Genomic DNA, 72,089 nt, shown 5'->3' on the forward strand with positions numbered 1-72,089 from the left:
CTCCGAATTTCAAAACTGATGTCATTTGTTTTATTTATGGCGGTACCAAGGTATATAAAGTCTTTAACTACCTCGAAGCTGTAGTTCTCAAGTTCCACAGTTGGTCCGAGTCTACTGGACGTCTTGCGCGTTGATACCATCAGCTTGGTCTTCTCGCCGTTTACTGCCAGACCCACTTTGGCAGACTCCTTTTCAATTTGTTCAAAGGTGGCTGTTACCGCTCGCAATGTTCGACCCATTATATCGATGTCATCGGCGTAGGAGAGTAACTGATGTTGTTTGGTGTACAGAGTGCCATTTCTGTTCACCTTTGCGTCTCGTATGACCTTTTCCAGTAGGATGTTAAAAAGATCACACGACAAACTGTCACCTTGTCTGAATCCTCGTTCGGTATTGAAGGGCTGCGATAGGTCCTTTCCTACTTTAACTGCTGACCTTGTGCCACTTAAAGTTATCCTGCATAGCCGTATTAATTTTGCAGGAATGCCGAACGCAGACATGGCTTTAAACACCTCTGAACGGATAGGGCTGTCGAATGCGGCTTTATAGTCGACAAATAGGTGGTATGTGTCGATGTGTTTTTCGTGGGTCTTTTCCAGAGTGAAAATCTGATCAATGGTGGATTTGCCAGGTCTGAAGCCGCATTGGTATTGTCCGATGATGTCATTGACCACTGGCTTCAGTTGTTCACACAGCACGCTGGATAGGTCTTTATATGCGATGGGAAGGAGACTTATTCCCCTATAGTTGGCACATATCGTCTTGTCTCCTTTTTTGTGCACGGGACACAGGATGCTGAGGTTCCAATCACTGGGCCAGCATCACCTGACCAGCATCTGGCCACCAGACTTGAATAGTTCGACTGGTAACCCATCGGCTCCTGCTGCTTTGTTGTTCTTCTCTTATTGGTTCTGGGGTATCTTCTTCATCGCCACTATTTGATAATAGAAGCTTTTCGAAATGCTCCTTCCAGATCCTCAACACGCTGTCTGTAGCTGTCACCAGGTTCCCTTCTTCATCTCTACAGGAGGTTGTGCCTGCACCAAAGCCTTCTGTTTGGTGTTTTACTCGTTGGTAAAATTTCCGAAATTTCATTCTGACTCCTGTACATCTCGATTTGCTCACGCTCACGTTTTTCTTGTTCTTTCTTCTTTTTTTCTGAAAACACGTTTCTCCTCTCTCCTTTTCTCCCGATAATTCTCCATCACGTTACGTGTTGCTACTGTCTGCAGGGTTGCCCTATACGCTGCGTTTTTCTCATCAGTAGCATTACGACACTCCTGATCGTACCATGGGTTTCTTGGTGGTGGGTTTTGGTACCCTTGTTCTTTTTGCTGCAGTTTGTAGGGAGTGGGCAATTCTTTGCCATTGTGCTTCTATACTATTATCGGGACAAGAGGTGCTTTCTTCAAGCAGATGGGTAAGTTGAGCGGAGTAGGCCTCGGCTACCTGTTGTGTTTGCAGCTTTTCGACGTCGAGTTTCCGTGTTGTATTAGTTCGCACCTTTGCTGCAACATTAAGACGGGTGCGTACCTTGGCTGCCACAAGGTAATGGTCCGAATCGATATTCGCTCCTCGGATCGATCGGTCGTCTAAAACACTGGATGAATGCCTTCCGTCTATCACAACATGATCAATTTGATTTCTCGTTACTTGATCAGGAGATATCCAGGTGGCCTTGTGTATATCGAGATGCTTGAATCTGGTGCTGCTAACTACCAAGTTATTTGCTGCCGCGAAGTCAATCAGCCTCATGCCGTTGTCTGACAACGGCATGAGTTTCTTCATGGAGGCTGAATTTTCCGACGGTGGGGCCAAAGATATTTTCCCTTCCGATTTTTGCATTAAAATCTCCTAGCAGAATTTTAATGTCGTAAAATATGTCTTTGGTCTGTTCATATTTATCTTCGGTCGGAGCATGGGCGCAAATTCGACTGATGTAAAAGAACTTCGCTTTTATACGGTTTTTAGCAATTCGCTCATCTACTGGAGTGAATCTGGAGACAAGGTCTTGTATAGCCCCTATATATAACAAAAACCCAAAATCGTTCAAATTGGCTGTAATTTGGTATTTTGGGTTCTCATTGGATGTCAAATCTTCCTACCAAAATTGATCAATATTGGTCAATTTTTTAGGGTAGTCTCCACATTTCGGTACTTCGTATTTTGAGGAGCTTGAGCTCATTTTTCAATCGAATTGTCTGTAATTTGGTATTTTGAGTTCTCATAGGGTAGCAAATTTGCCTACCAAAAATTATAAAAATCGGTCCACTCTTCAGGGTAGGTTCCATATAACGACACCCTAAAAAATTTCGATATTTTGATTAATTTAGTCACGTTTTTCAATAGAATTGGCTGTAAATTGGTATTTTGGGATCTCATTGTGTAGAAATTCTTTCTACTAAAAATTATTAAGATAAGTCCACTTTTTCTTCCTTCCTGCATTTCGATATTTTTGGGGAGCTTGAGCGCATTTATTACAAGAATTGACTGTAATTTGGTATTTCGAATTCTCATGGGGTATCAAATCTTCCTACCAAAAATTATCCACATTGATTCACTTTTTAGGGCACGCCCCACTTACCGGTACCACCCAAAAGTTCGATATTTCGGGTGCGTTTTTCAACCAAATTGCCTATAATTTAGTATTTTGGGTTCTCATAGAGTAACAAATGTGCATACCAAAAATTATGAATTTTGGTCCACTTTTTAGGGTAATCCCCATATAACGATACCCTCAAAATTTCGGTATTTTTGGGAGCTTGAGCCCATTTTTCAACCGAATTGGCTATAATTTGGTATTTTGGGTTCTCATAGAGTAGCCAATTTTTTTACCAAAAATTATTAATATTGGTCCATTATTTAAAGTAGACCTCATATAGCAGTACCCCCAAAAGTTCGGTATTTATGGGAACTTGGGCACGTTTTTCAACCAAATTAGCTGTAATTTAGTATTTTGAAGTCTCAGTAGGTGCTAAATCTACGTATCCAAAATTATTAATATTGGTCCACATTTTAGGCTAGCCTCCATATAGGGGTACCTCCCGACTTTCGGAATTTTGACGAATTAGGGAACGTTTTTCACACGAATTGGCTGTAATTAGGTATTTAGGTTTCTCAGGGTGTAGAAAATGTCCCTAGGAAAAATTATGAAAATTGGTCCACTTTTTATGTTAGCCCCTATATAACGGAATCGCCTAAATTTCGATATTTTTGGTTAGTTTGGGAACTTTTTTAGAACCTAATTAGCTGTCATTTAGTATTTTGTAATATTAGAGGGTGCTAAATCGTCCTACCAAAAATTATGAATTTTGGTCCACTTTTTAGGTCAGTCCCCATATAAGGGTACCTTCCACATTTCGTTATTTTAGTGAGCTTGAGCACAAATTTCAACCAAATTAGGTGTAATTTAGTATTTTGTAGTCTCAGTAGGTGCTAAATCTACGTATCCAAAATTATTAATATTGGACCACATTTTAGGCTAGCCTCCATATAGGGGTACCTCCCGACTTTCGGAATTTTGACGAATTAGGGCACGTTTTTCACACGAATTGGCTGTAATTAGGTATTTAGGTTTCTCAGGGTGTAGAAAATGTCCCTAGGAAAAATTATGAAAATTGGTCCACTTTTTAGGTCAGTCCCCATATAAGGGTACCTTCCACATTTCGTTATTTTAGGGAGCTTGAGCACACTTTTCGACTAAATTGGTTGAAATTTGGTATTTTAGGTTCTCAGTAGTTGCTAAATCTTCCTACCAAAAATTATTAACATTGGTCAACTTTTTAGGGTAGTCCCCATATAAAGGTACCTCCCGAATTTCGGAATTTTGACGAATTAAGGCACGTTTTTCACACGAATTGGCTGTAATTAAGTATTTAGGTTTTTCAGGGGGTAGAAAATGTCCTTATGAAAAATTATGAAGATTGGTTCAAATTTTATGGTAGTCCCCATGTAACGGAACCTCCTAAATTTCTATATTTTGGGGAGCTTGAACCCATTTTTCATCCGAATTGGCTGTAATTTTGTATTTTGGGTTCTCCTAAGGTAACCTGTACACTTTTTAGGGTAGTCCGCATATAACGACACCCTCAAAATTTGTTATTTTGGGCAGCTTGAGCGGGTTTTTCAACTGAATTGGCTGTTTTCATAAGGTAGCAAATCTTTCCACCAAAAATTATCAACATTGGTCCAATTTTTAATGCAGGAGAAACCCATAAGAGGATACCTCCCAACTTTCGGATTTTTGGGAAGCTTGGGCATGTTTTTTTTATCCGAATTTCCTGTAATTTGGTATTTAGAGTTATCAGTGGATAGAAAGTCTCCTTACCAAAAATTATCAATGTTGACATAAGTTCCGGAGTAGGTCCCATACCATCCTATACCATACCGCCCATTATTCGGTAATTTCGGGGATTTTGATATTTCAGAAGGTAATTTGGTGTCACATCTTCCTACCGAAAACTTTACAATGGTGTAGCTCCCATATACATGTCCTATCGATTGTTGGTATTTTGAATATCCACCTTATGGAGGGTATAAAAAGTTCGTTCCGCCCAATTTCTTTTTTTTTTTTTTTTTTTTTTTGAATTATTTACTTGTTTTTTACACATCTTCAAAAAAATGGAAACTGACATTCCATCAGAATTCCGCTTAAAGTAGTTTTATTGTAACCAAACTTAAAGTTTTTTTCTCCACAATAGAGTTTTCTTTTACAAGGATTTCTTTTTAATGCTCTCTTCCGAACTTCCTTTCTCCATCCCTCCCTCCTTTCTCATCTTTTACAATTGTCTTTTTTATTGGCCAAACTTTAATTTGTACAAACATTCCAAGGAACAGAAAGTATGTCGGACTTTTTTTTCTTAAATTACTCAAATTTTGGGGTACCCCACACGAAGGGTCTTTTCCGCAAGGATTACAATGGCAATATAAATGAGGTGGCGGGGAGAAAAAGGTGGTATTGGTGGGGGGGAAAACTGGCGTTGGTTGGAGAAAAACAGGTTTCATTTTGCGGTAGACAAATCTTGTGACCATTTAATATGTGTGGTCTCTGTGAGTGTGTGTGTGCAGTGGCACATTCAAACTTACTGTTGAAGTGTTAAAGTGCTTTCCAACATTTGAATAAATAAAGACCAGATAATTTGTCCTTTTTTTTGGTTATTTTTTTGCCAGTTTTGTTGACCATTTTTTATGGTTGCAGTGGGGAGGAGGGTCTCCAAAAATATTTTGCCTGGACATAAAAGTTTTCAACACAGTTAGCCTTTTTGCTTTACAACATAACTTGACTTTTGGCTGGGGGTAGATTATTAAAAAGGTTGCCACGGCTATAATAAGTACTGAAGATTTAAATTGCGGTAGGGTTTTTATTATTTAATAAGTTGGAGTTTTTCCTAAAAAAGATTCTCATTTTTAGGTTGACCTTCATGACTTAATAAGGCTGATTTTTTCAGCGTTGAACCTACAAAAAACTCTTTTTCAAAATATCTAAAGGGACATTGGTATGCTTGAACCGGGACCAAGGATATTGTGCTAGGCATTCAACAATAGATAAAGTTATAACTACCTACCTACGTCGGACGGGACCGTTCTATACCGTCCTTGGTATATAATACTACTTGTCTGGATATAAAATTCGGCTGGGACCCACCAAGAGCAAAGAATGCTACATTGCTGCCACTTCGATTGGAAATTCCGCCACATTTCTAACATGAAATTTAGTATCCTCCACAAAATGCAGATTACCAAATGACAAGGTTTTACGAAAAAGTGATTCCATATTTATGAAAATTTTCTCCGAATAAATTGTTTACCTACCAACAACCCGGCATGGTAAATTATAGACACTTCGGTTTGAAAATAAGGCTTTAACCTTCAAAATATCAAAATCTGTATATGGGGGGCTATGTGGAGACATGGTCCCAATTACATCCACTTCCATTGGAATGTGTATCTAGGAATAATTAAAAAAAAAACTTAAAATTAACCAGGAACTTTATAGAAAATATTCCGCAAAAATGAGAGTAGCCTAAGGCTTTATTTGACTATGGGGGCTATGGAAAATCATAGATCCAATGTGTAATAATTTTCAATAATTTAAGAAAAGGCACCTAGGACCTATAAGAAAAATAAGATGGAACAGGGACTGTTTCGCGGAGAGAGAGCTGTTATACTACGGTTGTTTGTGCTACACTGATTTTCTTTATTTTTATATTTTCCTTAAGAACTACGAACAAAAATAAATCTTAACCTATATATTCTAGTGCGTAAGAGAGATAGAATATGAGCTACGTCAAAACTTGGACATAATTCAGAATACCAATTACTTCGCTTGGAAAACCTTAAAACTCCCAAAAATGGGGAGTGTTCCGCTATATAAGGGCTATGCCAAAACATACAAATATTTTTAACATTTTCTACATGTACGTGTTCGACTATCCAATGACAGCCTCGGAATGACAGCTACAACGGTTAGAAAATGCGCCTTCGATCATCACAATACATTATATTGGGCGCCACTTGCATATGGAAACATGAACCTACATTGAAGATTTTCTGCAAAAAAAATTCGAAATATTAAACGGCATTTACATTTAAAATATAATCAAGTTCCACTGTATCTTCTTTATAGCGTCTCCCACGAATATTTTCTCTATATGGTTGAGGGTATAAAAATAAAAAAAAAAACCTTTTAGCATGTTTTCACTAAAGGTGATTGTCTTCACTAAGAACGTTTCTCACCCTTTTAGGAAATACACACACACACAAATCACCCTGTTTCTATTAATCGCCCTGTAATTGTTGTTGATAACAACTTCGGAAAAAAAATTGAAGAAATATTCGAAATTTGTAAGAAAAGAATTTGTGAATCCGAAAATCGGGCACAACTTCTAATGTTTAATCCAATATTTTGAAACCAGTAAGGAAAGTAGTAAAGTCGGACGGGGCCGACTATATGACCCTTCACCACTATGGGTATATTAAACAGGACCATTAGCATGAAATTGGATGAAATAAAATATGTGATGTTTATTTAAAAGTGAATCTACCTAGATCTATCCATAAAGTATGTAAATCGACTTCAAGCAAATATAAATAGGTCATCCGTTGGGCTATGTCTGTACTTCTAGAAAACGCAACTATATGAAACTTGGCAGACATCATTCTAGGCTCAATTAAGTACGTTATCCCAAATTTCGTGCAAATCGAAGGATATATAGGGACTTTGGTGCACCATTTACATGAAATCGGACGAAACTATATATGGGAGCTATATCTAAATCTGGACCGATTTTCTCGAAAGTTGGCAGACATCATTCTAGGCTCAAGTCAGTACGTTATGCCAAATTACCATGGTCGACCTCAAATCTTTACCAAACTCCAATGGAAACTTTAGAAAAAAACAATCTCGACATATGTAAACTTGAGCCGGGAGATACATTTTGATGATTTGATGATTCACTCTTGACGGACGAGGATGACGCTATGGACACCACTCTGGTAAACACAACGGTGACTTTTCCAAATCAAAGTTAATCATGAAAGGTGAAAAGAGACGACGTCAATCTTGGCGGAGATGGAAGTCCCAATTCCATGGCAGTCAGTGGCAAATGAAATCTTCCAAGGCAAAAGGTCAGTGAATTTTGTGATGCTGTTGGGCAACGAACGACCCATCAACGCAAGCAACCATCAAATCAAATTAATATCATTCAAACCGCCTCAATTCGTATTGGGTCCGAAACGGGTCATCGAGAACATGAGCACGATTACCGACAACTTATTTGTTGTTATATGTACGGATTTTCGCAATAAATGGTAGGAATTTGAGCAAATATTCTAAAACGAAATTGTAATGAATGTCTGTTCAGTATTTGAGAAAGTAAACGGTTAATTTTATAATCTAATATCTGAAAAATCTACCAGACAGCAGTTAACTTTTGCAACCGGTTTATCGAGGGCATGAGCACGATTACCGACAATTTTTTGTGTGGTAATTCTCAAAAAACTATCAAATAATGTTGGCAGGAGAAAACTCTCGAACCTTCAAGGGGGTCCATGGATATTTGCAAAGAAAGATAGAAATTTTAGTAGATATTCTAAAAAGAAATTGTGACGAATGTTCAGTAATTCAAGGAGTAATCGGTTTATTTATTAATATAATATCAGAAAAATATAATAAAAAAATACCAGAGAGCAGTTAACTCGTGCAACGGTTCTTCGAGAGTATGAGCACGATTACCGACAAATTTTTTGTGTGGTTGTTCTCAAAAAACTGTAGAATGATATTGCAAGGCTCAAGGTAACCTTCGAACGGAGGAGAAGAGTCGAGGACCTTCAATTGGTTCATTTTCTAATCTAATATGAGAAAAATCTAAACATTTTCTGACATCAGAGACCTCGGCGTAAATTGTTAGCTAATCAACCCTTAAAGAATAATAACAATTTTCTTCTGCAAACAAAACTTAACAAGTTTTCTATCTGTTTTATTCTAGTAGCAAACATGGTATAATTATTACTAGGTAGGGTATAGCTACTTGTTCTATCCCTACACGACTTTGAGAAGAATTTATAACTTTAAGTTTTCACATTTTTACTTATATGTTGAAAAATGTGAAATAAATACAACAACCTGTTGCGTATTCTTATTTTATATTTGACAGAAAAAGCCACTACCTACTTTTTTGTTATTCACCTCAACTGGTCTATTCCCGTTATATACTATTTAATTTCCCATGAGTCATAATTTATAAAAACACATTCCATTTGAATGCAATCTTATAACAAATTCGGTTTCCTTTCATATCCCAATCCTATTCCACAGCATTGTGTCAATACATCTGCCTCACGTCATCATTTAAGTCTTACTTCTTTCATTCACAACAGCTGATAACACAGCCACTAGACGTTGATGACAACACACATAGCAAAGCGATGGTGTTTGATATTTATATCAATCGATCAAAATCGATTTTGCAATTTAATTAGCAATCAATTACATTCCAAACCCCAATTTTTAAATTGTCACACCTTAAACAGTTGATCGTTTTACGTCAGCAAACTTCTGCGTTGTCAACGCCGTCACACATTATGGCTCGGTTCTCTGACTGCAGCTGTTGTGAGTGTATGTGTTGTAAACAATACCGTTCTCATTTAGTCTCCATCCCACGTCATTCGTAAATTTTTGGTTATTCCACTTTGACTTCTTCTTTATCGGCCATTTTGTTTCTCTTCCCATTCGTTAGCAGTTGGAACGTTTTTCAATTATTCTACCATTCGCTGAAAAAGGCCCGAGAATATCATTCACTGCCGCAGAAATAAAATTTTTGCAAACTTTTTTTCTGTGGTACAAACCGATTGCTTGTTATTACCCAAAATTCATCATTATTTTGTTAAGGACATCAATAAACGTTGCCCACCATAATGGCCGATCCAAAATTCGAAAATTTGCCAGGAATTGTAAGTTTTTATGTTGTGCCACTCCACCCTCTTTCTACGTTTGGCAAAAATTAGTCATACTCAATGACTTCAGCTTAGTTAACTTGGCTGGCTGCTTGGTTGGTTGGCCAGCTGAGCAGTGTGGTATGTTGTTGTTTTGTTAATTGTTAGTAACAGTTGTTGTTTTTTGTGTTTTTGTAGGCTTATGACCAACCTGATGTCTATGAAACACCCGATGTTCCTGAACAAGAGACTTCAGACTATTACGAGGAAGAGGCGGAAAATAAGTCCATTGAACGTTTGCACATCTCCCCGCAAGAGGCTTACAAACGTTTCCGTGGCTCTACGCTGACGGGTAATGTCGATTTCTCTGACAGTATTGGACGTCGTGTATGTCGTGGCTATGATATGACCACGGGTGAATTTGAATTAACTGGCATGGGTGAAAAGGAGACTCCCGTGCAAAAATGTCGTCGATTGCAGTGTGAAATGAATGAACTTTTGGAAGAGGTATCAGCATTGCAAAACGATCGTAAATTGGTCCAAGAAGAAAAGGAATCATATGATGCTGTGGCCACCATTATTACCACAGCCAAGAAGGTGTTAGATTCGCTGCGTTTGGAACAGGTATTGGGTAAAGAACAGGCACCTAACAAGGCCGACAAAGAGGTTAAGGCTCTGATCAATCAAGTAGATGAATATAAAAATTCGGGTGTCCTCACGGCTATACCGACACCTGGAACTGATTTGGCAGCGTCGGCACGTGTGGCCAAATTGGAACATCGTCTGCATCAACTGGAACAGGCTGTTGGTGCTCAACCGGAAAAATTGAGTCGCCTTACAACGCTCACACAAAGCACAAATGTTATGGACGCCGTGCGTCAGCTTAACACAAAGGCAGCCTTATTGCAGTCAGAGAAAATCGATGTTATTGAAGAACGTTTGGGCAGCTTGGGTGCCAAAATGGATGCCATTGCTGCAAAATCGAGTGGTTCACCCGAGGATGCTAAACGTGATCAAAAGGTTGTCGAAATGTATGAAATTGCTAAACGTACCGAACCTGTGGCCGAAATTCTACCCGATATTATTGAAAGAATGCAGGCATTGGAGTTGCTGCATAAATATGGTGAGTGGGAGGAATTTCTTTAGAAGAAAATTATTTAAAAAAAATGTATTTAAATATTATTCTTAAGATTTCGGTTGAATTCGTTGCAAAGTAATCGAGAAATTCTGCAGATTAACTGCAGACTGCAGACAAATTATATTCAACCCTTAAGCGTTGAAGTTAATATTCTTGATCGTAGGCTGCTACATGTGTTCATACATCTACTTACAGAATGTATTGTGCTTGGAGCAAAATATGAAAAGAAACAGACATATGTTTCTCGATAAATCCTACCAATGAACTCCAGACTTTGGAGACAATTGTAAATGCAAATTATATATCAACCCTTCAGATTACCAACAGCATGGATTAAAGTTAAAATCCTCGGGCGTAGATGGTCTCATGTCTTCATATATTTATCTAAAGAATGTATTTTGATTACAGCAGTATATGGAAAGAAACAACCCTATATTGATTCATATCCTGCATATCCTTCGAGGAAATGCTCCAAACAAGATTGTTTCCTCCTCATATACATCTGTCTTCTTTTCTTATTTATTTTAATATGTATATTTAATTTTTTAGCTATCGAATTCATGTTTTCTTTTTCTTTCCAGCTATGAACTTTGCTAAAATCATTGCTGAAATCGAAGAGAAACAAACCTCAATTACCACCTCCCTGGTTTATAATAAGGAACTGTTGCATTCGGTACAAGAAACCTTCGCCCAGAATCTAGAAACAATAAACAAAGAGGTAGCCAAGGTGGAAGAACGTGTTAAGTCGGTGGCTAATATTAAGTAAAAGCAGAAAAACGAAAAAAAACCGTATTCATTAGCTTACTCTTAAAGACCAGCATCATGCATAACTGTGTAACTAATTTATTAAATTGAACTTAAAAGTAAAAAAACTCACAAGTATTCTAATTAAATGTGTTTGGCAAGGAATGATATATAAAATTGGCTATTGGCGGGTGTTTTAAAAACTCAAACCATCTCAATAAAAGATTTTAGTGTCCAGCGATCAGAAACTAGTGATCATCATCACTGATACTTTCCATAGACTGCATTTGAAATTTATTTTTATCAGAAAACCTTTAAATTTCATATAAAATCTATGTAATAGATGGAAATATGGCGTTGTACTTTAATCAGTATCTACACGACTACGGCAACCTACATTAGGGGGAAATTGTCTGGAATTCTCCCTACCTATTCAACCTCTAACTTCCACATATTCTACAAACACCGGTTGTAATGTATGCGGATGATTGTACGATCGTGGAGGTAGGTCACACAATTTCTTCAATCTGAGAAATATGTCGTTTCATACGATGAATACTCAGTCTCAAAAACTAATATTTTTGTGATTTTTTAAGCAGCTATGGTGTAAACGACGTCTAGTGGTTTGCAGTGATAGACTATTTAGATTTCCCACCCCTTTCACAGCCTTATGGATAGACTTCCCCAACTCAGATACGTGAGGCAAGACCTTCATGATCTAGAGAGGGGTTCTAGAATATAAGAATAGTTTAAACACAGCTAAAATCAAGATGGTGCAATCGCCCAAATTCCTGTTGGACGCGATAACTAACACATATATAGCATGTGCACTAGGTCCACGATTCGTTGCATCTTTTTTATCTACACATTTATATATCTCAATACGCTAGGGACTCAAACCATACTGTTGACAACCATGGACTGAAACTGTCTAGAAGTTTGATACTGCAACAAAAACAACCTGTTGAATATTTTTATGAGCATTATTCTTTCCCTGTTTCCACCATAAGGATCAGTGTTTATTAAAAATATCATTCTGTTGACCTAGAAATATTCATTGGAGACCCCATATATTCATGATCAGAATTAAATTTTATGTCCGTCCCTCTATTGAAATCAGTATAAAGCTCGCAATATATAAAATAGAACTATACATTGGTATTGAAAATGGGATATATAAGTCCACGTTTTGGTATAGGCCCATATTACGGTACCCATGCCGGTATTGTGGGCACGTTTTTAAGCGAATTGGATGTAATGTGGTATTTTTGGTTCTTATTGGGTACGTAACCTACCTGCAATAATTTAATAATATTATTAATTTAAGGTTACTAGTTTATGGCAGATTTCATATAACGGTTTCTCCTAAACTTTCGATATTTCCTAAATGTTGGGTATATTTTCAAACAAATTGGATATTTCCGATTCATAGCATAGAAAATTTCCCTAGTGGCTTCTTCTGTCAAATATAAAGAAAACATACGCCACAAGTGGTTGTATTTCTCATTAGATATCAAATATTTCTATTTAAAATTAGGAATATTGGGCCTTTTTTAGGGTAACATCCATGTTACAATAATACAAGGTAGGACAACAGGATGTGAATAACAAAAATGCAACTATGTTGGTAGTGGCTTCTTCTGTCAAATATAAAAAACACGCTGTGTTTATTTGAAAAAAAATTCTCCGCATAACTAAAAACGCAAAAAATGAATGATAGGTTATGATTTCTTTCCAAAATCCAGTAGGGAATACCATGAAATGTTTGTTTCATCCATAATTAATTATGGATGTTATTAATTAATGTTTGTTTCATCCAGTCGAACGTGCTAAAAAAATCATTTTCTTTACACTTAAATTCGATATATTTAAATTTATTTGACAAGGTATGACAGCTTTTGTAAACAATGGAAAAATGCAACTCTACATTGAGGCTTGGACATATTTTTCTTAATTTTCAGAAAAAAACGCGAGAAATAAATGGAACTTCAGGGTTTGTTCACAAAATCGAATAGGAAAAAAAATTTTATACAGATTTATGCAAAATGCATATTTCGAACGACTTAAACGGCATTTACATTAGAACTTTTTACCGGGTTAACCTACTTTATGAGGATTTATTTGGCATATATACAAGGTAACTGACACTTAAAACCCACTGGGTTAACGAAATCCGGTACAATGAAAAAGTACTGTTATATTTTTGAAAACATAACAAGCCGCAACAAGAAATCCTGAAAATATGTGTTTTAAAATTTATTTTGACCTTTGGTCCAGGATTTAAGACAAAAAAGGTCCTGTGGTCAGGTTATCTTCACAAAATCGAATAAGAAATTAACAGTACGTTTACATTTAACCGGATTTCGTTAACCCAGTGGATTTCAATTGTCAATTCCTTTGCATATATTTCAAATAAATCCTCATGAAGTAGATTAACCCGTTAAAAAGTTCTAATGTATATGCCGTTTTGTTTTGAAATTAATTGTTTTGAAATTAATTCTGACAAAATGGGTATTAATTTGAAGCGGGTTGGGTCGTGATTATGAAGAAATTCCCTTCTTCATTATAACTTGCAATTTAAAATTTTTTAAAATGGAAATTCTGTTACGTTGCCGGAATTGAGCCCATAGGAAAAAGTTATAATTCCCCTGACAAAGGCCTCCCACTCACAAAACCCTTTTAGAAGATATTCTCGTTAGTAAATCTTTTGGCAACTGTCCATAGGAGAAATTTTATAGCCTTGTTCCAAAACTTGACTTGTTCCTTGCTGAAATCCACTCTTTTTGAGATATGGACCTCCAAAGTTCCGCTATAACTTATATTTATCATTCAGTTTATTTAACTATTACAATATGAGTATACTTTTGAGGCGGTTGAGGTCTGGATTACGAATAAGTCTTTGAATATCGGGTAGTGGACTTTCTAATTTCGGAATATATTTTCATTTGGAAGAAGAAAGTCTTAAATCAATTTTTTCCAGAATTAAGAAAAAATATTTCGATCTAGACAAGATATTTAAATTATTTGTCAAGTAGTCAAGAAAATTGACAATATAAATTACGTGTTTTATTCAAATGGATAAGCTGTGTATACACTAACCGACTTATTTTCACTAAACCAACATTTTTTCCAATGGAAGTTGAAAAATCTCAGTAATATTATATTTTTACCAAATGAAATATTTTTACCAAAATTAACAAAATCTAAAAAAAATCCATATTAAATTGCTTAGATGTAAACGCATGTCTAGTGATCATGATTTATCATTCCGCCATCTATATCTGAATGCAATACTGACTTTATTCCGTCATTTTCCAACACTCAAATTGTGATTTCAATACTCACAACCAGATGCCGCTGTCGCAGCTGTCACTGTCAAAGTTTGACGTTTGGTCGACATCCGTTTTTCCGTCTTTTTCGGCTTAAAATCGGTCGCTATCAAAAGGGCAAAATGGTACGTGTGTGAAAAAAATCGAAAAATATGCAAAACATCCCACAACAAATGCAAAAATCCAAATGAAAAATGCCCCCAAATGAAGCAAAGTAATGAATTGTGAAAGAATTTCAAAAGAAAATTAAAAATTTCAAATACGATATGAGTAATGGAATTATAGTGGCAAAAACAATGATTTGAGGAGGATATGTTAAATTTGTTGTTGGTGTTTTTATGTATAATGATGCTTACATTATTTGGAATCCAATTTGAATAAATGAATTAATAATGTGTTTTTTCTTTTGTGTATCCCCCATAGTCGCTCGTCGTACCAGAAAAGTTCCAACACATCTTGCGTATCATGAATTCCAACATTGATGGTAAACGCAAAGTTGGTATTGCCATGACCGTAATTAAGGGTGTCGGTCGCCGTTACTCCAACATTGTGTTGAAGAAGGCCGATATTGATTTGACCAAACGTGCCGGTGAATGTACCGAAGAGGAGGTAAGTTTGTGGAAAACTTCGCCATCACAACATTGTTTACTAATCTCTTTGTTGTTGTTGTTTTTCTTTTGTAGGTTGAGAAGATCGTCACCATCATCTCCAACCCATTGCACTACAAAGTTCCCAACTGGTTCTTGAACAGACAAAAGGATATCATTGATGGTAAATACAATCAATTGACCTCCTCGAATTTGGATTCCAAATTGCGTGACGATTTGGAACGTTTGAAGAAGATCCGCTCTCACCGTGGTCTCCGTCACTACTGGGGTCTCCGTGTCCGTGGTCAACACACCAAGACAACCGGTCGTCGTGGTCGCACTGTCGGTGTATCCAAGAAGAAGTAAATGTTCTCACTTTCTCTTGGTTCTACTACATCGTGGTGTACTTCTGCTGCTGTGTGTTTTATATTTCCAACAATCAACAACATCTTATCCAACTCACCAGATATCCAAAATATTTTTGGATATATATTATATATATTTTTGTTAGAGTGTGAACCCTTAATGATGGTGGAGATACAGTGATAAAATTATAATTTTGTGTAAAACAAAAGTGCACTCTACAATGGAATGAATTAAATGAAAGATTTTTATTTAATACAAACACAAACAACAAAAATTTGTACATTTTTTTTCTGAAGTAATTGAAAATGGTGGATCTTGATTTCCAAATAAGTGGAAAGTGTGAGATGATATATAAATCGATGTTAATAGGTATTTGATATGAGACTCTTTTGAAATCTCCAAAATGGATACAAATGGAAATGGGGAAACAAGTCTGGCTTAAGGCCCGATCGCGAATCATTGTGAAATGTTCGACCATAAGTAGTCCTTCCTTGAGGTCCTGATTACAACGATGTAAATTATTTCCTGCTAAAAACTGATACCCGTATTTCCTCAGTGAGTTTTGAAAATCACGAGAAAATGCAAGATTCCGAATGGTAATTTGGAGGCCCATATCTCCGGAAATGGCGATTTCTACAAGAAAAAAAGTACACTGTTGTAATCAGGGATAGGATATCGTGTGGTAAATATTTTAAAATGATTCGAGACCGGTCCTTATACAAAATGTAAGCCTTCGTTAAGTTTAGGGTCTCATATAGGATTTTTTCTTTACCATAGGTAGATCTCGTTTCCCTGATCAAAAATTATTTGGATTTCGTGGTGGAATTCCATACTTTTAGAGATATGGGCATCTGACATTCGGCTTAAGCCAAACTAACGCGTTTCACAGTATAATTAAATAATAATTAAATAAGAAAATGATAAAAAGCTTACAAGAAGTATTAGGAGGAAGTTGGGAATAGTTTCGATGGATATATAAATAGAACGGAAAACATATTACGTGCTAAGGTTTCACTTTCCCAACCACTTTAGGTTTCTAATGATGCTGTAGATTAAAGCGGGTTCCATAGTTGAAAAGAAGCTTAGAGATGGTGGAAAGTGAACACTCACTAGTATGTACCGTCTGTAGGCCAGAACTGGACAGCGACACAGGAGATGTTCAATTGTCTTCGTCTCCTCCTCGTCAGCACAGAGTCTGTAACATCAGTAACATCATGGTCCCATTTACTGGTAAAGCCCCTGATATTGCAATGACCAGTAATGACTCCTGTCATTAGTCTAATTTCAGCTTTGCTCAGGTTCATCGGTGAGTTTGTTCTCTTGGTTCACAGAGTCGGCCAAATAGATCTTGACACATTGCACCTATGTTCGTTCATTGGCTCGACAGATGGGTGGTTTGATTGAACAATTGATATCTAGATCTGTACATTGAGATCCTGGTCTGGCTAATTTGTCTGCTCTTTCATAACCTATGATGTCACGGTGGCCTGGTACCCAATACAGCCGATAGCTGTAAGTGTTTCCAAAAATGGTCTACACTCGAGGACGACCTCAGATTTGATGTTACAGGATTTGATGGCTTTAAAAGCCGCCTGACTAACCACAAAGATAGTCACCGATTCAACGATCTCTGCATCCAGACTTTTTATCAATTCCGCTGCCTTCCAAATAGCGAAGATTTTAGCTTGGAAAACACTACAGTTGCTATCCAGCTTGCAGATTAACTCAAGGCCTAGCCTTTCACAGTAGACGTCAGCCCCTGTACCTTCTTCCATCTTGGATTCGTCTGTATAAAAGGGCAGACCGTCCAGAGGAGGTTTGCTACGGTTGCTGTCGTCTCTACTAGGAATAACGACATCTGCATCGTAAAATCTCCAATGTCATACCCGGCTCGTTCAAGATACAACCATGCCCAAAGGTACAACTTCGCCAAAGATTTGATTCATGCAGCCTTAGGGCCTGAATCTTAATTATGTGGCCCAGAGGTCTTAAGTTCAGCATTGCGTTCAGAGCTGCTTGTGGCGTACTCTTCATGGCTCCTGTTATTAAAATCTAATTTGCTGGATGTCGACTTGATAAAGTTGCACTCCATCCAGTGTTGGTGGAGCAAAAAAGCGGAGCTTACGGTTCCTAGTGAACATTACCAGTTCCGTCTTTGTTAGATTTACACCAAGGCCGTTCGCCTTGGCCCAAAAAAGCGGAGCTTACGCTTCCTAGTGAACATTACCAGTTCCGTCTTTGTTAGGTTTACATCAAAGCCGTTCGCCTTAGCCCAACGTGACAGCGTCAGTAAGGCTCTTTGCATTAGCTCTGAGATTGTTGGCGGAAATTTTCCGGAAATCAATATCACAACGTCGTCCGCATAAGCTACGACTTTGATACCTTCCCCGTCCACTTCCATCAGCATGTTGTCAATTACCAATAGCCATAGCAACGGTGAGAGCACCCCTCCTTGAGGGGTGCCTCTAATTACAGTTTTCCTGATGTTTGTATCCCCCACACTTGAATTTATAATTCCGCTGTTTAGCATTTTATCTATCCAACACGTAAGGGTTTTCAGGAGTGCCAACTTTTTTAAGTGAGTGGTTTACGGACTCAAGTTTAACGTTGTTAAAGGCTCCCTCTGTATCAATATATAGGAGTTGCAGTCAAGGTGTGCTTTGAGACCCAAAGACAAAAAGGAGATCACCTATCGGTTATTTTACTGGCGAAATTCGTATATTCTAATTCGAGAATGCCGGCAACAAATGTTCTGAGGAGCCTGAATGTCAAACTTCGAAATTCATCTGGCTTGAAATTTTACGACGCAGAACAACCTGTCCTTGCTGTCACATAGGAAAAATGAGGTCAAATTCATTGTTGGGATCATAACAGGATTATATCACTCACATCTAAATGGGACATCAATGGAGTGGTTTATTGAAATTTATGTGTGGATGAAGAATAGTTTGAAATATTTGTGCAAATACTTTAGCTAGGTAGTAAAATACATCGACTGTTTCGTAGATATGGAATTTATACTCTATAATTTTACTCCGGAATATATCCCATATAAATATTTAACTATGTCATAAAACTGCCATGGTTAAGCTAAAATATATATCCTCTGCCTCTACTACCTTCTCCTTTCCCTGTTCACTCTTCTATCTTTTCGGTTTAGATACTCAGGATGAGCACCGTGGTCCGAAAGTCCCCGAGTAAACCTTTTGAAAAAATAAAAAATACACCCCACCTAACTCTACCGCCATTATTCGGCATTTTGGGGATTATGGGCGACTATTTTTTTACCGAACAATATCTATTTTAGTTCTCATTAAGTGTTAAATATTCTTAAATTTACCATGACTTCGCCTGCCATAAAGTACGTTCGGTGTAAAATTGTCCTTTGCGGACTTTGATGTTATTATGTATATATACATATGAACAATTTCAAAAACAATATTTTCCCAAGGAGTTTTCGAAATAATATCATGTGTTGACATCACCTTCATATCCCAGCATTTCGAAGGTTTTAATCAGCATTTTCACAGAAGTTGCTGTAATTTGACAATACGGATTCAGTATTATTAATGTTTTAACCGAATTTTTCACAGTCGTGGTTATAATTTTAAGAAGCATATTATGAGACCTACTAGTAAGGGACTTTTTATGGAGATAGTTTATAATTAGAAGGCCTGAGGACACGTAGAAGTATTTAATATTTATAGCCTTGATATTTTAAATTATTGTTTTAACTCTGCAAATTATTAAAAATTTTAATATCGGTATTCATGGTAGAAAAGTGTAGAGATATTTCTTTTTTAAATGCAAACCTGTTAACCGCCTCTATAGATGAAAAACATTTTAGAATCATTCTAAATGTTGTATTCTAGTATTTCCCAATCTATTATTATAATACACTTCTAGGAGATCCTTTACTGAGATGAAAGCCGTTGGCCTAATGAGACTCAGGTCAATGCCCATGAACTATTGCATTGTGTATCTCTACTATGATCAATTGAAAAGAAAAACACTTCATTTAATTTTCAACATCTAATTGTTTTGGTCTCACAACAGTATTCTTTGAAATAAACATCAACTGTGTGTGACAACATTGGAAAAATATTTTTCAAAACGTTCGGTTTATTTTTTATTATTTATTAAAATTGTATACAATCAGAAATTTTTTGTGGGATTTATTGGATATTTAATTCAGAATAATTGGAAAAAAATACGATGAGTACCGAACATAATGATAAACGTCGCGCCGTCTGTATGATGCAGTGTGCCGCTCCAAATGCGGCAACATCGGGTGGCCGTTGTTTAAGACCTGGTCCGGTTGGACGCAATCCATATCTAAATTTTCTACGCGACTATCGCAAGAAAAATTGCGGTCTATCGGCGGTGGAAACAATACGGAAAGGTGCAGAGGAATGGAAAAAATTGCCTGCGGAGCAAAAATTAAAATATATAGCTGAGGTAAGAAAATGCATACATATGATTTTGGGTATACATATGTATGTGTTAAACAAATGTAATGTTTCTATTTTTATAGGCGTTCTATGCACCTAGGCTCAGGCGCAGGCGACGTGGTCCCGTAATTGCATCAATGAGAGCAAGCCGAACATCGTCTAGAAGGGCAAGCCGCCGAAGAAGTCGTAGTGGTGGAAGGTCACGTAGGAGCCGAACGAAATCTGAATGATTTTGAAATTGTATTTTTATAGTACGGATGTTTATTTCTTTAATAAAATGTAATAAATGTAGATATTTTTAAAATAATTATTTTATTGTATATGGAAAAGGCGACTGTTCTCTATACAGACCAATTGGTCTATATAAAGACCGTTGGTCCCTGTACAGACCAATTGGTCTTTATAAAGACCGTTGGTCTCTATACAGACCAGATCTATATAAAGACCGGTTGGTCTCTATACAGACCAATTGGTCTATATAAAGACCGGTTGGTCTCTATACAGCCCAATTGGTCTATATAAAGACCGTTTGGTCTCTATACAGACAAATTGGTCTATATAAAGACCGTTTGGTCTCTATACAGACCAATTGGTCTATATAAAGACCGGTTGGTCTCTATACAGCCCAATTGGTCTCTATACAGCCCAATTGGTCTATATAAAGACCGTTTGGTCTCTATACAGACAAATTGGTCTATATAAAGACCGTTTGGTCTCTATACAGACAAATTGGTCTATATAAAGACCGTTTGGTCTCTATACAGACAAATTGGTCTATATAAAGACCGTTTGGTCTCTATACAGCCCAATTGGTCTATATAAAGACCGTTTGGTCTCTATACAGCCCAATTGGTCTATATAAAGACCGTTTGGTCTCTATACAGACCAATTGGTCTATATAAAGACCGTTTGGTCTCTATACAGACCAATTGGTCTATATAAAGAATATTTGGTCTCTATACAGACCAATTGGTCTATATAAAGAATATTTGGTCTCTATACAGACCAATTGGTCTATATAAAGAATGTTTGGTCTCTATACAGACCAATTGGTCTATATAAAGACCGTTTGGTCTCTATACAGACCAATTGGTCTTTATAAAGACCAATTGGTCTTTATAAAGACCGTTGGTCTCTATACAGACCAATTGGTCTTTATAAAGACCGTTGGTCTCTATACAGACCAATTGGTCTTTATAAAGACCGTTGGTCTATATAAAGACCGTTGGTCTCTATACAGACCAATTGGTCTATATAAAGACCGTTGGTCTCTATACAGACCAATTGGTCTATATAAAGACCGTTGGTCTCTATACAGACCAATTGGTCTATATAAAGACCGTTGGTCTCTATACAGACCAATTGGTCTTTATAAAGACCGTTGGTATCTATACAGACCAATTGGTCTTTATAAAGACCGTTGGTATCTATACAGACCAATTGGTCTTTATAAAGACCGGTTGGTATCTATACACACCAATTGGTCTATATAAAGACGTTGGTCTCTATACAGACCAGACAGTCTAGGTAAAGCCCCTTTGGTCTCTTTACAGACCAATTGGTCTATATAAAGTTCTGTAGGTTTCTTGGTCTCAATTGGTTTTTATAAAGACCCTTTGGTCTCTATAAAGACCCTTTGGTCTCTATAAAGACCCTTTGGTCTCTATAAAGACCCCTTGGTCTCTATAAAGACCCTTTGGTCTCTCTAAAGACCATTTAGCCTCTATAAATGTCATTTAGTCTTTAAAAAGACTTGTATTAATTGTAAACATTGTTGGGTCTTTATAAACCATAAGGCATTTCATTTGTTATAATTTAAAGCATACTTTTAGGCGCTAACTAAGTTACAGGCAGTAATAATACGGTGGCGATTAATTGTTTGCTTTAGACCGGTAGTACTGCCATAAACAGTACTTAAGACCTGGAAAATGGGGTGTAATGGTATTCCGGGTCCATACAAAAAAAAAAAAAAATATTTACCCAATGTGGCATTTGTATCTTCTTATCTTCGATTAATTTACTAGTATTTTATCAACCTCTAACCTTCGCTATGAAAATTTGCGTAAATGCCATTTGTTCTAAATTTATCAGCCTATATCTGATTTATTGCCAAAAAATATATGCCTAAACGATTATTCTTATCTACCTATCCACAACATAAACTATAAAATAAATCACAAAACATTTCACTCTGAAGTAGCTAACTACTTCAGAAGAATATCGCCATAAAACAACATAAATCATTTAAAGCGTACGTTTCATTAGCACTTAACTAGGTCTGGATGGCGGGAGGTAAACAAATAATAAAAAAACGAAAACGAAATATGTTTATTAATTATAAATACATCATGACTTTGCAAAATGTTTGTTAAAAAAATACCAAAAACAACAAAAGGTGCTCGTATCGACAAATCGTTGAGTGGCTTTCTTTTTAGAAGCTACACAACAGACAAGGCAATTTTAAAGACAGTTTGCAAAAATGTTTTTTTGGACTTTGTGCTTAGAAATCTGCAAAGTAGTAGAAGAAGAATACACTTCTTTTGTGTGTTTTCTGTTTTTCTGAAGAAGTGTTACAAAAAGATTGATTGTAAAGAAGATCGAGGTAGGAAAAAAACAAAATAAAGTTGAATGACCTGCATTTTAAATGGTGTACAGTCTTCGAAGAGTTTTGAAATAAAGGTAAACATCTTAGTTAACAGATCAGGTGGTATGGAAATGTATTTTGGGGTTTTAGAGTATAGAACAAAGCTTTTAATTCATTGGACCAATCCTGGATCAATTGTACTGTGCATTTCATTGTCAACAGCCTTGAAGACCTTCAAGATGCATTTGAAGACTATTCAATAAGTCCGACTTTCGTCTTCCCAAATGACAGGCCTAATTCAGAGTACCAATCCTGAAATAATTTGCCAATGAATTCATTTGTCAAGACCACCAATAAAACAGCCTTTGTAGCAGATCTTTGAAGACTTGTCAGTAGGTCAGCTTTTCGTATTCTCAATAACAGCCATCTATCCCTCTTGGCTACCACTGGAATATGCAATACCGAAGGCAGAGCTCTTTTTGTCAAGAGCATATAGAACAAAGCATTTAATTCATAATTCATAGGTCCAATCCTGGAATAATTTTATAGTGAATTTAATTGTTGTGACCATAGACACTTCCCACTTCTTGGCTACTGCTGAAACATCCTTTTGCAGTAGACCTTGAAGGTTCCTTCGAAGACTATTCAATGGGGCCGACTTTCGTCTTCTTGTCTTCCAGTGAATTTAATTGTTAAGATTATAGATCCCTTCTTGACCACTACCTAGAACGTTCCTCTTAAGACTTGTCAATAGGTCCGGCTTTTGTCCTCCCAATGATTGGACCAATCCTGAAATAATTTTTCCTTCGAAGACTTATCAATAGGTCCGATTTTCGTCTTCCCAATGGCAGGACCAATTCATTAGATCAATCCTGTATTATTTTTTCGCATTTAATTCTCAAGACCATAGATACTTCCCTTCATGGCCACCATCGAAACAGCATAGGTTCCCACAGTCTTCCTAAAATCCGTCTCGGCTACTGGGAACATGAGAGATCGATGACTGTGCTGTTTCTGTCAAGAAAAATTTCTTTGCAGTCGAGGAGCGCACATGTTTTGAGGAGCATGGGATCTTAGTCGGAACAGTTTTCTCTTGAGTCTCCGTGCTGTGCCGCTCCTTCTTCGATGTCGTGTTTGCTCCGTGTTTTGACCGGAGATTTCCTAGAGGTCTTGCGAGGATAGTCCCTTTCGTACATCAGAAGAATTCCCTATCGCTGATTATGTTTAGGTTAACATCTGCTCAGCGTACCAAATTGACCTCCGATAGGCCTTCCTATCCATACCACATAAGGTAGAAATGCGGTCGACCACAGTTTTTCTAGAGGCTTGTAAGGATAGTCCCTTTCGTACAACCTCAAGACCTTCGCGCTGATTATATTGCGATCCTTATCTAGTAGCAGTAGCAAATTGCCCTCTGATATGCCTTTCTATCCATCGCTTCTTCAGATTTGGCACTTTTGGGTGTATGGGCAGACAACGAGAATTCCAAACATTGTCTTTGGAAAACCCTATCTTGGCTTCTATCCGCTTAGTGGTCGTCTTCCGCAGAATCTATTGGCATTTTACGCTTTCACATCAACAACGGACTTTCTTGACAGCCCCTGTTGACCAGAGTTTTCGAAAGAGAAAGCCACTGTACACCAGTAGGCCTATTCTGTAACTTTTTAACAACATTCGACATTGTTTGTTTTTCCAAAATTTCATTTGTTTGTTTTGTTGTTTTTACAATATCAAAATAAAATAAAACAATATCGATTGTTGTTAAAAGTTACAGAATAGGCCTACAGGTAGGAATGCGGCTATGAGGAATGCGAATAGTCCCTTTCGTACATCCTCACGTCCTTTAGGTGCTTCTTGATCGAGAAGAATTCCTTCCCGCTGATTATATTGGACTTGGCATTTTTGGATGCAGAGGCCGACTGCGAAAATTTCAAATTGTGTCTTTGGATGAATGAAATTTTTGTTTGAGAGGAGCCCACATCAACAAGGGACCTCTGGGTCCCGGTCAGAGGTAGCCATGGTACGCAAGGTAAGAATGCGGTCGACCGGATATTTTCTAGAGACCTTGTGAGGATAGTCCTTTTCGTACATCCTCACGAACTTAAGTGCTTCTTCCGGTACGACTTCCTATCCATCCCTTTTTTAGATTTAGCAGTTTTGGGTACGCGGCCGACAGCGAGATTTCCAAACTGTGTCTTCGGAAGAAGTGTCTTTATGTGTTTCTAGATCCAGGAGAATTCCCCAATATGATTATCAATATTGGGGTCCTCATGCACGTATTGTTTACAGAAGCAAATTGTCTTTGAAACATCCGCTCTCGTACTTCACTCCCCTTAGTGGTCACTTCCTTAGAAGCAACGGCTTGTCGACTGGCATTTTCTGCTTTGGAAGAGTCTACATCAACAACGGACCTAATTGAGGGTCCCAGTTGACTTGAGGGTAGAGTGTTGATGACACAACTCATATTGGGCTGTCGTCTCATATGTCGACTAGGATGCTCTCCTGACTCGGACGGAAACGGTCGTATTCCTAAAAAGAGATTCGCTATGACGGTTCAAATTATAATGAATATTTTTAAAAGTTTCGGAATCCATAGGCATTGGTTAAGTGGAGGACATGAGAAATTAGAATTATGAATATACTGATGGGGTATTTAGACAATTTCTAGCGTCTCCAGATTCTTATTTGTTTACGAAAATATCGTTCGATATTATCACGTGTTTAACCCACATTGCTGCATGGCGTGATGAATTCTTTCAATATTAATTGATCTATTAAAACAAAAATATTTTTTTCCAACAAACAAAAAAATCTTTTCACAGAAAAAAGCGAAGGGAGGGGGAGAAATAAAAACAATTTTCTATATTTATGGATGTATGTTCGAGGGCAGTTCGGAAAGTTCTTGGCCTAGCACAAAAAGACGCATCCGCAATTTTTTACAATGGAAAAATTAGAAATGCGTGCTTTCATTGTAAAAAATTACGGATGCGCATTGTTTGAACACATGTTTCTATATGAAGGAGTTGCCAGATCGAAACAAAATTTAACATATGTTCTTAACAGAGATGGAAGTTTCCCAAACACTTAATTATTTTCTGTTTATACCACGCTTTTTATGCTAGACTAAGAAATTTCCGAACTGCCCTCGTATAGTGTGTGTCAATGTGGAAGTGTGATTTTATTATAGACAGAAATTCTAGCAATCGACCGAACGACCGACCGTACGTCGCATATTCATTACTAGCAATTAAAAAAAATTGAATTGAAACGAATCGACGAATTGTCGTTGTCATTTTGGTAACGCAAAAATATTAAATTGGGGAAAGAGCGAAATATTCCACAGCAATTAAAACAAGTTGCGTCCCTAAATGTTTGTTTTTGTTATTTTGATGAGTTGTTTATGTTTTTGTTCCTATCTAATTTATTTTGTCTGGATATCAACTCGTGTTAATTCAATGGATTCGATTTGAAGTCAATGGATGAGGGTCACAAATATTTATTAGATCCAAAAAATTAAAGTCAAGGTTTTGAATCTAATAATTTTGTTTTTTTTTTTTAATAAATTTCATTTTCACTCAAAATGCTTTCGAAATGAGTAATACTTCTTAGCACGTGTTGTTGTTCTAATCAATATTTAATTTTCTACATTGTCATTTCACTGATAGCAGAGGGTATGAAAGTCCATATTATTTAATACTACGACTAAAACTAAATTATTTTCAAGTGTCGAAGACAAAAATTAATAGGAGAATATTATTAAACATTAATATAATTTTTATTATTTTTTAGATTTCTTATAAAAGTCAAATTTTTATGAAAATGTATCGATTCGTATATTACATAATTGAGGACAATTGACGGGGGTAGGAAATTCCATATTACTTAATATTTGAAGTGAAATAAATTATCTACAAGTGTGGAAGATATACAATTTGAAGAATATTATTTTATAATGTACCTCTGCAGGTTCAAAGTTCAAAATTCCTTATAAAAAACAACATCGAATTGTCAGGCATAAGAAATCTGAAAAGTTATGTAGGTAATTTTATAAGGAAGCTAGCATATGCCCGCATCTTTTTTAGCGAATGTAGGAAATATTTAAACATGTTATTTTAAAATGTAGTATTATTATTTTATTTTCACAGCAAACAGCATATCCCCATAAATTAAATTTGAGTAACATTTAGTACCAAATTTCATGATTCGAGCTCAAAAGGTTCACCCTAATCCAAATTTTCCATTTAGCACACATTATTTCCATAAGTACCCTGTTCAACCATCCAACAAAACTTCATGCATATTACGATCCTACACCCCCACAATTCCAAATTCAAATTTCTGGATTCCAACTATATTGGTTCACCCACAATTTAAATTGTACCAAATTTCGTACACAGTAGTACGAATATCCAAAATTTCTTAAAAAATTTCTTAAATACCCCAATGCTACACACCGAAAATTATATATTCAGGATTCCAACTTCATAGGTTCACCACCATTCAAATTGTACCAAATTTTGTACACAGTAGTACCAATTCCAAAACTTCCTATATAACCAATCCTACACGTCCACAGTGATCCTAAATCCAAGTTTCAGGATTCCAACTCTATTGGTTCACCGACAATTTAAATTGTACCAAATTTAGTACACAGTAGTACGAATTTCCAAAACCTCCTTCTTAACCCAAACCAACACCACCACAGTGATATAAAAAATTCAAGTTTCAGAATTCCAACACTATCGGTTCACTCACAATTCAAATTGTACCAAATTTAGTACACAATAGTACCAATTACCTAAACTTCCTACATACCCCAATTCTACACTTCCACAGTGATCCTAAATCAAAATTTCATGATATCAACTCTATCGCTTCACCCACAATTTAAATTGTACCAAATTTAGTACACAATAGTACCAATTTCCAAAACCACCTTCTTATCCTAAACCAACAACCCCACAGTGATAAAAATCCAAGTTTCAGGATTCCAACTCTATCGGCTCACCCACAATTCAAATTGTACAAAATTTAGTACACAATAGTACCAATTTCCTAAACTTCCTACATACCCCAATTCTACACTTCCACAGTGATCCTAAATCAAAATTTCATGATATCAACTCTAGTACACATTAGTACAAATTTCTAAAACTTCCTACATATTTCAATCTTACACCTTAACAGTGATTCTGACTCCAAATTGCATGATTCTAGCTCTATTGGTTCACCTAAAATAAAATTGTACCAAATTTAGTACCATTTAGTACCCATAAGTATTAATTTGTTAAACTGAATCCTAACCCTAATCCTACATCCCTACAATGATCTTTACGCCAAACGTCATTGTTCTAGCTCTATCGGTTCACCAAAATCCAAATTTTACCAATTATAGTACGACTTAGTACTTTTCGTACACATTAGTAAAAAAATGTCCAAAACTACGTACATATCCCAATCCTACACTCCGACGGTGCTGTTACTTTTAATTTTCAGGATTCCAGCTCGATTTGTACCTCCAAATCAAATTTGTACCAAATATAGTACCATATAGTACTTTTCGTACACATGAGTACATGCTTTCAAAACCATCTCCTTAAATAGACTCTACATCTCAACCCTAATTCGCATTCCACATTTCAAGTTTTTAGCTCTATCCATTCACACGCTACGAAATTGTACCAAATTTAGTACATTTCTGTACTTTTTCGATACTTATAGTTCAAATTTCCAAAAAGTCCTTTGCTACATCTATTCTACACTCCATCAGTGACCCTCAATCCAAATTTCAGAGTTCTAGCTCTACTGGTTCGCCAAATACAAATGATACCATATTTAGTACTTTTCGTATCGTTCTAGTACGAATTTCCAAAAACACTGCCTTATCTGTCACATTTGGACAAAGAGTGACACTCATCTAAAATTTCAAGATTCTAGCATTAGCTGTTTCGTCTGGGCGTTGATGAATCGTTAAATCAGCCAGTCAGTCATTCAATCACTTTACTCTTTTATTAGTATAGATTAAATTTGTACCAAATATAGTACCATATAGTACGTTTCGTACACATGAGTACATGCTTTCAAAACCATCTCCTTAAATAGACTCTACATCTACGAATTTGTACCAAATTAAGTACATTTTAGTACCTTTCGAATAGTAATAGTTCGAATTTCCAAAAACCCTTTGCTACACCTATCCTACACTCCATCAGCGACCACCAATCCAAATTTCAGAGTTCTAGGACTACCGGTTCACCAAATACAAATGGTATCACATTTAGTACTTTTCGTACCGTACTAATAGGAATTTCCAAAAACCCGGCCTTATCTGTCACCTTTGGACCAAGATGACCCTCACTCTAAATTTCAAGATTCTAGCTTCGGCCGATTCGTCTGGGCGTTGATGAATCGTTAAATTAGTCAGTTAATCACTTTACTCTTTTATTAGTATAGATATAACGGTTCGACACAGGATATGATTCGAAGAGGACACTATTTCTTGTTTTATTTTCTTGTTTGTTTTGGAATGATGCCATCGATATGCCTGCCTAGCTGCCTATCGATATGCCTGCCTATCCATCGCTTCTTTAGATTTGGAATTTTTAGATGCAGGAGCTGACTGTGATAATCAAAAACTTTGATTCTGGAAGAATTCCAAATTAGGTAATTCTTGATCCAGAGGAATTCCTTCTCAGTGATCATATTGGTCCAAAATTTGTCGATACTTCAGATTTCATCGATTTTTAATTAAACCATAATTTTTTTCTCGAGTGTAAATATTCAAATCACCTCTTTCCCAAGATATTCGTTTACCCAGCAAAACGATGAACCCCATTTATTAAATAGATTTCAATTACAGCGCGGTCACCCAATTGATATGTGACTCAATCCGAAAAATTGAAAGCTACAATATAGATTAGATTTTTTTTTTTTTTTTTTGGTATCAAAGTTACGTGCCGTAGAAACTATTTTGTAATAAAAGTTTTTTAATTAAATTACAAACAAACAGCAATACATTCAAATTTCATTACAATCACGAAAAAAATATATAGAACATTGACTTCGTAATATGACTAATTGAAAAAAAAATATTTATATTTATGTATGTATGTCGGCATAACTACTGTCACCCAGGGTCCGAACTTATAGCTTCATTTCCAATGTCCATAAAAAAATTGCACATTAATTTTAGTATTGCTTTATCGCTTCTGATTATGCGGTTAAATAATTTTCGGCATTGTTAGTGTTAAAAATTCCTACAACAACAAAAATTCACGAGTGGTCTGTCGCCAGAACCAACAACTGTTCTGGCTGTCATACTACAAACTCCCAGTCGTTGTTAACCTTGAGAATTTTTTTCCTAATGATAACTGATAGAAACTGATTAAAATACTTTCATATTTGGAAAATTATTATTTTTTTAGAGGGGGTGAATTTTTAGTATGGGAAAATAATTGAAAACTATTAACATGTCAAGTTTTATATTTGTATAAGATTCAGAACTATAAACTAGTAAGGAAAGTAGTAAAGTCGGACTGGGCCGACACTATGATACCCTACATCACTTTGGGTATATTCTACATGTAGATCCTAACAAACGTCGCCTTTTCGAAGTAACATTGAACGAACTTAAAATATGTTCTCTTTATCTATAAGTGAACCGACTAAAATATTTCCAATATTCCTTACAGCCCTTCTAATTACTTGTCCATATTCATTTCTCGGTGGGTTGTGCTGTGATGTTCGGCTTATAATTGTAGTCTACAGACCGAATCGGAAAAAACACAAAAAAATACGTTTTCGGCCCACTTCATTCCAAAATTATTATCTGATCATCACCAAAAATTATATGCGATGTCCTTGACCATAACTGGAACCTCATGGAACATTTCAAAGCGATCAGCGATATATATCCGCCCAATAGTGTGGTAATGGTTTATTAAGTAATATCTGAATACGTAAGCACCTGTAAATATTTACATGTAACTCTCACATCCGAGTACATACGACAATATAATTGGTATCAATTTAAAGGCCAACCACTCCTCTTGGATATACTATCAACTTCTCGGCTCCATGTGCTTCAGCAGTAAATATATACGCTATAAAATACAAATTTTATAATCTTTCACACAAAAGTCAGGGTCCAATTGACCCGCTAAATATTGACCGATCTTTATCAAAACAGGCATGCTTTTACATCCCCTTCTCCATGTAAAAAATCGAGATGTTGGGCCATAATTGCGGCCTCAAAAATTAAGTATTTGATCCATTTCATTCCCTAAATATTAACCGATCAAAGAATAGGGGGACCAAAAACATAGGGCCTTCATTGGACAGACGGACGCACGGACATGTCTCCATCGACTCAGCTAGTCGATCGGTATACTTAAAGGTGGGTCTAGGACCAATATTTCGCGGTGATCTAAGTCAAGAAATTCGTAGTTGGGCGCCATATCGCTCATTTGCTGCAATACGGGCATAAATTAAAAATTTGTGATTTTTGAGTAATTGATACTGAATTGTTCGCCATATCGGACTACATGTTGAAAAAATTCAGATCAATATCTCTGATTAAAAAGCTGTAGAAGTTCTTCTGTTCCTTGTAAGGTTTCGATGATATTGTAAATGTGGAAGTAATTAAAAGCCCTATTCAGCCTTTTTGGTATTAAGATGTAACTTACCTTATGTTCAATTTCCTTTCCGGAGATCATTTTTACCGTTCGATAAACACAGTGAAAAATAAATAGTCGTTGGGGGCCATATATAGTACATATGGAAGTGATTTAAAACCCAATGCACGTGTTTTTTTTTTGTCATATTCTGGGCGTCCATTATTTTACACCACATCCAGTGCTCACAATCTATAATAATAGAAAACCAAAAAGAGTGGTGGGACCCTCTCATTTCTTAATATCCTTTTCGATTTTTCTTTCTTCCAAATAGGTCTCAGTTGCGATGATATAAATCCATATAAATGTGCAGTTATATTTTCGGTATTTTGGAGTTTTTAGCCGCCTTTTCTAAACGAAATGTGTCATTACGGGCTCTTAGAGGTGAATACTGATCTTTGCAATGATTTGTTTTTTTTTTTCATACGCATAGTGTGGTATTCCACACATTTTTACGTCATCTCACCGGGTTATAACGTGTTTTTTTTATCGTTGGGCGCCATGGTACATATGGAAAAAAATCAAAACCCAATTCGTGAATCTTGAGCTCACCACCCAGCATACCGAAGGGGGTTGCACTGATTATGGAGACCATACATTTTTTTAAATAATTTTAAAGTTGTAAGTTTTTGCTTCAGAAAAGGTTTATTCGAGAAACATAATGAGAGAATTTTTTGAGATCAAAGAATAGAAATGAATCTTTGGGCGCCATATATTGTAGATATGCAAGTAATACAACTTTTCAATATAATTTTGAAGTATGAATTTGGCTTTAATTTTCGACAATCATCTCTTTATTTGAGGAACACTAGATCTAAAACAGGAATTAGTCGTTGGGCGCCATATATGGTACATGTGGCAACAATTCAAAGCCAAATTCATGTATTTTATTCATATTCTGGGAGTCCATTATGTGACGCCGTCTCTGTATTGATCAAAATCTATAACATTGGCATAACAAAAAGTGTTACGTTTTTCAAGAAAAAATGTTCGATATAGTCCTCATATAATAATACCAATTGTTGCTATTTTGAATATTTTAACTGCATTTCCCCAAAATTATTCTTTATACAAATTATCTTCCAGAAATCTTCTAAACATTTCCAATGATTTGTTTTTATGCATAGTGTGGTATTCCGCACATTTTACGTCATCCCACTGACTGTTTCGGGGTATAACGTGATTTTTTTTATCTACATATATATTATGAGCAGACAAATTTCAAAGTTCACCAGAGCTATAGAGACGCCACGCCATATTTTTAAGTTTATGTTTATTATGTGTATTAGTCATTAGTGGGCTAAATTGCTACCTACCTTTTTAGTAGATGAAAGTGATTTATTTTTATACACATCGAGATTAGGAGAGAGATTGGAGTTAATAAAACCATATATATTTTTTGGTGGGGAGATCATATAAACATTGTAAAATAATAATAATTTTTTATTATACAAATATAAATTTTTATTTTGTAGTTTTAGTTTGTTTTTATTTTATTAAATTATTTTTATTTTTCTTTTTTAATTTTTATTGTACAAATATATATTTTTATTGTCTTGTTAGATTTATTAAATCATATATTTTTAAAATTATTATTGTTAATTTTTATATTTTTATTTTATAAACAAAATTGTTGTTTTGAATTGTATATGTATGTATATTGTTTTGTGAGTATATATAACAACAATTGTTTGTAATAATTACAAGTACGTGTATATTTATCTATTTATTTTTTTTTAATTTTTCTATATATTTTCTTGTCTTTGGTTTTTGTTATGAATAGTGTCAGTTTATCAACAAAAAAAAGAAATACCCACACACAAAACTATTTTTCCGCATTCTGCATAATTAATTAGATATACGCAATTTACATACATATGTACATTTATATATCTAAATATACAACTATTTAACCTAAAATGTATATATATATATATATATACACTATGAACATTGCATACATTTATACATATTATTATTTGTAAAAAAACAAATTTTCAAAATGTTATTTTTTTCAAAATTAATTTTTTTTGTAGTGTTGGCGGTTTATTTGGGATACCATTTGTATTTTGTTTTTGCAAAATAGTCAGGCTGAATCCCAGTTTGTTGTTTTTATAAAAACCAACTATTTATTAGTGGGGAATGTATGGCAGGGAAGACTATAGTTTCGGACCACGCCACTGATCCTCATCAAATGTCAAATGTCTCTTGTAACAAAGCGAAGTACTTAGCTGACCAACGACATAAACTGCATGAGAATTTCGCTGGAGCCTCACTTCGAGGTTAACAAGGCATTTACAAACAATACCACACCTTTCCCACTATTTTGCAAAAACAAAATTATTTTTTTTCAAAATTAATTTTTTTCAAAATTAATTTTTTTTCAAAATTATTTTTTTTTTAAATTAAATTTTTTTTAAATTAAATTTTTTTCAAATTTTATTTTTTTCAAAATTGAATTTTTGTCAAAATTATTCTTTCCAAAATACATATTTTTATTATTATTATTAAAAAAAAGACAAATTTTCAAAATGTTATTTTTTCATAATTATTTTTTTTTCAAAATTAATTTTTTCTTAAATTATTTTTTTTTCAAAATTAAATTTTTTTCAACATTTATTTTTTTTTTCAAAATTTATTTTTTTCCAAAATTATTTTTTCTAAAATTTTTCTTTTTTCAAAATTTTATATTTTTTGCCGACAATAAGCGAATATATATTTTGTTTTTTTAATACACATTTTGCGTATGTGCTACATACATATACAATATCTACAATTACAATGGAAGACTTTGACGCAGTAATAATAATATTTCGTATCTATATATTCCTAAAAAATATTCTTTTATACAAAATTAGCAGAAGTAGTAGGTGCAAAACATTTATTTTAGATTGTTTATGATTCCGTCCGCACTGCACTGGCATAGAAAATATCTCGATCTAAATTTTGTGTATATAAATATGCTGTGTGTGTGTGAGAGTGTGTATTTTTCCCCATCCCATATTTTATTATTTTGCTAAATCGTAAAAATTTCTATTTGCAAGACAATTTTTGCAACATTGTTTCACTTCGAGGTTAACAAGGCATTTACAAACAATACCACACCTTTCCCACTGTTGTGTGTTGTCACATCGCGACAAATGCACACAACGACTTTTTAGAAATTATAAAAAATATTTTTAAATAAAATTAAAATTATTAAAATATCCATAACTATAAGAATAAAAAAATTAAAAAAAAAAAATCAGATAATGTTGAAAATTTTACAAATCGGAATCAAAAAAAAACTTGGATTTTTGAGGCAATTTTTTACTGATCGATCTAAAATTTCTTAAATGCCACAACATTCTGTTATATATATATATATATTTTATTTATAGTACATTTACATTTTGCCGGATTTCGTCAAATAAATCCTCATACATCCAATACCATCTCTAACGCACAATTGAAAAGTCATCGACTTACAAAAGTCAAATGCAATTTCCTCTTTTATTTAATTCAACATAATTCCCTTTAGGAGTACTGAACAGATTTTAGGGACCTTTTTGACCCTTTCAATACAATTTTGATATTACGATTTACCAAACCTTAAATTAGATTTCCTTTGGGGGAATACCTTTTTCATATCGATGAACACATTGAGGATTTTGTAGATCTAAGAAAAAGGATTAATAAACATTGGGCGCAATTCAAAGCCCTATTGATAAATTTTATTCACATTCGTAACATCCACCGTCTCTATAGTAATCACTATCTAGAACATTAGTATACCAAATTGTGTAGCTACCCTCCAATTTTTCAATATTAATTTTGTTGGCCTTTTTTTCAAAAAAGGTTCACTTTTGATAAATATCTCTTTATTCGAGAAACACTGAGAGCTTTTTTTCGGATCTAAAAACTGTAATTAGTCGTTGGGCGCCATATCTGGTAAATGTGGAAGCAATTCAAAGTTCAATTCACGAAGATTTGACATCGTTTGGATGTCCTTAACAAGCATTGGTATAGATTTACCAGCCCATTGAAAATCGTGAAAAATTAAAATCGAGAATGGGTGGGGTTCCCTTAAGTTAAACCCCCTTGTGCTCACCAATTAAAACATTAGCATGCCAAAGTTTGTTGAACCAATTATAGCGACCCTCCATTTTTTCAATATTTTCTTGCTTCAAAATAGGTTTTTTCAAATCTGAGATCAAAAAATTACCTTTGGGCGCCATATCTGGTAAATGTGGAATCTATTCAAAATAATTCATATATTTTGGACACCAATATTTATTTTTTAGGTACAATTTTGATCTTGCATCAAAATAGGTATCAGTATCGGAAATCATATAATGGTATCATATATAAATGTAGCTCCCATATAACGATAGCGACAAATTTTCCGTATTTTGAATGCAAAAGGAATCAAAATATACCCATGGTTCCTTTTGAGAATATGCATAGAATCACTTTCCGAATTGATTTATGCATGTCCGTCCGTCCATGTATTTTTGTGAACAAAGTACAGGTCGCATTTACTATCCGATTTGGATGAAATTTGGCACAGGTCACTTATTTGGCCCAAAATTATCCCGATAAGTCCTTATTTTGACATAGCCTACCTATTAAAGCCCTGACCTATATATCTGTGCAATAATCCTTATAGGTCTATATTTTGACATAGCCCCCATATAATGGTCGGTAGCCGCATTTTTCCAACCGAAAAGGCTTTAATTTGATATTTCAGGATCTGCGCAGAAGATTATCTACATAGCTTCATGTTTTAATTTTCGATATGTTGAGCGTTTTAGCCTCATTTTCCAACTGAAAAGTATTTAATTTGGCATTTTGGGGATTTTGGAGACGGTCACACAACTGTACAGAAAATGATCCATCGGCTTGTAAGGCAGAAAAAAACTTCTTTCGCACTTCGGGTGTTTGGATACAATATCTGAGCAGAAAATAAGCATTATAGGTCCATATTTTGTTAAAGTTTTTAACTATCTTTACCGGAGGCTTTCATACATGTGATCCCCAATGATCCCTATAGCTTCCGACAAAGCTCTCATGTGAATTTCGGTATTTTGGGTTCCAACTGTATTCCAACGGTATTTTTACGCTTGTAGCCATATTTCCCAACCGAAAAGGCTCTAATTTTAAATTTAGAGAGTTTGGAGGCTTTCTTATATCTGCGCAAAAAATTTACCCCATAGGTCCATGTTTTGTCGTAGCCTCCACGTTTCGTCGTAGTCTCATCCAATTTCGGCATTTTAATGGTTTTAGCCTTTATGGTTTTTTCTTAAAGAAATTTTGAATGGTAGCACCTTGGGGAAGGGGTATAAAAAGTTCAGGCGGGACGATCTTAACCACGTTTTTGCTTGTTAAAAATATTATTGTAATTTGAGGGCTTACAATATAAACTTTCAGGTCTTATGCAGGGTCGGAAAGGTTTTCAAAACACCTAACATGAAGGTTCAGGTTTCATGGCATCTCTCATTTAATCGCAATAAGACAAAATTTTTAGAGACGTTATTGCAAGTTGAAGGGACACAGACCTATTCCATGTCACAGGTCTAAAACGAAAAGCCACTGCTTTTGCGCAAAGACAAAAATATAAAATTACAGTCAATTCGATTGAAAATGTGTCCAAACCCTTAACATTACATGGGAGATTTCGAAAGTAGAATGGTACCCATATATGGGAGCTATACCTAGAAGAGGACCGAAATTGATCACTTCTGGAAAAAGATTTATTAGCCAATGGTAAAGGGTCTACAGATGGCCCCTTCCGTCTGTAATGCTCCGGGGGTTTTCTTCATTTTTCAGCGTCAAACAATTATTTTACATCTTACTCCGCAATATGACTTCGAATTACGATTTGTATTTTTTCCATGGGCGATTGTCCCATTTAGCCATGCAGATAACATCGATGTGGACTTTGATTAATTACATCACATATATATCATATTATTTAATTAAAAAAATACCCCCGAAAGTCAATTTACGTCACAATAAAGATAAAGACAATTTTATCTTTTAGGGCGTGAGCTACTACTACTATGTGGTCTGACTAATAAAGATTATACGTTCCTAGCAACAACATATTATGGCTAAAATTGTTTATATTGGTAATTGAATACCTTAAAGAAAATTATATTACAATCGAAGCAAAAGGTAGGTGATATTATCAGAAAACATAAAAATTGGGTACATTTTTTATAAACATTTTGAAAAGAATTCGGAATAGTGCTACCAAAATATTAGAGACAAAAACATTAAAGGTCTGCACATTGGGCGCCAGAATTATTCACAATCAGTTTCAAGGATTTAATGGGGATATAAAATATTGCGAATGAGGTTACAAAATATTCCGAATGACGATATAAAATATTCCAAATAAAATGTTTATAACAAATTCCTGAGTATTTTTAAAAATAGATCCAAAATTAATTTCCTTGATTTTTGGGAGAAAACAAAATAAAAAACAACAATAAAATTATAAAAACTAAATATCTTTGTATTTCGATTTTTTTTTTGTTTAATAAAAATAGTATTGGAACTTTTAAAGCTCATTTGCAAAGGATGATAATAATAATAAATACTATACAAAACCGAAAATAATTAAAATAATAATCAAAAATCAATTTTGTTTTTTTTTATAAAAATATACATATAAGACAAATAAGTATCTTAATTAATTACACTCATACAAATTAAAAATTATGCTTAAGTATTTCAGGGTGTATTTATAAATAAGATCTAATTTAATATTTTTGTAAACTAAGTTTTTATATACAACTACAAAAAATTAAAAAAGAAAACTTACTATTAAAAAAAAAATAAATCTCTTAATAAAAATTGATAGAAAAAAATTTAAATTAATTACAAAACGCTAACCTGCCTTAACAAATAAACTAGCTATGTACCTGCATATGTTCTATTTATCCTAGGACCATTGTCGTGGTATCACAATAATTTAATTTACTCAACTCATCATTGGTGTCCCGTTCACGCAGCTTACGCGACAATGGCGGTGCAAATAGATCGTAATCGATTTGACGTCTTAAAGAATCCAAATAGATTTGTGAGTTATCAGCCAATTTAAAATATTCCAATATCCGACTGGCCCCATAACCCACCACAAGGGTGAGTATGAAAGCAAAAACACATAAATATAAATAGGATATACGATAAAGCCAGAAATAATCTGTTGGAGCAGGAATATTAGCTGGCGTTGTTGTTGTCGCCGTGGTAGTTCCATTAAACATCTCTTCCACAAGGCTTAATGATTCCGCCACCAAAGTAACATTGGCCTGCAGGCAACCTTCATCACTAACAGGCAATGTTACTGCTGGTGGTTTTGGTCCACCAAAACCAATACAAAATGAAAATACCAATCCTGTTAGTAGGCCAATGAGTACACCTCGCTGATTAGCCCGTGTTGTGCCAACACCGAGGGTGAATACTGCCAGCAAAGGGCCTCCAACAACACCGAAAATGGTCAGCGAAGCCTGCAGTACACCTCCCATCGATCCGGCGGTAAATGCCAATGCAATACAGACAATTCCATAAATGCAAGCCATAATTTTACTAGGCAATGTTGTACTTGTATCTGTCATGGTTCTCTTAAAGATTTTCTTATAGGCAGGTTTAATATAATCTTCCAGGGTAACAGCGGAAAGGGAGCTGACCGATGAGGACACGGTGGAAAGACTGGCAGAGAAAATACCGGAGACAAAGAGTCCACAGAGACCGGGATATTCACCTGGAAGGAAAAATGAAATAAAAATTTAGAAAGAGGCTAGAGGAGATAATGCAGTGCAATCATTGATCTTTGATCAATGATCAATTATTGATCCGTTATCAATCAATGACCTATGATCAATTATTGATCTATGATCAATCATCGATCTATTATCAGTCATTGATCTATGATCAATCATATATCTATGATCAAGTATTGATTTATGATCACAGACCATTGACCTATGATCACACATCATTGACCTATGATAACAGATCATTGACCTATGACAACAGATCATTGACCTATGATCACAGATCATCGACTATGATCACAGACCATTGACGTATGATCACAGATCATCAACAGATCATTGATTTATGATCAAAATCATTGAATATGATCAAGGATCATTGACGATAATCGAAGATCATTGACCATGATCAAAGATCATTGACTATGATCAAAGATCATTGACCATGATCAAAGATCATTGACTATGATCAAAGATCATTGACTATGATCAAAGATCATTGACTATGATCAAACATCATTGAATATGATCAAATATCATTGACTATGATCAAAGATCATTGACTATGATAAAAGATCATTGATCTATGATCAAAGATCATCATAACAGATCATTGACCTATGATCACAGATCATTGATCTATGATCAAAGATCATTGACTATGATCAAGGATCATTGACGATAATCAAAGATCATTGACCATGATCAAAGATCATTGACTATGATCAAAGATCATTGATCTATGACCAAAGATCATTGATCTATGATCACAGATCATATGATCAATAACAGATCATTGACCTATGATCACAGATCATTAATCTATGATCAAAGATCATTGATCTATGACCAAAGATTATTGATCTATGATCATAGATCATTGACTACGATCAAAGATCATTGACCTATGAACAAAGATCATTGACTATTATCAAATCATTGATCTATGATCTGTGATCAAACATTGACCTATGATCACAGAAAATTGACTTATAATCACATATCATTGACCTATGATCACAGACCATTGACCTATGATCACAGACCATTGACCTATGATCACAGATTATTGATCTATGATCAAAGATCATTGATCTATGATTAAAGATCATTGACTAGGGTCAAGGATCATTGACTATGATCAAGGATCATTGACTATGATCAAAGATCATAGGCTATGATCAAAGATCATTGACTATGATCAAAGATCATTGACTATGATCAAAGATCATTGACTATGATCAAAGATCATTGACTATGATCAAAGATCATTGACTATGATCAAAGATCATTGACTATGATCAAAGATCATTGACTATGATCAAATATCATTGGTCTATGATCAAAGATCATTGACTATGATCAAAGATCATTGACCTATGATCAAATATCATTGACCTATGATCAAAGATCATTGACCTATGATCAAAGATCATGGATCTATGATCAAGAATCATTAATCTATGATCAAGAATCATTAATCTATAATCAAGAACCATTGATCTATGATCAAGAATCATCGATCCATGATCAAGAATCATTGATCTACGATCAAAGGTCATTGATCTACGATCAGAGGTCATTGATATGTGATCAATGATGAGAAACCATTGATCTATATGATCATTGATTTATAATCAAAGATCATTGACGTACGATCAAAGATCATTGATCTACGATCAAAGATCATTGATCTACGATCAAGGACAATTGATCCAGAATTTTTGATCTATGATCAATGATCCTTGATGTGGTAGATTATTGAACATTGACATTTTCTTCCTTTGACTCACCCATTGTATCCACAGCAAAGAGCGGCATCAGCTGATCCCTGGACTTAATGCGACCACTTAGAACGGGATCACAATTCCGATAATAATAGAATATCGCCAAACCACTGAACAAGGTACTAAAACTTAAACAACTCAAAATGGGCAAATTCCACCAAAGAGCCGCCTGGGCTCCTTTCAGATTCTTGACGCTAAGTAATCGCTGCACCTGCGTCTGATTGACACCGTACAGTGATAGATAAGTAACCATTCCGCCAATAATTAAAGTCCACCATGTATGACGCACAGTGGGATCCAAAGAAAATTCATCCATATTTATACGGCCACTATCGACGGCAACATTCCAAATATCTTTCAAACCTCCAGCCTTAATAGCGGAGACGATTATCACCGAATAGATACCGGCAAACATAAGCAACGATTGAAATACATCGGTGATGAGGACAGCTTTCATACCACCCACCGTCGAATAGAAGGTACACACAATGCCAATTGTCAGAATGGCCGTGACTTTATTAATACCCGTTACCGCTTCCAAGGCTAGGGCGGGAGCGTAGAGCACTATACCCATATAGAGAATCATTTGTAGGGAAAATGCCAGGGAGGCTGCCATACGCATTGTATGACCAAACCGCCTTTCCAAATATTCATAAACACTCGTGGTACGCATTTTATAGAATACGGGTAGGAACAAATACGCAGCAATCGGTGTGCTGATGATATACGAAATATTTATAACACAAAATATCATACCGTATTCATAGCTTTCTTTGGATACACCCAACAGGGTAACGGCTGACATAAAACTGGCCATTAAACTGAAAGACACCGGCAGGGCGGACATACTTTGATCGGCCATTAAATATTCTTTGGTAGTTTTTTGTTTACCACCCGAGAAGCGATAGTAGATGCCGATCGCAGCGGATATTATCAGAATGACGATTAGCACCGCATAATCCCAGCCGTCGAAGTTATTCATTTTGGAAGGCAGGTGTAGTCGATCTCTATTCTCTAACTTTCTTTATTAAGTAGGGGTTTAATGGGGGGTGGGGAAATTTGGAGGGATATTTTGTGTAATGATGATTAAGGCAAATTTCTGGATTCACTTTTGGCACTTGCGGTGGTCACAGCATATTCCGTAAATTTTGTATTTGTGTATATAATCAGGAACAGTTTAGGTTTCCTACAAAGAGAAAAGAAAAAATACGAAAATTAGGAAAAGAGATTTAGTTTATATTGATATAATACTTGAACTCGAATTATCGGATTATCTTCAAAGAGCTCCTAATTCAGACTATTTTTACTACCTTTATATTATGAAGAAAGGTAGTAATAATGAAAATGAGCTAGTTTCATAGATCCTTTAGTTCAATCAGATAAATCGGCCAATGATTGAATCAAAAAGAACTAGATAGACAAAAGAACCGGATGAAGTACCCACCGTTCCATTTGCAGAACCTATATAAGATCTCCGAATGTAAAAGAGTGCCTATCAAAACGTGGTCCTCTATTCAGGTTTTCTTTTATCCCCTGAGAACTATCCGATAATTCTAGAATAGGTTTAAAGTTTCTAAGTTCTACCTCAAATGTTGTGAGCAGTATCTCTGAACAACATGGACCTCGGATTCAAACTCCAATTTTTCTTCTTTCCTCCAAAATCCCAATCAATCTTCGTCCCCTACTTTGTACCACACAAGAAAAACCAGTAAGGAAAGTAGTAAAGTCGGACGGGGCCGACTATATGATACCCTTCACCACTTTGAGTATATTCAACAGATGAATCCTAACAGAGGTCGCATTTTTAAAGGAGCAGTAAAATGAAATTGGAACCATAAACACGTCATTCTGCAACCGATAATAAATTATTCATTTGGTCAGATATAGAAGCTATATCTAAATCTGAACCGATTTCAGGAAACTTAACACACATGATTCTAGACCTAATTTGTTACGCTGTGCCAAATTTCGTGCAAATCGAATGATATATAGGGACTTTGGTGCACCATTTACATTAAATCTGACGAAAGTATATGTGGGAGCTATATATAAATCTGAACCGATTTTTAGGAAACTTTACACACATCATTCTAGACCTAATTTGCTACGCTGTGCCAAATTTCGTGCTTAAATCGACTCAAAAAGTGATTCTATGCATATTCTCAAAAGGAACCATGGGTCTATCTCGATTATTTTTGCATGTTACAAATATATGCACAAAAACATAATACCCTGTACCAGAAAAAAGAATTTGGTTCAAGAACCTCATAACCTGGGGGCTACCAGAAAAAATTGACCAATATTTATAATTTATAGTGGAGTAATTTGGTACCCAATAAGAACCCAATGTACAAAATTTCAGCGAATTCAGTTATAAAACGAGCCCAAAAACCCGAAAATACCGAAAATTGGGGGTGCCCTTATATGGGGGCTTTCCGAAAAAATGGACCTTTATTTATAATGTTTGGTAGGGAGATTTGCTACCCAATAAGAACACAAAGTACCAAATTTCAGCGAATTCGGTGGAAAAATGCGATCAAAACCCCCAAAATACCGAAAATTGGGGGTAATCTTATATGGGGGCTATCCGAAAAAATGGACCTTTATTTATAATTTTTGGTAGGGAGATTTGCTACCCAATAAGAACTCAAAGTACAAAATTTCAGCGAATTCAGTTAAAAAACGCGCTCAAGAACCTCAAAATACCGAAAATTTTGGGGTACCCTTATATGGGAGCTATGCCTAAACGTGGACCGATTTTCTCCAATTTCAATAGGGTTCGTCCTTGGGCCAATTAAGTGACCTGTGCCAAATTTCATCCAAATCGGATCATAAATGCGACCTGTACTTTGTTAACAAAAATACATGGACGGACGGACAGACGGACGGACAGACGGACGGACAGACGGACATGCATAAATCGACTCAGAAAGTGATTCTATGCATATTCTCAAAAGGAACCATGGGTCTATCTCGATTATTTTTGCCTGTTACAAACATATGCACAAAGACATAATACCCTGTACCACAGTGTGGTGAAGGGTATAAAAACGAACAAATCGAAATTAATTTTAAATCACGCTTCATGTGCAGTCGAACGAACAACTTTCGACCCCATTTATTGACACGTAGGTGATAATGGCCATTCACAGCAACAATAAGAAGAAGAAGAAAATAATAATTATTTTTGCACAATTGGAGGACAAATAACAGTTGAATGTAAAACAGCATTCTTTACTTATCTCCAATATGCAAAATATGTGGCTATTTTTTTTATTTAGATTGTCACATTGACCGTTTGCATGAATGGAGACGTAGAAGATTATCTCGTTTTCTCTTGTGGGATGTTTACATTGTTGCAGTTTGTTTTTTGTTTGGTGTGTGTGTATTTTTAATTGAGCATATCATTGAAAGGAATTTGCGTATCCTGTTTTTGTTTTTGTAGAAAAAAAAAACAAAAATATTGGAGATGGCACTGCAATGCCTATATCAAGGACTAGAGGAGGTCAATTGATAAAGAAAGCCATAGAGATTTTTAAAAAGTCTTCAAAATTCTTGTTTGAGGTAAGGGGGAAATTTCCTCTTAACAAAACTTTGGACCTTACTCCATAGACCGTCTTTCTGAACAACATCGATATATGAAAGATTTTCTGAACTGTTTTTTGAATTATAGTTAATCAATTATCCAGATGCCGCTGATTTTTGACACCAATCTAATTTAATATTGCCTTGTCGATAAGCTTTCTATTTAAGAAAATTTGTCTATATATTTTGTTCATATACGGGTGAATCTATAACGAAAATATAAACCGCAAAAGGGGTTTATTTTTCTTTCAAGATGAGCTAAATAATGCGACGCGTTTCGTTCTCACCTACAATAGATTCTACCCAGATATATACCAGGTTTTGTTAGAGTTACGTTATTTCTAAACTAACTAGTTCAAAGGAACTATTCCGCAAAAGAAACGATCGGTACTTGTTGCGGTTCTTTCCTTCATATAATTGTTTTTGTTCTAGTCCATGGCACAATGAATAGGTAGTCTATTCAGAGCCGCTGATATCTTGATTAACTGTCAAAGTGCGTTATTTCTACTTGAATTCGATGTGCAATGCTGCCAACTTTTTGAAATATAATAAGGAAAAATTTGACAGATGGCCCGAGACAAAAAAATGTTTTTGTTTTGATACAAGACGATCAAGCCATGTACGTCCGTCCGTCTGTCGGTGCTGAAATTTTGCATAGGGTTGTCTTTTGTCTGCAAGCAGGTCAAGTTCGAAGATGGGATATATCGGTCCACGTTTAGGCATAGCTCCCATATAACAGTACCCCCCAATTTTCGGTATTTTGGGGTTCTTGGGCGCGTTTTCAACCGAATACGCTGAATTGGGTTCTTATTGGGTACTAAATGTCCCCACAAAAAATTATAAATATAGGTCCACTTTTTCTGGTAGCCCCCATATAACGGTACCTCCTAATTTACAGTATTTTGGGGATTTTAATCGTATTTTTCTACCGAATTGGCTGTAATTTAGTATTTCAAGTTCTTAATGGGTACCAAATCTCTCCACATAAAAGTATAAATATAGGTCAATTTTTTCCGATATCCCCCATATAAGGGTACCACCCCATTTTCGGTATTTTGGGGTTCTTGAGCGCGTTTTTCAACCGAATACGCTGAAATTTGGTAGATTGGGTTCTTAATAGGTTCCAAATCTCTCCACAAAAAATTATGAACATATGTATTTTTTTTCGGATATCCCCCATATAAGGGTACCACCCCATTTACGGTATTTTGGGGTTCTTGAGCGCGTTTTTCAACCGAATACGAAATTTGGTACATTGGGTTCTTAATAGGTTCCAAATCTCTCCACAAAAAATTATGAACATAGGTCCATTTTTTCGGATAACCCCCATATAAGGGTACCCCCAATTTCGAATTATTGACAACTAAAACCGATATTAGCCAGAACACATGGGACCACATTTGTCGATTTCAATGCCACTATGAAAGTATTCAAATTCCAATCTACGCTTTTGATTCTAACGGTAATCTGTTTTTTTTTCATAATCTATTAACCTACTCAATTTATATTTCAAAAAATTCTATTAGCATAGAATTCTCATTTTTAGGTTTATGATGTATCGACGTATCTATTGTATATCATTTAAATACTTATATTCAATTAGGCACATTCATCTTGATTTTTGTGTTTATTATACGAGCTTATCTGAGTTACAATTCCAAAGATTTAGGTCTCTAAGTTATTGGAAATCCTAATGATCACCGAATCACTTCTGAAGTGAATTTATCGACAATTAGGAACCCTGAGGAATGTAAAGAAATATCTGACAGGTATACTTGAATTATAGAAACAGACAATGGGACTGGTGTGTCGTATGTGAAGTTGGATCATGGATAGCAAGTTAAAATTCTACTTTCTCAGAGAATTCCAATCCAATATCCGAACCAATCTGGGGCTTAATTTGTTTTAGTATTTCTGATAATTACGGCACAAGAGCGAGAATTTCTATATAAGGACATTGTAACCTATTAACATACTCAGTTTATCATACGATCAATGGCTGAAGTTTTTTTCAAATTTTCTATTTTTCAAATAAATATGTCGATGTACGAGGATGCTCTTACGAGGATCTGTTCTTACCAACTAGGGATAAGTAAATCGACTTTAGACAAATCGATTAATCGACTTAAGAGGACTTCTGGATTGGCATGTTAAGATGGCTTATTTTATTGTAAAAGAATAAAGGAGAACGGCGTCCAAATTCAAGTTTAACTCTGATATTCCTTTATAAATTGACAATTCATACAAAGCCAACTTAACATGCCAGGCCTGAATCCTCGTATGTATTTCTCCCTTAAATCTTTTTATTTCCGCTTTTTTTCAATAATGCTTCTGTAAATTTGTGCACAGTGATCCGTATTTGTCTTAAAGTTCATTCGGTTTTTGGCAGGGACATTTATAATGTGCAAAATTTCTAACATAGATCGTATTTTGTAGTTTGCCTCGCGTGTTAAAATGTTAACATCTTTAAAGTTAGGGGTATGTCCAGTTTGAGAAAAGTGCGCTGCTAAGGCTGTTTTCTGTTCTAGTGGTTTGTTTTTATTTTTATGATCAGACTTGTGATCTTGCTTTTTCATGGTTATTGTATGCGCCACTTGATTTAGAAACCAAAGATTCGGGAACATTCTCAAAAAGCAAAGAAGAAGACCGAAGTTGTTCTGACGATTAAATTGATTCATAATTGTAATTTGTATAAAGCAGAACTATTGACAACTAAAACCGATATTAACCAGAACATATGGGACCACATTTGTCGATTTCAATGCCACTATGAAAGTATTCAAATTCCACTCTACGCTTTTGATTCTAACGGTAATATGTTTTTTCATAATCTATTAACCTACTCAATTTGCCATCCAAAATATTCTATTAACGTAGGATTTTCGTTTTTAGGTTTATAATGTATCGACGGATCTATTGTATATCATTTAAATACTTATGTATATTCAATTAGGCACATTAATTTTAATTTTTGTGTTTATTATACGAGATTATTCGATTTACAATTTCAAAGGTTTATGTCTCTATCATATTTGTAAGTTATTGGAAATCCTAATGATCACCGAATCACTTCTGAAGTGAATTTATCGACAACTGAGGAATGTAAAGAAATATCTGACAGGTGTACTTGAATTATAGAAACAGACAATGGGACTGGTGTGTCGTATGTGAAGTTGGATCATGGATAGCAAGTTAAAATTCTACTTTCTCAGAAAATTCCAATCCAATATCCGAACCAATCTGGGTCTTAATTTGTTTTAGTATTTCTGATAATTACGGCACAAGAGCGAGAATTTTTCTATATAAGGTCATTGTAATCTATTAACATACTCAGTTTATCATACGATCAATGGCTAAAGTTTATTCAATTTTTTTATTTTTTAAATAAATACGCGATGTACTAGGATGCAGATTTTTTCTGCATCTAATCGATTATCGACTTTTTGTATTAAAAAGTCAAAGTTGACTTTTGATTTTTGAGGATATCGCAAAGTTGACTTTTCAAGATTGACTTTCGATTCTCTTCATAAATACTTGGCTTATTATCACATTCCAGAACTTTATTTTATCTGTCACCAACAATTCATATAAAAAATTAAATTTTGAGTCGATTTTTCATTAGTCAATAAAAGTCGAAAACAGATTTTGAACAGGTTTGAAAAAAGCGAAAGATCGAAGAGTTGACCTTGTGTGTGGAGGCAAAAATCGAAAAGTCTATGAATCGACTTTTTGGTCGAAGGCAAAAATCGAAAAGTCTAAGAGTCGACTTTTACGGTCGATTACGTATTCCTATTTCCAATCTGGAAGCAAGACAAGTATGACCTCTTATAAAACTGTTCACAATTGGACGGAATAGTAATAATGAATGAAATCTCCTCTCAGAGATGAGTTATAACATGGAGTCTCTTACTTCAAATAGAAGACTCATGGATGCAAAATTAGAAGATCTGGAGACTATGGATCGCAATAATGGACTTGAGAATAATATCAAGAAAACTAAGGACATGCCAATTAACAACATTCTGCAACAAGGCAAGCAGTTGAATACGAGTGGAGTTACAGAAACGGAGGTGATCAATAGACAAAACAAAGTGAGAACAGCATCCGACTACAAAGTGTACAGAGAAGCTCACATATATCCCGGAAAATCAAACTTTAAATATTTGACGATACTATACGGCATAAAGAAATCATCTACAGAACATTCTGGAACAAAACCATACGTATCGTGGAGCAGTGGAACGTAACAAATCTAGATCTTATACAAGAGCAGCTTAAATGTAGGACATGGAGATGGATTGGCCATACCTTAAGAAAAAATGTTCATACCATTATCAGAATGGCGCTTGAGTGGAATCTCCAGAATCAAGAAATTGAGGTCGACCAATAAATATCTGGCGATGAACAAAAACCCAAAGAACTAAAGAAGACAATAACCCAACTTTACATGAGAAGATGCGAGGAGGAGTATTATAAAAATATAAAAATACAGCTCTTTAATACTTGTATTCGATAATAAAACATGTTGAATTTTTGTGTTTTTTTTATATGCACTTATATGATTTACAATTCGAAAGATTCAGAATGCCTTATAATATTCATAACGTATCTGAACATATATTTATATCATTAAAAACGTATAAGGAAAATCTGCATCAATTTATATCAATGAACGGGTTATTGATCTTGTCACTTTCACAAACAGCAAAGCGTTGTCGAACGATAATCACTTTGTCAAAGTGTATTAAATACAAAGTGTATATTTGAATGTTTATTTTTAAATTGAGACACCTTGTTTCAAAATAATACAATAATATTATAAATTTTTTAATTTATCCTACACATTTTCTTGAATATGTATTTGTTTATTTGTTCGTCGGAACATAATAATATAGGGTGTCATATTGTCGTTGTAGTCTATTTATTTATTTTTTTATATATTGTATTCTTGATTTTTTATTACTTGTGAACTTTGTATTACAATGCCTTCTGCTGGTATCGGATTTATGTATGATAATCGAAAGTGAAGTGCTGCTTTTCAACCATCAATAACTTTAAATTAAATTACAATGGCCCAATGACGGACGGACAGACACACACGCTTATAAAAATAATACGCCTGTCTCAGACGTGGAATGTTCGAAGTAATCAGAAAAATTAACATAGACATCACATTTTTTATTCGGTTCGGAGTCTGATGTAATAATTATGTTGGAAATGAAAATGAAATTCTATAGGCTTTTGAACCAATAAAATACGAAAATCGTAAGGGTGGAGGGTGCCCTATTAGGTGGAGAATAAGACACGACACATTAACGACATTGGAGATTATTAGAATTTAAAATTTCATTATGTGGAAAATTGTATATGGAAATAAGATGTTTCGGTGATCACGTGATATTGCTATAATTGTGAATTCAAAAGGAAATCTGATTTATTGTACTTGTGTATTAGTTTTAAAATAAAATGTTAATTCTCTCGATCATTAATATATTATAATGTGACAAAATTACGTTTAATTATAAAATTTTATTCCTTTTTAAACGAAGCAGTAAACCTAGTGGAAACAAAAGTGAAATCCCTCTAAGAAAGTTGTCCTCTTCGAGAATGAAAATCTCCCTTTGAAAAATTCTAGATGCCAGGGTGAGTTTCGAAATAAGGAGAAAAAAGTCCGAAGACTTTTCAACAGAGCACGCCGCAATTTAATATTGAATACTGGGACAACTTCCACGCAATGCGGAAATAATACAACTGTTGAAATACTTGTTTCAATCAACTTAGTTTTGGAAATATTATTTTATATATGAAAGAAAACTAGGTTTCTTATGTTCTAGAAAAATATATAATTGTCAGTCTTGGAAAAACTTTCTTTGAATACAGTAAACTTTTTCTTATCGATTCTATAATATTTGGTGTGTGTTTCATTTTGATATTACAAGAGGTTATGGGCGACGCAAAAGAAACTCACGGTATTCCTCAATTCAGAGGAGAAGGATTCGATGACTGGCAGTTCCGTGTAAAAATTCACCTGGACTCGCAAAACTTATTGGATGTTCTGACCGGCAATCCTTCAAGTGATGCAACTGCCTTAGCCGAATACAGGAAGAAGGATAAGAAAGCAATGGACCGAATTGTAAGCTTTGTGCATTCGGATTGTTTAAGTTTTATTCGAGATAAAGAAAGTGCAAAGGATATGTGGAATAGTCTGCATGCTGCTTTTGCCAAGAAGTCTGTCGTGAATCAATTGCTGTTAAGAAAGAAATTGGCCATGTTAAGAATGAATGATGGAGATTCAATTGTAACGCATATTTTATCATTCGAAAACTTGGTAAGACAATTGAAATTGGCCGGTGCAACAATGGAAGATTCAGATGTGTTGGCTCAACTGTTTCTTACGCTACCGGAAAAGTATGACCCTTTGGTAACAGCTCTTCAAAACGTGGATGATGAAAAATTGAATCTAAATATAGTCAAGGAGCGATTAATGTCTGAAGAAGCAAAACTTTGTGATCGTCATAATGAAGTAAGTGACAAGACCGCATTTTCAAGCAAAAAATTCATCAAGAAAAATAAGAAGTTCAACGGTAAGTGCTACAAATGCAATAAATTCGGTCATCAAGCTAAAGATTGTTGGCAAGGAGAGGCAAGATCGGCAAAATCCAAATCTGTTTCCTTTATGGTCAACACAAGAGATAATGTCAAGTCAGAAAATGGTCCATTTATCACATTTAAATTGGACTCCGGTGCCAGCGATCATATGGCTAAAGAAAAATTTTACTTCTCATCAATGGAAAAAATGAGCTCTCCGGTTGAAATAAATGTAGCGAAAAATAGTCAATCTATAATCGCAAATTATGTAGGCGAAATAAAAGGCACTAGCAATAAAGGAGTTGAATTCTATATGAAAGATGTGTTGTACACTCCTGATCTGAGAGATAACCTATTGTCTGTGCGAAAGCTTACAAAAGCTGGATTAGCAGTCAGTTTCGAAAACAGTACTGCGATTATTAAGAAAGGAGAAGACAAAATTGCCGTTGCATATTTGATAGGAAACCTTTACGAACTTTCTTTAAGCCTTACCTCAAGTTCAGTTATGTTATGTAGCACTAACAATGTTACACTGTGGCACAAACGATTAGGTCACATAGGAATATCAGGAATGGAAAAATTAAAGAGTATGAACCTCCTAAATGAATGTCTAAATACAAAAGATCTAGGTTTTTGTGACATTTGTGTCGAAGCGAAACAATGTCGGGAGCCATTTAGTGGCACCAGACAGAGATCCACAAGAATACTTGAAAGAATTCACTCCGACGTGTGCGGTCCTATAACACCTACATCATGGGATAGCTGCAAGTATTTCGTTTCTTTCATAGATGATTATTCTCACTTCGCAATGATATTTTTTATAAAGAAGAAATCTCAGGTTTTTGAGAAGTTTAAAGAATATGAGGCGTTGGTCACAGCTATGTTCCCTCAGTATAAAATTTCAAAGCTAACAGTTGATCAAGGCACAGAATATTTATCTGCAGACCAGAAGAAATGGTACAAGGAAAAGGGTATCCAGGTAGAACCAACTATTGCCTATACGCCCCAACAGAATGGGGTTTCTGAAAGATTTAATCGCACTGTGACTGAGAAGATTAGATCAATGTTGCTAGATTCTGGCAGTCCAAAATACTTATGGAATGAAGCTGCACTCTCAGCTGTATACATTTTAAATAGATGTCCGACCCGAGCTCTTGATGGTAAAGTAACTCCTGCAGAAATATGGTACAATGGAAAATCGTCTTTAGAAAAAATAAAAGTTTTTGGGTGTAAGGCCTATGTATGGATCCCAAATACAAAAAGGAAGAAATTAGATCCTAAAGGGAAGAAAATGGCAATGATTGGTTATGCACCTAATGGCTACCGGCTGTGGGATGTTGAAAACAGAACAGTTGTATTAGCACGTGACGTAAAATTCGATGAGGAATGTTACCCATTTGCTTTGCAAGAAGATAATATTGAACACACGAATATTATAATCAGTCACGAGCAAGAGGGGGAAGAAATAGATGATGCTGTGACTGAATGTGATATGCCTCAAGATGATTCTTCCAAAAATTACAACGATGTCCAACATACCAAAGAATCAAGCGCTGTTGAACATACAAACGAAAGGCAGATGTCTGAAAATTCTGATGAAGGTGAACAACAAGAAGCTACAAGAAGTAGAAGAATAACTCGTTTGCCAACAAAACTATTCGATTATTTAACGGGCTTCAATGCAGAAAAAATACATAACAATGTCCCAGAAAACTATGAAGATATTTTCAACAGAGAAGATACATACCAATGGAAAAGGGCAGTAGAAGACGAACTTAATTCAATGAAGAAAAATAAAGTTTGGAAAATTGTAACCGCTCCTCCTAACTCAAAGTTGTTGACGTCAAAGTGGGTCTTCCGAATAAAAGAAGATGAAAACGGGACCCCAGTGAAGTATAAAGCTAGACTAGTTGTGAAGGGATATCTTCAAAAGTATGGAGTAGAGTATAGTGATACCTATGCACCTGTTGCAAAGTTGACCACACTTCGAATAGTATTAGCGGTTGGTATACAACATAGATATTTCTTTCACCAGTTGGACGTGAAAACTGCATTTCTGCATGGAAATTTAAATGAGAACATATATATGGCTCTTCCTGCTGGTGTAAATTACAAAAAGGGTATTTGCTGCAAGCTTGAGAAATCTCTTTATGGACTAAAGCAAGCACCCAAATGCTGGAACAATAAGTTCAATGATTTTATTACATCTCTGGGTTTTCTACGTTCGAAACATGACTACTGCCTCTATATGAAGATTAATAAGAAGAAAAATGACGTACTTTATTTAATATTGTATGTAGATGATCTTCTTATAGTTGGAAGTAAACAGGAAAGCATCAACCAGCTAAAAGAAAGTCTTAACAGAAAGTTTGAAATGTCAGATTGTGGACCACTTAAATATTTCCTTGGTATAAAGTTTGTAAACGAAAATGATTGCTTGGCTTTATCTCAGGAGAATAGCATTAGAAAAGTGTTGGAAAATTTTGTCCTACAAGATTGTAATCCAGTTAAGACACCGATGGAAAAGGGTTCACAGTTACATGCATCTGAAAAGAAGGAACAAACTGGACAGCCATACAGGGAACTTCTGGGAAGTCTCATGTACATTATGCTTTGTTCAAGACCAGAGATTTGTTACCAAATTGGATACCTTGGACGTTATCAAGAAAATCCATCAGATACACATTGGCAACACCTAAAGAGAATTGCAAGGTATCTTAAAGGCACAGCATCCGCTAAGCTCGTGTTTAAAAGATATGAAGCTGAACCAATTATTGGGTTTGCAGATTCAGATTGGGCATCGGAAAGTGTTGACAGAAAATCTGTGAGTGGATACGTGTTTAAAGTGTATGGATGTACGGTGTCTTGGTGTAGCAAGAAACAGCAGACTGTAGCAACTTCATCATCTGAGGCGGAATATGTGGCTCTTAGTATGGCTACAACAGAAGCTGTGTGGATACGGGGAGTTATGCAAGATCTCATGGAAATAGATGAAAAATACAAAATAAAAATATACGAAGATAACAACGGATGTATTGGGATCGCAAATAATTTAGAAAGTAAACGTGTGAAGCACATCGATGTAAAACACCATTTTATAAGGGATCATATTATGAACGGATCAATTGCTGTGGAGCACATCAATACGGAAGAGCAATTGGCAGATATTTTCACAAAATCGACTGATGCTACGAAATATGTGAATATGCGGTTAAAGCTCGGATTAGTTGATTGAGAGGGGGTGTTGAAATACTTGTTTCAATCAACTTAGTTTTGGAAATATTATTTTATATATGAAAGAAAACTAGGTTTCTTATGTTCTAGAAAAATATATAATTGTCAGTCTTGGAAAAACTTTCTTTGAATACATTGAAACTTTTTCTTATCGATTCTATAATATTTGGTGTGTTTCATTTTGATATTACAAGAACAACAAAATGGCAAGAGCCGCTAAACGCAACTTCTGGAAAATTTGCGATTTACAGGTCGATTGCGATGTTTCAAAAATCAAAAAGTTTCTACTCAAAAAATCATGTCCAAACCAAAGCATTGGTAGAAGATGAGGCCAACAGGATAGAAACACTACAAGAAAAATTTGGTCTGGAAAGGAACTTTCTGGTGAAATGCCAAATGTCCGAACCTTGATACGGTTGAATTTAATTTGTAGATGCAATTTCTCAACAATATTCGACATAAATACAACATATAAAGTAACGACATTTGTAAGATACATTGTCCAATATCCTGATGAGCCGCTTAACCAACGGCGAAACGCGTCGCATAATGGTGGGAATGTAGTATCTCTTTCCTTTTCATTGCAACTTCGATCATGTAGCTCATCTCGAAAGAGAAATTGGTAAAAACATTTACATGTATAATCCCTCCTTCGATGTAACGATAACAAGGGAGGCAAGATCCGGCGAACGAAATATTGATAATTCAATGGTTCGAGAAGCGGCTGGGCCGGACAAGTTTTCCCAGCTTTACACTTCGAAAGCCTGACATAAAACTAAGATAATCTTAATGCACGAGATAGTAATCTATATTGAGGAAATTTTCGTCAAGGAAATTTACACATTAGATTGACATCGAGGAAGCCTTCATTTCGAGTTGAACAAACAATCATACACTGAATCAGTCACAGGCTAAGGAGTAGATGGATAAACTGTAGCCTGTACAAGACTATCAGGGACGAATTAGGGCAAGAAATACCACAAAGAGGGATTCTATTACCACTTCATTGCATCACCACTATTAATAGTATCTTACTGAACTTCGTCGTGGAGAATTTGAACTAGTCTGTTATGCAAACGACGTTATAATACTTCAAAGGGTGAAGAATTCCAACAGTTTTCTGACCGAAATGAATGTTATAAGTGGTCAGGTCTGGGGAATATGGTGTATGCAACACCAAAACTTAGCTTACAATCAACTGTGTGCAAAATTTTAATTTTTTATTTCGGATTGTTTGTATAAATTTCAGGTAGTATTCATAGTCGACCAACACTGTGACGGGAATTCGCGACGAATTGTTATCAATGAAATATGTACATTCGATCGAAGTAAACGCGGCTTTTCGACCTATCTTAGGCCAACATTTGTATGGATTTTTATATGGAGGCTATTTCAAAAAATTGACCTATATACAATACACAATATTTTCTGTAAAGACGATTTTTAAACTTTTAATAGCCGGGAATTCGGTGGAAAATGCACATTGGATTATTAAAACATCTAAAATTGTACGTGGTCTTTATATGGAGACCTTTACATGTATCTATATAGAAAAATATTTGTAAAAATAATTTTCACTATATCAAAACATGGACCTTAGAGCCCGCAATGTCAAATTAAATCCAATCCACATTTATGGCTAACCTATTATAATACCGTAAATGGTGCAGTTCCGTTCAAAAGACAAACATGTCAAAATCGACATCGAATTTTATTACTTTTCCTTTCCAAAAAAAATATATCACTGCGAGACCGCCTTTACCAATTAAATTCCTTCTATAGTCCTAAAGGTTGGGGATATTAATGTCTGAATATTTGTACTTGTTCTACTTTATATCTTCTGTATATAGAAGGTATTTTACTATCCCTCGGATTTTAAGAGAAGCCTTTTTTTATTTTTATTCTAACCAAACCAATTAAATTCCAAAAAAAACCTTTGATCTGTTCCGGAACCTGTAAGAATGAGTTTTCCCTTTATAAAATGGGAAAGTTTTACCAATTTTTGAGTACGGAACTGGCAAATTATTACTGAATATCTATTAAAAATTATTTAATTATATTTTATCAACTGTATTTCGAGTCAAAATTCGTGATACAGTAGATATCGGATATAAGCACATCTCATATAAGAAAAAAAAAATCGGATATAAGAAAGATTAACAAAAACACGGAGCCTTTTTACATCTTCTCAGTGTAAAAATTTCCTCATATAAGAAAAACGCGAATAAGAAAAACACTGATATAAGTAATGTTTGTTTGATATAAGAAATGTTTGTCAAATACCAAAGCTGACAAAGGTTTCATATAAGAAACTATTTAAGATTGTTGGCCACAATGAATATGTTCAAATATTGTTAGTCAAACTATGAACTGATTTTAATTTCGTTATTTTTCTTTATATAAATTTTTAGTTTTTAAGATACTGAATTTGTTCTTGCCAAACTGTGATTTAATTTCGTAACTTTGTATTTTTATATACTGAATTTTTTTTTATTTAATAAAATATTGTTCTTTAAAACATGCTTTTCATTTAAACGTTTTACTTTAAGAAAATATATTCGTATAAGAAATAGATTTCTTATATGCGTATGTACTCTTATAAGAAACAACTTTCATATATCTGATAATTCCATATTAGAAAAAAAACGCATATAAGAACGAAATCTCTGACTTTTTTGAAGTTTCTTATATCCGATATCTACTGTACTTTTATTTGACAATACTTTTTATCACAAATTCTATTCTATTTGTCATTTTCAACTCTCACCATCACTCCGTTATGATTGACTTCATTCATCATAGCAACAATAAATTAACATATTAAAAACTACATTCTATTGTATTATTTGAAAACAATTTAAAATTAATTCGTCATTATTTTTTGTCCTATCACTTGTTAACAAACAAAACAACAACAACAACAATTAAAGCACATTTATTGTCGCCGTCGTTGGACGTCAAATCAAAGTTCAAGTTCATTGATCAAAAACAGAGTTGAACTGAAATAAATTGAGAGTAAGTATGTGAGAGCGTATGTACATACAAAAACAAAACGAAAAGTGATGGAGCACAAACACTCTCTCCCCCAAAATTTTGGTGAGGAGACATGACAGAGATAGGGAGAGAGTTAAAGATTATGACAAATGAGTTGTGAGATAGGTGCTGTGTTGACAAGGTGATATGGCGCCAAAATGCACATATGTATCAGACAGCTTATCATTTGTTTTGATCAAAATTATGTTAAATAATACTATTTGTGTAATAATATGTAATATTTGTGTGTTTTAATTTGTATATAAACATATATTCGTGGTGAATGTTTATTAACAATTGCATTTTAAACGAAAAATATAAATAAATAAATATAGCCTGTTTCCAGACTGCGCAAAAAAAAAACGTAATTTTCGATAGAGTTGCCAGTTCATAATACTGTAAATATGGGATATTTATAAGGGAAATTGGACAATGCCAAAAGTAAAAACACTGCTTTTTCTGCAATTTAAAAATGTGGTAAAATTTAGACAAATAGTCTGTTCCCGTAAATCTGATACAAGTTTTTATATTTTTGCAATAAATTATAGATTCTTGCAGGTTCTGGAACGTAACAAATTTCATAGAAATTCAGGCGTAATAATTATCAAAGGTAATAATTAGAGGCCTGAGGTGTTTTATATAATATCATGGGAGTTTAATATATGAATAACAAATGCTTTGCCAAACTCACAGAAAACCCTGCACTACTAAAAGCACACTTAAGATTTTTATTAGATATCGTGGCCTATATCCGATGTCCAAATCAAATGTTGGGATTTTTACCCTTTAAAATGTAGTCAAATGAATACCTATATTTTTAAAGATGTATACAAATTTAAACTTATATTTCTAACAAAATTAACATAACGCCAAAGGTTAACTAAGTTTAAATCGAATCAATGTCCTTTGTAAGGTCAAAAACTAGTGCGAAGTCATGTGCAGTAAAAATCAACAGATTTTATGATATTTTAAGAATTCTGCATTGGATTGGACCTCTCAATCTCGAAAATGAGTTTTAATCAACATTTACGAAGAATCGAGAGATGTTTAATAATTGCATATGGTCGGAGAAAGAAAGTATTTATCGAGACGCTTCTATATATACCAACCCGAAAACTGACATTGATAATTTCTCGTAGGCAGATTTCACGCCCTTTAACAATTTTATAAATAAAATTATAGCGATTTCGGTTGAAAAAACATGCCTAAATCCCCAGAAAATATCGAAAAATGCGTGTAACATAATTGATAATTTTTGGTATCCCATATAAAGTGATATCCAGCGTACTGTGTGAACGACTGTTGGACCATACTAATGCGGCTTCAGACCTGGCAAATCCACCATTGACCAGATTTTCAATCTGCGCCAGATCCTGAAAAAGACCTACGAAAAACACATCGACACATTTCATCTATTCGTCGACTATAAAGCCGCATTCGACAGCCCTATCAACTGTGGAACTTGAAAACTGGAGCTTCGAACGATTTTATATATAACTTAGTACCGCCATAAACAAAACTAATGACATCAATTTTTAAATTCGTAGAATGATAGTGTTGGTCAACAGAGTAAGCAAGGCCACCTCCCGTCAGACCACACTCTACAAGACGCTGATACTACCTGTGCTGTTATATGGATCTGAAGCATGGGTATTTACGCAAGCAAATGAGGCCGCTCTTGGAGTGTATGAGAGAAAAAATTTCCGAAAGATTTATGGGCCGATCACCGTCGAATGAATTATGAGTTATACCATCTACTCTCGGACATCGACATTGTCAGACGTATCGAACGTTGGTTAGTTCAAGTTGTGAGAATGGATGAGGATGCCCCAGCACAAAAGGCATATACAAGCGAGCCAAGTGATGGTTCACGCAGAAGGGGAAGGCCACGAATCCGATGGAAATATCAAGTAGAAGACAACATCTCGGAAAATGGTCTTTCAAATCGGATGAGATACGCACAAGACCGACGCGTCTGAAAATCTTTTTTAGGCTCGGCTAATGGAATAAATGTTCTGTCACAGGTCAGATAAGTAAGTAAGGACTACCTCCACAAAGGTCATATATTTCTATACTCTCAGCCTTTAGGGTATATACACTTTGATACGGTGAAAATGTGCCTCATCGAAATATTGGTTTTAGACCCCATGTTTCTTTGGACCAAATCCGCTTTAGAAAATTTGGAGTCGATTTAGCCATTTCCGTTCATCCGTGCGTTGTCCGCCTGTCTGGCTGGTGCGCACAATAACTCTCGAAGGCAGCAACCGATTTCATTCACACTTTGGACACCTTAATATTCCGTCCAAACTTAGTTTAAGTTCGAAGATGGGGAATATCGCTCCATTCCTTCTGGTACCTCCCCCACATAATGGTCAAAATTGTGCTAAAAATTAATTATAATAGCATGCAAACGTACTATCCGATTTTAAAGAAACTTTATACAGCCTATTATCTTTACTAAGTCTAGATCAAGTTTGAATATGGGACCCACTGGTCCACTCTTTCTGGTACCTCCCCCACAGAGGGTCAAAATGTTCAATATTTATAATACCAATATCAAGCTAATAGAAGGTCCGATGTGAACTAAACTTTGCACAACCTATTACCTTTACCAAGCCCAGGCCAAGTTTGATCATGGGGCCCATTGGTCCACTCTTTCCGGTACCTCTCCCACAAAATGGTCAAAATTGAGGTAAAAATTAATTTTATAATAACATGCGAACGAACTATCCGATGTTAATGAAACCTTGTACAACCTATTATCTTTACCAAGCCTAAATCAAGTAGGAAGATGGGACGCATTTGTCAACTACTTCTAGTACCTCTGCCACAAATGGTCAAAATTTTCAATTTGTAAGCCCAGGCGAATTGGTCTACTCCTTCTGGTACCTGCCCCACAAATGGTAAAATTTTTCAATATTTGTAAATCCAATATCAGGCGAATGGAATGTCCGATATGAACCGAACTGACTCTTTTTTACTTGTTAGATGCACATTTAGTAAACAATTTCAAAAAAAAAAATTGACAAAATGTTCACATTTTTCCCTATTTTGCATGTTGTCTCGGTATCAGTATCGCATATTTTTGCAGAGGAATATTTGCCAAAATGTTCCAATCAAAATCTGATGCAATTTACCAAAACATGTCAACATAAATCCCCTTGGAGTAAATTATTTTAAAAACATTCTTAATGATTCTGAAATATTTGAAACTGTAATGTTTAATCACACATTTAAATTGATTATCTTTCTTTGGGATTCATCATCAATATTCACACAAAAAAACTTAGTTTCACTTAATGCCGAAAGCTTGACCCACATTAACATATTTCCTATTTCATTTGTATAGGAAATAACATTTTTCACTTTTCAAGTTTGAAATATTCCCCATCTAACTAATCCAATGGAATTTAAAAAAAAAAATTAATTTCATTAATATTTAATAAGCCGGGCCGAAAACCACCTTGTCATGATGCTCTCGACAATTCAAATTGTGAGCAAAAGAGATTATTGGAAAGAGTCTGCCGGTATCACGTCATTATCAACACTTTATCCCTCCACCTACCCAATCTTAATCACAACAATCCCAAACGTATTAAAAACAAATCGTCAATAAAAAACGTCAACAAAAAAATTTCCATTCAAATTGATTATTTTGCCTAATTTTTTTTATTTCTATAAATACATGATTTTGTTTGCACGCATCATCATCCGTCGTTGTCTTCTTTATGGTCATGGAGTAACTTAGCTTTCACCAAGGTAATAACCGCAAGAAGAAGAAGAAGAACAGCAACAACACTAAAAAACATATTACCAAAAAACCTAATGACCTGACATGACTGACTAAATAATAAACAGCTGTTTTTTTATTCCCATGTTTCTTCTTCCTGCTCTTTATTTTAGTGTGGTTTGCTGTTATATCTCTGGGGTAAAAAATCACGTGTTGTTAGTGCCTGTCAGTTGTGTTGTGCTGTCAAACACTGTTATTATACAATTGCAATTTTGTGCGCTCTTAAAACAAGTAACTGCACATGCGCTCTTTTGATCTGGCATGGATTTGCATTGGAATGCTGATTTCGTTTTTATTTATGTTTTCTTCATTATTATAATTGTAAACACATGTAATTATTATTATTAAGTATTCACTTTTTTCTGTTATTGTTGTTTATTAGGTTATAATTATTTTTCTAGTAGCTATGGAATATTTATTATCGCTCAAATCACCTTTTTTTATTTAATTCATCAGCATTACAAAATGTTGTCACTTGCTCACTCACGATTGAATTGCGAAAAAATCAAATCGAAATCAAATCAAATACATAACACATTTATTTGAACAAAAACGAAAACACTAGTGGTGGCAGCAGACAGGGTAGAAGAAGAAAAAGCACAACTTTTTTTGCTTGCTATTTATTTTCTTGACGTAGTAGTTTCTCTCACGCTAACAAAATGTTTAGCTCTTTACACATGATGTTTCATTAATGTTTTTGAAGGGGGGTTTAATATTTTGTTCTATTTATTTATTTTTGTAACAAAAAGAGGGCAAAATTTGTTCACGTTACTTATCGCGAGGTTTTTCTTTTAACACACACAGTAAGTTATGCGTTAATATTCCGACCGTTATATGTTCGACAATATCCGACAATCGGCCACCTGCTTCGTATGTGTAACAAAATAACACTGACTGGCAGTGGTTGAAATTATTTTTCAATAAAGCTTTATTCATCGTCTGTTATCAAGAGTTCTCTCATTCTCTGCATGTTTTGTGTGAAAGAGAAAAGCAGTCAATTAGAGAGTGGTTTTCTCACAGTTATGGTTACTAAGTAACCATTTATTTATTTTTGAAGTAGTTAATAGAAACTGGCGCCAAAAAATGTAAATGAAGCTTTGGGTGTATATTTATTAGAGGGGGTAACTAAAAACAATGATGGGCAAAATTTATCTTAAAAAATTGTTAAGGGAAACTAAAAACATTAATTATCTGGGGAAATTAATTAATATAGTATTTGTAAAACATAAATAACATCCTAAGAAGTGTAAAAAATTTGGTTAATGTTTATTTTTGTTTTAACAAGAAAAAAATTTAAGAGAACGCCTCAACGCTGGTGTACTTGGCGGCCCAACATTTTTGTATGTCTAGCCCGAACATCACGTCATTTTACTCAGAATAAGGGGTCTGGCCATGGAAAAAGCATGACTACTTTGATGAAGATCGATCAATATGACTAAATGGACCCATACGTTTTTGTGAAAAATTGAAGAATTTTGATTCTATACTGAAGGACATATACACGATAAGTTGATATTATATCCAAGAGTTGTCCTTTAAATTGATACCAATTATATTGATGTATGTACTCGGATGAGGGGGTTATTCTGAAATATGTACAGAATTCTACGTACTCCGATATTGTTTGGTATTACCATTAGAGGGCGGAAATGTAGCGCTGATCTCTTTGACATTTTTCATGAAGTTCCGGTTATGGTCAAAGACGACATCTATAATTTTCCGAAGTGATCAGGTGATATTTGGCGAATGAAATGGACTGAAAACATTATTTTTTCTAGTCGCACAAATACACCGCAGAAAAGGCGATCGGAATGACTGTTTTTTAACGATCTGTCAATATTTAGAGGACCAAAGTTTGAAAGGGTTAGGAGGAAGATTTTCTACCTAGTAAGAACTCAAATTAGTAAATTTTTTTAAGCTTTAAATTACTAATTTGCTCAAAAGCTATCAAATACCGATTATGGGGACTACCCATATAACTGTACCATATGGAGACTACCATAAAAAATAACACAATGAACCTCCTTATCTAAGGGTTACGGCTTTTTTGGGGCGACTATTAATAGCAACATTATACCGTTTGAAGAATCAAGTGCTGCTTCGCCAAGACAATGATTCGAGTAATATGTCAGTAAAATCCATGGCGAATTTAATCCGAATTCTCCAGAGAGATAATTTCGAAGAAAAATAAAAATTATGCAACAAATATTTTATTGTAAAGTAGTGGAGTGTCGGATTATCACCAAAAAAATGTACAATTAATTTCGGTCAGCCGATGTCATCAAAGTTACATATATATAAATATGGAATTTATCTGTTTTTTGGATTAAAATATCTCGGAATGTTTTGCACCGATTGAGGTCTGTCCATTATAATTTGTAAACACGATACAGGCAACCAATTATATGGTCGTATGTACTCAGATTGGGAGTTATGCTTAAATATTTACAGGTGTTTACGTACTGAGGCATTATTTGGTAACCCATTACCACGCTAGAAGGCGGAAATATAGCGCTGATCGCTCTGAAATTTTCCATGAGATTCCAGTTGTGGTCAAGGACAACGCCTATAATTTTCGGTGATGATCAGATAAGCCGATCTATAGGCCACAATTATATGCGGAACACCACAACATACGGTGAAGGGAATCTGAACAAGTAATTAGAAGTGCTGTAATGAATATTGGGAAAATATGTCAGTGTAAGCAAGATATGCTGTCGGGCAAGATGGTGCAAATATCACAAAATATTGCCCAGGCTCTGAATAAACATCCGCAGAAAGTTAGAGTTCCGTGGTAGTTGTGTAGGGTATCGTAAGGTCGGTCCCGTCCGACTATACTGCTCCGTTCACTGGGACTTACTAAGGTACTTAAATGCGCTGCGAATGGGAATTCTACCACTAGAATAAGGGAGACAATCGTGTGACCCAGGTAGATTAATGTCGTAAATTGTCGGCATTTCTCTTGGATACAAAATACCTTCCCGAAATTGTCTGCAAGAGCAGACCTTGGAACGTCACACTTTTTTGAACCACATGAAAGCCAACTGGAAGGTTTTCAGAGATTTCATCAACAGATCAGATAACATTGCCACACTTTCCCATTTAGGGTAGGAGAAATACAATTCCGGGACATTATTACTGTTGCAGTTGCTAGATTTATTCCTTCTGATGGAATACCCGAGATTAGACCTAATTTCCCAGTAGAGGAAGTCGGACTAGCAAATGAGTGTAATCTAAGAGTCAGGGAACTCATATATGATTATGTCTTCTGAATTGTTTTATCATTCCAATTATTTGACCCGAAAGTTTGAGCACGGGTAACCAATTAAATTCTGTATTACGGAATCGATTATAACAATAATTTTAAAGGTTTTTGGGTTATCTCAATCCGTTTTGCAGATACAGTAAACAACGGCTTATAGACCCATTTTTTTGAAATCCCCCTAGAAGTCAGGATCCATATTAACACAACACTTACTTCTGGAAGAATTCAAAAAATTTCATGGTTTTTAATAACCAGTGTGCGTAATCTGTGGGCATCGGTTACGTCGCTCTGTAAGTCTGAAAAGAAGGATAATGGGACCTCCGTAACTTTTAATTACGAAACAGTTATATCCATCTGCAATACGAACGGGAACGCTGAATTATGAAACGAAATGAATACCCCTCATCTAGTTCCAATCGTTCCATCTGTGGAATAGTTTTCCGTTATGCTTCACACACATTCGTAAACATGACGGTTGTCTTCCATTTTCATTTTGATCTGCTCTTTATCGGTCATTCTCTCTTATCTCCCCTATTCGCAGAGTTTGAAACGTTTTTCGATTAGGTCTGTCGCTTTTCATTCGTTCGTTCTTCGCCACAGCTTTAGTTACGTTCGTTCGTCGTGCTGATTAAGTCGGGCTGCGTATCGTGTGCTTTCGTTGTTATTTTTTTCAATTTTTTTCTTATTGGAGTTTTGCTAGAACAATATTCACCAAATTTTGAACGCTTTTGTTATGGACTATACAATTGTGGATTTTTATGGGCCACAAAAATCACGATGTGGTTATTGTAAGGGCACCCAATGTTCGGTGGGAGATGGTAAGTTGTGCGTTACGGCTGATTGACTGATTGTTCCTTATACTGCGTTGCTGGTAAAATCGAATTTTTTTGCGATGGTATGGGGCAAGGTAGGGAGAACTATTTTCAACAATATTAGTTGCCAATAAAGGAGGACCATTGTAAATATTGATATTCTATTTATAATTTCATTCATAAAATGTTGAAAAAAATAATCATTTTGAAATTATCTATTACAGATTAGAGGTTTGGATTTGCAAAAAACAAAAAAATAAGTTACCAGTCAATACGAAATAAGTTAGGAGAGATAATACAAAATAAGTCGATGTTGTTGTATTCTTTGTATTAATTCATTTTTGTTTTAATTTTTATAGTAAGCTGAGAAAAACAGGTGCCTTTGCCAGAGGCTACTAGACAATCGGAATTGTGATGCCCAGACATATCTGCGGGATTAATTGATAATTATATGATCATCATCATAATTTTACTACGAATGTTATTGACCGACCTTAAGTTTTAATTTGTATTTCCTTTATTCAACTATCAGCACCGGTTAAAGCCCCCCACACCACTTGGATTTATAACACCTTTCCAGTGGAAGTTCTGCAGCCTTTGTTGTTTTACACAATTACATTTTGTATAAACAATGTACCTCCGAAAACAAGTTTTGTTTAGAATAGATATTCTGTTGCACTTCGATAATTTTTTTTTATTTATTTGTGACTAATAGCAGGAAAAAATGTTCTTTGTGCGCTCTAGTAAATCAATATGTGCCAGTGTATTTTCGTACAGAATTCTGTACATATATGTGGGCATTTAAGTTGCGGATGACGTGTGCCCTTTTTCTATTGCAAAACAAAACAAAAAACCGCACACAACTTTTTTTTTTTGTATACAATATTTATTTTTATTTATTTATTTTCTTAACTAAAAATATCGCAAAAAGTGAATTCATTACCCCTCACTGAAGACATCTCGAAATTCATTGAACTCTCAGTCGGGCTGTTTCATAAAAAAGCGTATCTACGTCATTCAAATGCAAAGGAGAATTTACATAATTTTGAATACCATAAATTGGATGAGTTCAAGTCTCATTGAAAATCAACTGCAATTTTAAAACCCGGTGGGGGCAGCATAGGACCTTTTGGAACAGGTTTAGTTTAGGGCCGAGTAGAAGATCGATTTGAAAACTATTCTATTTATTTGCTTAAAAATATACTCCCCTAGCTAGATGGAGCGTGGACGAACTCCGGTTCTGAGACTCCAAACCTCCTAGCAGAAACCCATTTCCCAGGTTGCAAAGATGTTGATATCATCAACATTGAATGTGATGACAATCAACCTCTTGTGATGACAATCTTATAGCCTAGACAGACGACAGCCTTAATTTGCATTAACAGCCTTAATTCAAATTAACTTGTACATTATCCTCATTTTTATGTGTTGTTAATGCACAAAATCAAACTGAATTTATACTGAATTAAGCAATTTCAATATGGCAATGCTGTAGAAAATAAATTGATTGTTGTCAAATTTGTTTACGTTTACGAAAATAAAAATTAGAAATAAAGGCAAAATTCTACATTTCATCAAATTTGGAGCTGTTTTATCTTCATTATAGCTGTTAGTTTTCCTTCCTGCTATGTATCAATTTCAAAAAGATGTAATCCTAAAAAATATTGTAAACAAATATACAATATATATGTCAATATTTTCTTCCTACACACAGACAAACAATAGTTTTGAAACAAAAAAAAAACAAAATATATCTTATTTCGAAAATAAATAGATCGACCGGCTTATTCCCTACTGCATTTTATTCGCAACTGATGGTGTTAATCGGAGATAAAATATAGAATGCGTATTCGCCACCAGCAACCACAGTTTTTCAAAAGACAATAGGATTTGACGAATAATGATGTTTTCTCCCAACTTCATGTATTGCTTTTTATTACTATTGCTTTAGAACTGTTCATATCTTTGATTCTGACCCCCTTATTGGTATTTCCATTGAATATATTGGTTCCTAGATCAATATTACTGGACCATACAAATTTCGAAGTCAGAAAAATTTGGTTTCGCGAATTTTTTTAAATAATTTGTTTGTCGGATTTTGGTTTTAATAGCTTTTAAGGTTCTGTCCTCGCGTTATATTTTGCAAAACCTCTTTTTTATTATTCTAAACATATTTGGGATGTTTTGAAGCCGCAATGACTATGTTTAATACTCTTATCTTAAGATTTGGTCGAGAAAATACCAAATATTAAATGAAATACTGATCGATAATGTATTGAATGTAAATGTGAGAAAATACCCACGAAAAAATGCCTTGATGTATTGGAATCGTCGACAAATCGCTTATAGTATGTGGTTAACCGCAATTGTAACTATAAAAGGACCAAACGTGTTTTATGTAATATTTTTTTCTAAAATAATAATAAAAAGCAAAATACTTTTTTGTGATAAACATTTTTGGGTCGTTATAGATTTCGGCCGATTTATTCTAGACCAGTAGGTCTATCGCATTAATTCTTGGAGAAATACGATCTAAATATGTCCACAAACATATTCCATTACACATAATTCATTTTACGTCTTTAGTATGCTGGCTTTAGAGGTATATATTGGAATTTTGTCAAATTTGTATTGAGGCAAAATACTTATTACACTCACTGTAAATCACCAGGGGCAGATGGTATCACACCGGCGATGATTCAATTTGCCTCGTCAAGTATATATGTGATTCTTGAGAAGATCTATATGGCGTGCTTGACTCTCTCGTGCGTTCCGGGTCTATGGAACGAGGTAAAGTTTACTTACATTCCCAAAGAGGATAAATCAAGTCACTCTGCACCAAAGGACTATAGACCCATTAGCCTATCATCCTTTCTACTCAAGACTCTCGAAAGATTGATTGACCAGGAGATTAGGAGTCGTGTAGACACCACCTCTCTTAGCAATTCGCAGCACACATAAATAAAAGGCAAGTCTGTGGAATCTGCACTGCATAGGGTGGTATGTTATATTGAGAGGAATATAGAAAAATCGAACTTTACGTTGGACGTCTTTCTAGATATAACGTTATTGAACGCTCCAATAACGTTAAACTTGAGTCCGTAAACCACTCACTTGAAAATGTTAGCATTCCTGAAACCTTTACTTGCTGGATAGATAAATTGCTAAATACATACTAGAATTATAAATTCAAATGTGGGGGATACGAAAATCAGGAAAACAGTAACAAGAGGTACTCCTCAGGGTGGGGTACTCTCATTGGTTATTGTTAATCAACAATACACTGATGGATCTGGACGGGAAAGGTCTCAAAGTCGTAGAATATGCGGACGATGTGGTGATATTGATTTCTGGTAATGTTCACTAGGAACCGTAAGCTCGTCGTCTTTTCTCCACCAACATTGGATGGAGTGGAGCTTCATCTGTCGCCCGAAGCAAAATACCTTGCCGCAATCCTGGACTCTCAATTACAATGGAAAAAGAACGCCGGGGAACGGTCGAAGAGAGGGCAGATTGCACTCTATGCATGCAAGAACTCCATCGGAAAAAGCTAGGGGATGAAACCATCGACTATACACTGGTTGTATAACACGATGGTAAGGCCCATCCTTTCCTATGGTTCTCTTGTTTGGTGGCTCTGCTTGCGTCACAAGTCGACATCCAGGAAACTAGACAAGGTACAAAGAACCGCCTCGATTCTAATAACTGGAGCCACGAGAAGCACCCGACAAGCAGCTCTGAACACAATGCTGAACTTAAGGCCTCTGTGTCTCAGAATTAAGTGTCAAGGAGCGCGTAGTTATTTAATTCTGCATAAACAAAATCTTGGCGAAATTGAACCTACGGGCATGTATGTATCCTGAACGAACAGGTGTGACATTGGTCTAACGCGTAAAACTAAGCGACTATGTATCACCAGTCCTGAGATTTGACCGATATAGATGTCGTTTACCCCAGTAGAGACGACTGGAGCCGTAGCAACCATCCTCTGGACGGCCTGGCTTTTTATATAGACGGATCCAAGGTGGAATAAGGTACAGGGGCTGGCGTCTACTGTGAACGGTTAGGCATTGAGCTTACCTACATGCTTGATAGCAACTGTAGTGTTTTTCAAGCTTAAATCTTCGCTATTTGGAAGGCAGCGGAATTGATAAGTATGGATGCAGAGATCGTTGACCGGTGACTATCTTTGTTGATAGTAACACGGCTCTTAAAACCCATCAAATCCTGTAACATCAAATCTGAGGTCGTCCTCGAATGTAGAGCAGTTTTGGAAACACTCACTTACAGCTATCGGCTGTTTTGGGTACCAGGACACCGTGACTTCATGGATAATGAAAAAACATACAAATTAGCTAGATGAGGATCTCAATCTACAGATCTAGCAATCGATTGCTCAATTAAACCACCCAACTGTCATCTTTGACGAACGAGCCAATGAACACTGGTGCAATTTGTCAAGATCTATCTGGCCGACTCTGTCAATCAAGTGAATAAACTCACTATTGAACCTGAGCAAAACTTAAATAAGAGTAAGACAGGAGTCATTACTGGACATTGCACTATCAGGGCCTTTACCAGTAAATGAGACCATGATGTTACTGATTACTGCACCCTGTGCTGACCAGTTCTGGCCAACAGACGGCACAGAGTAGTGGTTGATCACTTTCCACCGTCTCTAAGCTTCTTTTCAACTATGAAACCAGCTTTAATCCACAGCATCATTAGGAACCTAAAGTGGTTAGGAAAGTGCAACCTACAGATCTCTCCATATCTTTTATGGATGATAACAATGGACCGGAAGGTCTCAGAGTGCTGCAGCCACATTAGTGATTGAACATTCCCAAACCTAACCTATTCCGAAAGAAGATCTCTTGGTATTCAATATGAAGACATATTGGCCGAAAATGTGAATACGTACGAAGGGGTCTCTTATAAAGAGACATCTTGGTATTTTAAAATATGTCCTTATGGTCTTTTATAACAAGACCTTTTGGACTTCCGGAAGATGTTCTTTTAGTCTTCTATAAGAAAACCTTTGGGTTTTCTATAAGAAGACCTCTTAGTCTTCTGTAAGAATACTTTTTCGTTTTTTTTCTTGTTTTTCTAATAAAAACCAGTTTCTTCTTAACAATATTCTTTGTCTTTAAGAATCTAGCTTCGACTTCTATAGAAATATTTTATGGTCTTCTATTGGACGAAAACCTCCACCGCTTCTTTTAGAAGATATCTTGATCTATGTATTTATCATTGTTTTACTCTCTACTTCTTTACCGTTCTCAGAGACTTTAAACGCACAGAAAAATATTGTTGACCTAGGTTCGGATTCGATAAGAAATGATGCAGAAAATTAACTCTTTAAAAAAGTATATATTAACTCTTTATATAAACTATTTGTTTCTATGATTCGAGAATATGGAACACAAATAAGAAAACCCAAAATATTCCATAAATAAATTAATTAGAAACAAAAACATACACTCACATTTAACATTAAGATGACTACAATTCGGCGCCAAAAAAAAAAAAACATAAAACACAAACAAATTAACAATATATTTGTTGTTAATACACCCAGCCGGTTTAGTTATTGGCCAAATGTTTGGCACACCAGTTAATAATATACATAGTTCCACAACTATTATTTCGGAGTTATTTAATAATAAATGATTTAGCAAAAAAACCAAATAATAAAAACGTCAGAATATAGAAGAGAGCAAATTTTTATGTATGGAAATATAACCTGTTGTTGTTGTTACTGTTATTGTTTGATGCTTTCTGTTTAAATATTACGGTTCGCCCAACAAATTTTATGTAAATAAACCAATGTCAAGGTCAAGTGGTGGTGATACGTTTAACAAAAACTGTTTGAATATTAAGAATGAGCAAAGCAAAAGTGGCAAAAACTCTGAGATAAAAAAAAAATCCAAACAGTTATGAGTAAAATATGTATTGCCTAGGATTGATTGATGAAAAAAAATATTAAGAAAAAAACATGGTTAACTAAGAATCTGGGTAGTTGAAATTGATGAAATATGTGTGTGCTTGAGCTAATGTTTTTAAAAACGAAGTATATTGAACCCAGCTTGTTTAGAATTTGCGTTTACACGTGCCGTAAAATTATAATTGTGTGTGGAATTTGTTTTCGTAATTTTAAAATTGTGTGGATTTCTACGAGAACATTTCGCAATTATCGCAGATAAAACACACATGATTTTTTCTTCTTGATTTTGAAACATATTTTAATAATAAAAAAGTTCGACTCGAAAGAGATAAAACTGATTTAAAGCTCATTCAAATGATCATCGTCCATACAGGCAAAATTCAAATAAATACAAATAATTAGAACTACTCAATAATATAATCATAAAGCTACGAGAGTATACAGGAAGACACAGCAATAAAATAATAGTAATTTTGTTTTTTATAGTGAGGTTTGAGATTTCTGTGTTCCTAAAAATACCGGTTCTACGAATGATTAATCAATGAAATTAATAAAAATCTGGATACTGGGAACAGGCCTTTGAAAACTGAATTCAATTTATACAGACCCGACTATACTTCCAGCTTCATAGATCACCTGAAGAAGTAATCTTCCTGCCTAAGAACCCCTTTTCTAGGCAACGGTACCTTGTTACTTTATGAGAATATTTTTTAGTCTTTCATAAGAAAGGCTTTTTTATGTCCTTAGGAATATGTTTCTTTTTTTTTTGTCATATACAAAGGACTCCCCTATAGAAGACCTTTCTTCCCTTTAACTGGAAATCACATTTGTCTTGCTGGAGAGTAATAACTTTTGTCTTCTATAAAAATACCGTGTTGCCATTCTCTAAAAAGACTTTGTACCGAAAAATATTAGCAGTTGTATTTGATAATTAGCTTAACTTCGCAAAGCATGCTGCATATGTCAAAGGGAAAGACCTCAGCTAAAA

The 72,089-nt window shown here is 35.0% G+C and overlaps 4 protein-coding genes across 4 annotated transcripts in view; 3 read left to right on the plus strand and 1 right to left on the minus strand.

Moving 5' to 3' along the window:
• The first annotated feature begins 9,359 nt into the window (after positions 1 to 9,359).
• Positions 9,360 to 11,336, plus strand: LOC133337167 (dynactin subunit 2-like). The gene is made up of 3 exons (XM_061545422.1): positions 9,360 to 9,450; positions 9,631 to 10,555; positions 11,152 to 11,336. The coding sequence occupies exons 1-3, from the start codon at positions 9,415 to 9,417 to the stop codon at positions 11,334 to 11,336; spliced, it is 1,146 nt and encodes a 381-aa protein (XP_061401406.1). The 5' UTR covers positions 9,360 to 9,414.
• A 3,315-nt stretch (positions 11,337 to 14,651) lies between these two features.
• Positions 14,652 to 15,597, plus strand: LOC133337168 (small ribosomal subunit protein uS13). The gene is made up of 3 exons (XM_061545423.1): positions 14,652 to 14,768; positions 15,067 to 15,252; positions 15,327 to 15,597. The coding sequence occupies exons 1-3, from the start codon at positions 14,766 to 14,768 to the stop codon at positions 15,594 to 15,596; spliced, it is 459 nt and encodes a 152-aa protein (XP_061401407.1). The 5' UTR covers positions 14,652 to 14,765; the 3' UTR covers position 15,597.
• Positions 15,598 to 38,226: 22,629 nt separating this feature from the next.
• On the minus strand, positions 38,227 to 41,832 carry LOC133337169 (putative sodium-dependent multivitamin transporter). Its single transcript, XM_061545424.1, has 2 exons — positions 40,857 to 41,832; positions 38,227 to 39,050 (listed from the first exon to the last, which is right to left on the minus strand). The coding sequence occupies exons 1-2, from the start codon at positions 41,830 to 41,832 to the stop codon at positions 38,227 to 38,229; spliced, it is 1,800 nt and encodes a 599-aa protein (XP_061401408.1).
• A 23,246-nt stretch (positions 41,833 to 65,078) lies between these two features.
• The window catches only part of LOC133337171 (arginyl-tRNA--protein transferase 1-like), a 15,566-nt gene continuing 8,555 nt past the window's right edge, over positions 65,079 to 72,089 (plus strand). Inside the window, exon 1 of the mRNA XM_061545425.1 lies at positions 65,079 to 65,163. Coding sequence (XP_061401409.1) covers positions 65,079 to 65,163 — 85 coding nt within the window. The remainder of the gene's footprint in view (positions 65,164 to 72,089) is intronic.

This window comes from Musca vetustissima, unplaced genomic scaffold, assembly GCF_032173495.1.
Source record: "Musca vetustissima isolate MV318-11 ecotype Yass unplaced genomic scaffold, APGP_CSIRO_Mvet_v1 utg33022, whole genome shotgun sequence".
Classification (NCBI taxonomy): Eukaryota; Metazoa; Arthropoda; class Insecta; order Diptera; family Muscidae; genus Musca; species Musca vetustissima.

Coding starts and splice junctions, on each gene's coding strand:
- LOC133337169 (XM_061545424.1), bottom strand. CDS start 41,832: ATGAATAACTTCGACGGCTGGGATTATGCGGTGCTAATCGTCATTCTG. Junction 39,051..40,856: donor CTTTGCTGTGGATACAATGG/GTGAGTCAAAGG, acceptor TTTTCCTTCCAG/GTGAATATCCCGGTCTCTGT.
- LOC133337168 (XM_061545423.1), top strand. Junction 15,253..15,326: donor GTGAATGTACCGAAGAGGAG/GTAAGTTTGTGG, acceptor TTTCTTTTGTAG/GTTGAGAAGATCGTCACCAT.
- LOC133337167 (XM_061545422.1), top strand. CDS start 9,415: ATGGCCGATCCAAAATTCGAAAATTTGCCAGGAATT. Junction 9,451..9,630: donor TCGAAAATTTGCCAGGAATT/GTAAGTTTTTAT, acceptor GTGTTTTTGTAG/GCTTATGACCAACCTGATGT. Junction 10,556..11,151: donor GGAGTTGCTGCATAAATATG/GTGAGTGGGAGG, acceptor TTTTCTTTCCAG/CTATGAACTTTGCTAAAATC.